The sequence below is a fragment of the Colias croceus genome, chromosome 25 (assembly GCF_905220415.1).
Source record: "Colias croceus chromosome 25, ilColCroc2.1".
In the NCBI taxonomy this organism is placed as follows: Eukaryota; Metazoa; Arthropoda; class Insecta; order Lepidoptera; family Pieridae; genus Colias; species Colias croceus.
Genome location: NC_059561.1, coordinates 6,595,585 through 6,667,673, shown reverse-complemented (window position 1 = coordinate 6,667,673; position 72,089 = coordinate 6,595,585). Strand labels below are relative to the sequence as shown.

Below are 72,089 nucleotides of genomic sequence, written 5' to 3'. Positions count from 1 at the left end.
AATGCTAAAAATCTATACATATAATAAATCTGTAGAAGGGTCAATTCTGTACATTGAAAATATTGAAAAAATAAACACCCCCTGTGTTACTGGATCGATACCAAACCCAAATATGTGATTAAAAAAATTTTTGTCTGTCTGTCTGTCTGTCTGTATGTGAAGGCATCACCTGAAAACTAACGGTTGGATTTCGATGAAACTTGGTATAATTATACCTTATTATCCTGGGCGTAAAATAGGATACTTTTTATCCTGGAAAAATACGTAGAAAAAAATTAAACTTAATTTTTCAGTTTTATTCATAGACGTTGTTCTGTAGAACCGCGAACACACGTTGCGTATTATTATAGGCCTAGCCGTATTTGGGTCCAATAGATATTTATAAGATGTCAGAATTACTCAAAATGGAGAAATAAACCATCCACGCGAAGACCGACATCCGCGCGGACGGAGTCGCGGGCGAAAGCTAGTTAATAAATATATATTAAGGACCCCCATAGTACGGAACCCTTCGTATCGTCCGACTCGCACTTGACCGGTTTTTTCCTGTCACGTAATGCGGGCTGGCTTAATGAATTCCTGACCAACAAAGAGGTCATCCCGGCTCTTTATAATGTGAATTTTTGAAGATATACACGCAAGGTCTCGTACGTGTAGGAACTTTTTGTGTTCCTTCGTTGATTCTTGTTATTTGTCTGTGAAGTATGTAAAAGTATTACTTACCTTGTAAAAAGTAAGAGTCTACAAAATTACGCTAATATCGTCCGAGTAATTCTTTTTAATAATTAAGAAATTATCGTTTTAAATAAAAAAAAGTCTTATGATTTGAACAATCACATTTATTCTTAGTAATGACCTTATGTTGAAAAAAATTGTACCCGGTGACCGTGCAAATGCCTACGGACCGTCGTAGCTCGTAGCTTCGTAGCATAAATCTACGCACACCTAATAATATTATTATAAGTGTCGAACAGTTAGTCATATTAATATGATTGATAACCTTCCCAAGATCAATGCATTCTTATGATATAGTGCAACATCGATAGAAATAGAGATATATAGATAATGAAATGTAAGCAAATTTTTTATGTAAAACTTCTTTAGGCGTGTTGAGTGTAAAATTTCAAGGTCTCGTCATGGCAATACCGTCATGTCATTGAGTTATGGCGACGAATTTGCCAACGAAGTTTCACTTCTGACACGTGTGCTCGGCACACACGCTCTTTTTTTTTAATTAAAATTACGACCAAACAATCGATCAGATTAATATATGAATTAAATCGCGTTTTAAATCCGTTAAGTTTTCCTAAGATCAATGCGTTCATAACGAGATTATAGAATCTTCAGTGCAATATCGCTAAATAGAATGCATTTTACAGAGAAGCGACTGATCAGTCCAAGTTTGGTTCAGACGCGTTCTGCATACTAGTGTGGAATATTGATGACTGGCGGTTATTCTGAAAACGATGTTATTATTATGCGATATAATGATTATATTGCTTTGTTTTTTGTTTTTGTTTGACTCAGTATAAGAAGAGGAGGTTATTATAATATACTTTTCGACTAGTTAAAAGTGCATACTTTACAAATACCACAAACTCTTCTTTACAATACTAACGAAATGACGACCATGATTGAAATGAACTACAAAAAAGGCCTATAAGTTTGCGATATTTTTAATAATAATAACAATATGTATTTGGAAAGCTCTAATAATTCTCGTACCTAAACCGTAAATGATTTTTCAGACAAAACTATTAAATAGTTTTGTGTGTCTTATTCACATACAATCAGACGAAATAACAACTGCAAATTTTTTATTATACAGTTATATTAAAAATAATATTATAATATCGTTCAGAATAAACCCCCGTCTATGTTTGCACAGATTTCACTATTCTCTATTGAATTTTAACTATAGAGGTGCGCGCTGGAGCCGGCCCAGGCACTGATTTACAGCCAGCAAAAATGTTGGACTACATGTGTTTTACATACTCGTTGTTTGAGCTGGGTTTACTTGGTTTTTAAATCATTCTTTAGTAAACTTAGATTCATTATTTAACCTGATGTTGCTTTAAATAATTTTGAATTAGAATTTTCTAATGTTTGATAATACGAACTTGATTTTTAAACATGTTTTATTAAATTCCAACTTGTTCATAAAATTGATCACACTAAAGGCTTATAAATATTAATAAAACGACAGAAATAAAAGACAAAAAAATGAATGACTTATTCATTATTACTTGTTCTTAACTAAAGGTTGTAATAAATAATAATAATAATACGACAGAAAGGAAAGAAAACTTAAAATAATTAAAAAATATACCGCGATTAATGTCATTAGTTATTAGTAGAATACGTAGTAACGTTTGCTAAGTAAGCAAATTAATACCTTAATGAGTTTTCAAGACTCCCATAATTCTAGGGGTTTGGCATTAGTCATAAGGTGATTCATTTCTTGAAATCGCTAATGGAAGGTACCACCAGAAAGGAAATATAGGCAATAATTATAATAATAATAATAATAAAGGCGTAGGGATGTGACGACCCCATCGCCCCCGGTTGGCATATCTACAATAGATATCCCAACCGTGCAGTCAGTCACCCCGCAGGGCACCTTGTGGCGAGGTGTTGGGGAGTAGCGACCCCGCGGGAACCGAGCGCTCCCGGGGGAGGTCCCTGTCCTCACCTCTGGGCTGTCCCGGTGGCAGTTCGGAGTGAACAATGACGAGGTTCAGGATCCCCCACCTCTGGCTTGCCTTTGTTGGCCGTCCAGAGTGGAGACGCTAGAGCTATATGCTCGGGGGTGGAAGTGTCTAATGGCGTAATAGCGGGGAAACCCGCTCCGGGCCCGCGGGCTCGCGATGGTGAAACCGGTGCCGCACCTCTCTACACCCCCAGCCGTTCAGCTGATGTTGCCCCCTTGTTGCCATTATCGGTAACCTTTTTGGGAGCCCATCGACCGAACTGGCGAGTCACCGTCTGCCATAATTTTCAATTTTTAATATTGAAAAGGCAGACGTCCATAGCCCCCATAGACCCAATATACCAGTCCATCTAACACCCCCTTCCATAACCCAGTTTTATTCATTTCCATTTTTCTGCAATAGTCCTACATTGGCCGCGGACTGCCCAGGGCTGTATCTCTATAGTGCAGCCATGGGCAGGCTGCGGCTGGTGTCCCACAACACATTAAATTCTCTAAAGGGCCTCTGCGTGTTGGACCTGTGTCCCCACGTAAGCCTTCCAAAGGACCGGGTATCATCCTTACGGCGATACCCGTGTATTATGGAGAGAGACATAATAATAAAATCGTCTTTATTTGGTTCTCACAACATTAAAAGGTTACAAAAACTTAGTAATAGTACACAATGTATAGTAGAAGATAACGTTGTGAGAAACTGGTGCCTGAAATAGACTACATAGAAGTCTGAGGTACAGGTCACCAGCCCCCCTCGCGGATATCATACGAGAACACACAAGTGTACGTACCTAAATAATGCATAAAATTATACAAATCTTATCAGAAGACAATTTTACTTAAAAAACACTAATACAAAAAAATAAAGAGAAAAGAAAAATATATTTTAATTTTAATTTAAATCTAAATCCTACCAAATCTTAAAGGTATGAATGTGAGTATGCTAGTGTGTGTGCGCGCATGAGTGGGTGTGTATGTGAGTGTGTGTGAGTGAGTGTGTGCGCAAGTGTATATGTTTGTGTGATTAATCATATGTGTAGGTGTGTATATCAGTTTACATAAAGTGTTCTTAAATTGCAGTAGAAAGATTCCAGAGTAATTTTAAATGAGGTCTTTAAGAAGGTCTTCGGTTTGTTGGTAATCCAGTGATTTTAAAAAAGTAGAAACTGTCTTTTTGCATTTGTAATTGTTCAAGGGATAAATGTTTAATTTCTTATTTATTTTATTATAAAGAAAGGGTCCCATAAAGCAAAAGAAATTATGTGAATGAGTTGATGAAAAGGCGGTAGATGAACAAATTGTGTTATTATGGCGCTTATTCTTGAGTAAAGTGGGGTCAAATACCAGCTTTGAATGTTGCTTCATAATGGTGTGAAGTATGAATGTTTGTCTAACCGAAAGCACACCCCACATCCTATAGAGCTCTAACGTGGGGTAACGATATGGAAGTCCAGCACTCACTTTAAGTATGGCACGTTGAGCTCTTTCAACTTCAATAAGGTGTGACTTTGCACAACCGCCCCAAGATGTAACACAATAATCTATCAGTGAATTACAAAGTGCAAAATATACAATTTTTATCACCTCTCTGTTAGCAACATTTATTTATTTATTTATTTCATTAAGGATCACCAACATGACATACACTGATACAGAGATAAAAGCATTAAAGTAATTACAATCGTAGACATAGTGCTGTCACAATTATAGGCAACCACCACTAACAAATACAACATTAAATCCAAATCTAAGACACACAGTCTGCAGCTAACCGCAGATTAGATAAAAAATACACATATACATAATACATAAAACATAAATCCAATTTTGACGGCAAAATAATCAAATTAATGTTAAAAGAAAACTACATTTGATCAACTGGGTTTTGGCAAAGGTTCAATCGAGAGCAATTCCTTTTTAAATTTATGTACAGTATTTGAGAAAATGTCAATAGTCTTATTATTGCCAGAAACTATATTATTATATTCTTTGGTAAGGCGAGAAATGCCTGAATAATGGCCTAGATTACTATTGTGGAATTTTGTATGGAACGGCATATTATTAGAATTTCTAGGCAATCTGACTGGAACTTTAAAGTTAAGCTGAGATACCAATGACGCACAATCGATTGACCCATTCACCAATTTATGTAAAAAGACCTGATCCAAAACCTTCCTCCTCTGATAAAGTGTTCGTATTTTAAAATAATCAAGACGTTCTGAGTAACTACGAATTTTTTTGGCTACGTTGCAACTATACGCTAGATGCCACAAAAATCTTTTTTGAATGCGTTCAATATTGTTAATATGAATCTTGTATTTTGGATTCCATATTACGCTGCAATATTCTAATTTGCTTCTGACTAGGGCATTAAAGAGGGTAATTTTTGTGAGAGGGTTCCTAAAATTTTTACAAGTTCTCAGTAAAAAGCCCAACATTTTGAAACCGTTATTAATTATATTGTTGAAGTGGGCGTGAAAATTAAGTTTTGCATCGAAATAAACAGCAATCTTTTATTTTATCTACTGTTGCTAAGATATGATTATTAATCTGGTAACTGGGTGCAATAATGCCTCTACTTCTATGTCTGCTAAATCGTATATGGTAGCATTTTTCTGAGTTAAGTTTCATTTTGTTGATGTTACACCATTCTGCCAAAGAGTTTATGTCCTTTTGGAGAAGAGTACTATCAGTGGTTGATTTAATTGTTCTCAGAATTTTAAGGTCATCTGCAAATAAAAATATTTTTGAGTACTTTAAGTTAAGTGGGAGGTCATTTATGAATATATTAAATAAAATGGGGCCTAAGTGGGACCCTTGTGGAACTCCGGATTTAGTTGAAAAGGGCTCAGAGGCAAAACCGTTTACCACTACTCTAGAATAGCGACCCAAAAGATAACTCGAAAACCATCCCAACAGACCACCGCCAATACCTATGTTGTGTAACTTTTGGATCAATATATTGTGATCAACTTTATCGAATGCCTTGCAGAAATCTGTGTATATGACGTCAACACAAGTATGCGCTTCAACAGCCTCTACAAGACATTCGAGATAAAGTAGAAGATTTGTGCTGGTGGATCTATTTTTTGTGAAACCATGCTGAAACCTGCTGACCGATTGTTTGATATGGGAAGTGATAATTGGGCAGATAAGACTTTCAAATACCTTACCAAAAACAGATAGGATTGATATGGGTCGGTAATTGTTGATCAGATTCGCGTCGCCCGTTTTAGGAATTGGAACTATGATCGACTCCTTCCAAGCTGATGGAAAAATACTTTGTTTAAGTGATAAATTATATATAACAGTTAATGGATAACATAATTCCTTAGCACATTTTTTGGCAAATACATGCGGTATTGCATCTGAACCGGCACCTTTTTTTTGGTCTAGTCTCTTTAATGCTTTGAATACCAAATCTTGATTGATAGTTAATGATTGCAGATAAGAAGTAGCGTTGTGAGTCATTGAGTTCATATCACCATTATGTTGTGAGCTAGTCTCATATACCGAAGAAAAATAGTCGGCGAACATATTGCAAATTTGTGTGCCATCCGTTGCCGAGCTATTACCTAACTTCATAGGAGTAGGATATGTTCCAGAGTTTGATCTTTTATTTTTCACATACGACCACAATAATTTTGGGTTTGATTTTATAGAAGATTCCAAGTTAGATAAATAAGTAGAATAACACGAGGATATGAGTTTAGTACAATCTTTTTTAAGAGTTTCATAAGTGATTAAATCTAGGGGGTTGTTAAATTTTTTTACTCTGATACGATATTTATATTTTTAACGAAGCAATCGAATTAAGGATTTTGTGTACCATACAGGATATTTATTATTATGACTTTTAACTTTAGGAACAAACTTAACAATAGTTTTGCGTAAAATACCATAAAAGGTAGTCACAACCTCGTTGACATCGAAACAAGTTTTAAATTCGTTATCCCATTCAATAGTGCTTAATTCTTCAGCAATAAGATCATACTGTGCCTTAAAAAAGTTAAATCGTTCATCTTTATTTCGCGAAATATATTTCAAATCTAATTGAGAAACCGAAAATATCAAAGGTGGATGCATTGGATCAAGTATCGAGAGTATTACATCACTTACTTCAACATTACTTATATTTAAGTTTGACAATATCAAATCTAGAATCCTTCCTCTATTATTAACAATATTATTATATTGGGAAAATCCATTTAAAGCTATGAAATCCATCAGAATATTAACATGAGAATTACCGTTTCTGTAAGATGCAGCGGCGGTGTTGTAGCTGTTTTGGTTTGGCCAAACTATATTGCTTAAATTAAAATCTCCAACAATGACGGTTTTTATGGGCGTTTCCATGAGTCTATTAACGTTATTAACAAAATTAGTAAGAATGTGACTTTGGATAGGAGGTGGTAAGTAAACACAGCAAATAAAAATTTCTTGATGTGTTCCATTTCGACTGTGCGTGTCTATGCTCACCCAGATATCTTCGCAATCGGATTCCATTTCTGGAATCCGACGAGAATGAAATCTTTTCGACACGGCAACTAAAACACCACCGCCACTTTTCGTATTGTGAAAGCCGCTCGACTCCCTATCTCGCCTATAAACATTATATCGACTATCGAAAATTTCTTCACTAAATACAGAACCAGACAACCAAGTTTCAGAAAAACAAATCACATCATGGTCGCAACTTACAATATTTAAGTATACATCATTTGTTTTTGTATTTAAACCCCTTACATTTTGATAGTATACATTTAAGTTCCGTTTAGAATCGAATTATATAATATTTAAACAATATCTAAACCACTACTAAAATTATTATTAATATTAGGATAGCGCTTTCAAAGTGTTGGTGTTTTTAACAAGAATACATTCAGAAAATGGTCCCTTTCGTAAAAAAATTTTGCCACCACGGACCCACGTATATCTATAATTTAACTGTTTAGCTCGTAATCTAGCCGCAGCATGGAGTAATTTGTTCTCTGGTGAGAGATGTTCTATAACAAATATAGGTGTGTCTTTGTCACCACCTATGCCGATATCCGAGCTTTGAAGTTTAGTTTTATTGTTCTTATTATACTTAATTACTGCTGCTAGTAAGGAGTCACGTGTGCGGGGACTATTTAACTTTACTAAAATAGACCGAGGTCTTGCGCTATCTTTGTTGATTTTGGAAATGCGTGCACAATAGTGTATGTCGTTTTCGACAATAGGACATTTAACCACCTTGGAAAGTTGGGTAACCATAGTTAAAATATTCTCATTTTTATGTTCTGGTACGCATTGAATTTCCAGGTTGCTGCTACGACTTAGTTGTTCGACTTGGTTGAGACGAGAGGTCATATTTTGAATTGTCTCACGCAATGTTTCGTTTTCAGTAGTCAGGTTGTGCAAAGTGTTCAATTTTGTTTGATAGTCGGACTTAATTTCTTCATATTGCAGATTTATAAATGAAAGAGACGATTTAAACTCCTCCAATTCACGCTTAATGATGTTAAGTTGTTTATTTATATTTTCATCAACAAAATGTTTTAGAACCGTGCTCAATTCCTCTCTTATCAAATTTCTAAGCATTTCTTCAGGGAACATGGAAGATGATTTTTTTTCCATGGATGGAGGTGTCTCTGTTGATGACGCCTCTGAAATTGTATCCAATAAACGATTTGAACACGTAGTAAGATTATCAGAGGTATGTGTTTTTAAAACCCCTTCGACTTTTTTCTTCTTTTTTTGATTACAGTTGTCGCAATTCCAAGATAATTTAGCGGCGGCGTTTAGTTTATTAAATTTGTCGGGAGGTGAAAAAGCACATCCAACGTGAAAATGTTTTGAACATTTGTAACATTGTGGTCCCTTAGCATCTTTAATTTGCAAGAGGCAAATACCACATTTATTAGACATCTTCAATAGGAAAAGAAAAAATAACAAATAAATAATAACTTTAAATTAGTTGGTGCTCGGCTGGATATGAACCACGTTTTTCAATGTGAAAAAAATAAAAATAATGGAGACAAAAAAATATTTCAAAGTCGTCGCTGCCAGGGATTGAACCTCGATCACCCAGTTATCAATGTCCAGTAAGTCCGAGCACTGTTGAAGTTCGCTATTGATGCATGAATACTGAAGTCGAATTTAGCGTATAATAGATTGTGCTATCAGGTGTTAGTGTACGGACAATATGGAAGGACGACAGTTTTTATTTTCACTTCACCCACAATTGAACAATCTCACATAAATTGCATTGATAGTTTATTACAAAAAAGCTGTGTAATTAAACAGTTTATTTAAAGTTCTATTATTTCACTTAGTTCAACGCACGTTCTCGAATCACTCGGTGTTTAGTTTTATTAAAATACGCACTGAAAACTATTTTTAATCGATTTTAATACACGAGCCGCAGACAGCGTGTCCGTAGGTATTTCGAAACTCAACTGTCTAAGACTTCTGAAAATATAAATCAATTTTCGTAGTCTGGACACTAGAGTGTCTACGTGGGGTTTAAAAGATAAAAATTGGTCGATAGTGGTACCGAGGTATTTTATAGTTTCAGTCCTCTCTAGTACAGGACAGTTACAGTTCACGTGATTTGGGGGACAAGTATGAGCTGATATTACGAGTGTAGGAGATGGTAGTAGATTGACCTTATGAGCGAAGACCATATATTTAGTTTTGGAAATGTTTAGGGTTAGGATATTTTGACGTAACCAATGCCCGACTTTATTAAATCCATCCTGAGCGTATTTAAACACATCGTCCCAAGTGTCACCAACAAAAAATAGCGCGGTATCGTCGGCAAATGATACGATCTTCCCATTAAAAAGAGATAGGTTACATAAATCATTTATGTAAGCCAAGAAAAGGGTGGGGCCGATGACACTGCCCTGAGGAACGCCATAATTAACCGACAATTATGTGCGACAATTAAAGTGTTTTTCCACTAATTTAACTGATGAATCAGCGAAACGTAAGATGAGTTCTCTAGCAGTAATTTCAGCTAAGCAAAATCGTAGAACCAGCCTATCGCGAATAATATATACTAATATTATAAAGCTGAAAAGTTTTTTGTTTGAACGCGCTAATCTTAAGAATTGCCCGATTTGAAAAATTCTTTCGGCGTTAGATAGCCCATTTATCGAGGAAGGCTATAAAGTATAGACTATATTATATTTCATCACGCTAAGACCAACAGAAGCAAAGCAATGCGGGCAAAACCGCGGGGCACAGTTACATAAACATGTTGAAAATACAAGCTAAACTCGAAACCAAATGTAATCAGCAATTAAGTATTTCGGTCGGGTTTAGTTGAAAATTTACGCGGTCTTGTCACTTGGCTATTCGGTCCGTAACTCGATTATTTACGTCCGAAACGAGGTGGATTTAATCGATATAAATATCGTTAACCAATTGTACGTTAACTAGCCTGAGGCCGTTTGTCCGTCATTCAAATGTAATGTAATTACAATCTGTGTAAACATGAGGGTATTTGTTAACAATTTTGATGTGTTTTCAAGCTTATATCTTGTTATCTATTTGTAATGTTTAATCTATACTTTACTAATATTATAAAGCTGAAGTGTTTGTTTGTTTGAACGCGCTAATCTCGGGAACTATACTGGTCCGTTTTGAAAAATTATTTCGGTGTTAGATAGCCCATTCATTGAGGAAGGCAGGCTATCATCTCGTTAAAACCGCACAGCACAGCTAGTTACTTAATATAATAATTGTGTCATTCATTCATTATTTACTTAATTTTGTCATTTTTTAAGAATCATTCTTGCAGATGTTTAACTTATATGTTAAATCTAATTGAAAACGTATTATTTAGTTACCGTTTAAGATAAAAACAAAACGTTTATTAGGTCTAACATTAACTAATCCTAAAATTGCTGCTAGCGTAGATAATGTGATATATTGAATCATCATCAAGACACATATATGTATGATTACCTGCACATTACCTACGATATCGATGTTTGGAAGAAATCGCTGCATAGCGATAAGACCGGCGATTGTTTAATTGTTTTCTTAAGTTAAGGTATTACTGTTATAATTCTAAGGGCTGATTTTTCAATCGTTGGTTAAAACTAATTCATCGAATAACGTATTAAACTTCCATTTCAAAAATTTATTCTTTTTGTCCGTATTTGATAGATGGATAATTTTTAACCAAGGATTGAAAAATCGGCCCTTAGAGCAATAAAGTATTAATAAATAAACAAATAATATGCATTCGATCCTTTTACACTGATCGTTGTTTTTTAAAGGAAAGTTTTAATCAGCTGTTCCCAGACTGAGGCATTTTTATTAGTTTCCACTGAGGAGCCAAACAACACAACATTCCTTTCTATCGTTAATTTATCAAACATTCGTTAAGTCAAGTGTGAAAAGACTTAAATTATTTTATAACTAGCGCCTTTACTGCCATGAACTTTACTTTATATTCAATTTAATCCCTTATTTTACTGTAAATTATTTTTAAAAACATAGCAAATTAACACAATTTTATAGTAAGTTTATTCATAGTAATTTTTTGCAACTATAACGCAAATGAAAATTGATATAACCTAGTGTTTGTAACAATATAACTACAAAAGCATTGTCCCAAAAACCCGCTACGAACTTCTATATTTCAATATACGTCGCAAAATTTCGGATTCAAAATTGAACAATATTCTCCGAACGATATTGACAATCAATTAGTGTCACTTGTTCCATCGAAGTTAATAAGGTAACATAATAACTCTTGCTAACTATTCGAAGGTAATCTGTAGTCTTGATGGTGTGTCAATATGTCATACAGGAGCAAATTGCTGCCTGTATCAGGTTCAATGTTATACTGTAAGTTGTTCGAAGCACGTCAACGAGTATCTATGAGATCATGTAACTAGCGGTCTACGCCGGCTTTGCCCGTGGTACATGTTTTTCTTTCTCTCCATAAGAATCATCCTCGTACTTCAAATAATATTATAAAAAAAATTAACGTAATCAGATCAGCTGTTTTCGAGATTTGCGCTTACACACATTTGGCGAATAATTGTTATTAGGTATATAATTAAGATTGTTAAAAATTAAAATTAAAATAAAATGGCATGATTATGAGCACTTATAAAAATCTATCTAAACCCTTTCACAGAAAATATCATTGATTGAGACCCAATAATAATTGTATCGAAGCATTGTCTGCATCTCTTTAAAGCTGCCTCTATATCCAAGTAAATCCATTGATAGTTTAGGAAATGTATTTTTAGATTAGCAACTAAAATTTCAGTTTTATATTTTTTTATGTCAGAGCAAGCAAAGGGGCTGTTGGGCCACCTGATGTTAAGTGGTCACCACCTCCCATAAACACTAGTAACACTAGAAGTGTTACATGTGCTTTGCCGGCCTTTTATGGACAAATAAGCCCTTTTCTTACAGGCCCCAATGTCGTAGTTGTTCGGGAACACCGCAGGTGGCAAATCGTTCCACAGTTTCACCACAGACTAATAATAATATACTACGTATACAAGTTTCACCGTACGCGAAAGAAAGTTGCGTAACAAAGTATATTGTAACATTCAATCATTGAGATATTCATATGGAGACGACATCGCCTACATCACTTATGTTCCGCTCAACATACGCCATATGTCGTAACTGCACGCTCATTTTTTATTTGTTTTAAAGTGAAACGCATCAAATATGCCTTCGTGTGTGTTACGATATTGCACAAATAATACAAATAATACGGAAAAGTGCAAAGAAATAACTTTCATCGGTAAGTACCTAACTAGATAATAATTTTTAAAACTTAGTTAGAGCAAAAAAATGGCGCACAGATTTTGTTCGTGGTGTCTCCTCCATACGTAGTACTATTATCTCAATGCATTCAATATACTTTGTACAATTACTAAGCTTTATAAGTAATTCGATCAGCAATATAAATATTTATTTAAGAGATATAGAGAGCCTACTCCCAGTAGAAGCTTATACCAATCGGGTCATGTTATGATATCATATTTATCTAATTGAGTGATCCAAATACAGAAATAGATTAGATGCTTTTGAAATCAAAACATAATCTATTTTTACTTAATCCATGAGAGTCTTATTTTGAAGGAAGGAGAAAATTTTATGTACAGAGAGCTAGAAATTTCAGTTCATTACAGTTATTTATGCTGTATATTATAACTACAGATAATTTATTCATTTTATATAATACTAGCTTTCCGCCCGCGGCTTCGCCTACATTTTCAAATAAAAACCCGCATAGTTCCCGTTCCCGTAGGATTTCCGGGATAAAACCTATCCTATGTGTTAATCCAAGTTACTTTCTATATGCGTGCTAAATTTCATTGTAATCGGTTCAGTAGTATTTGTATACGTAGTATATTATTATTAGTCTGTGGTAGTATTTACGTGAAAGAGTAACAAACACATGATTCGATTTCGATTAATTAGTGAAGGAATTGTAATAAAATTTAATTTTTTTAAGTTATAATACTCCTCACAAACTTTCGCATTTATAATATTAGTATGATGTTGTGTTTTCGGTTTAGGAAAGCTTTCCTAAACCGATAATTAATTTTAATTTATTTAATATGGCATAGTTCTAATGAGCTATGTCATATTAAAATATCACATAAGTATGTACTGGTATATTCTAGAAATCATAAATATGTATCAATAAACCTATAGAATATATAACTATAAATCAATTCCATTGCTACACACAATAATATTGATTTACAAGCCCAGAAAACAATTACGTTTGTTCAATAACTTCAATAGGAAAAACAATCTTAGAACCGTTTTAAAAATCTTCACACGAGCGCTTTCAAACATACAAAGAGTTATTTTCCCTTTGTTTTTCTCAATATACGGTAAAATAGAGCGACTGAACGCAATTTTCCCGCTAAATAGAGAGTAACGGTTCATAACACTCCAGGAACCTGTGGAAATATGAAGAAATAGGATTTCGCATACTAAATGTAGAACAAGTACAGTTTGTTATAAATATTGCAAACTAATGTTAAGAACAGATATTATAGTGACGATGCGAACCATGTTTTTTTGGATATCTTACCTTACATTCTAATTTCATGTTCATAGGTGGTATATATAGTATGATATGTCGTGTTGTTTTCAATCGACTCCAAAAAAGGAGCTTCTCAATTCGACTGTACTTTTTTTGGGTTTGTTATGTCAAAACGTTCGACTAGGTGAACCGATATTCATGATTCTTTTTAACCGACTTCAAAAAAAGGAGGAGGTTATCAATTCGGCCGGTATGTTTTTTTTTTTTTGTATGTACACCGATTACTCCGAGGTTTCTGAACCGATTAACGTGATTCTTTTTTTGTTCGATGCGGGATGGTGTCGAATTGGTCCCATAAAAATTTTATTCGGATAGGCCCAGTAGTTTTTATTTTATGAGCATTTTTGTCTGTATTTGTAAATGTTACAAGTGCAAGTTTGAAGTCGGTTGTTTTTAACGCAGTTATCACTTGTATAAAAAAAGCTACTGCGATTTACCGACTTCTATTTACTTTTCGTGATGTTATTGATTTTTTTCATTTTAATGACGATTATTATTAAAATGTCAGTGTGTAAGGAATACAACAATTTTTTTGTCTATAAGTAAGTAGTAGAATAATAAGTGTAGTAACTGTAACTTTTTCCATACAGAAGCAAAATCTACTAAAAGTTACTTAAAAGCAAAAACCTGTTAGTAAATAAAATAGCGACATACATGCTTGCTGTATTGTTCACAGTAAAATAATTACTCCGCAAAATGAAAACCAAGACTCAAACAACGTCTTAGCCCGCGAGCTAAGTCGTTACTTTGCTAAACTATTATTACAATTCCTTTCATATAGTAACTTGTTTCATATCGTACTTTATGTATTTATGTAGTCGAAATTATTAAATATATTATTACTTTATATCTACCTCTATATATACATTGACTTGAATGCTCTTGTAGGCCTTCTTCACAATGGGCAGCATTGGGCGAGCAGAGACAATCACGATAGTGTAGAGAGCCTGTATGTCTATGATCGGCCGTCATCGTAGATTCATAAGCGTCGTAATGGCGGCAACCATAAGGCAACCATAGATGAGCCAACTAATAAACAACAAATTGTTGGACCAACGCTACACAATGTGAACAGGGCCCATTAAAGTTTTTCTTACAGTAATTATGATTACAATATGTCTATGATTTACAGTGCAGATACACCTAAGACAATCGATTAAAAGCAAAGGAAACTTCATTCAAAGCAGTTAGGATTGAATCTTGAAAAATGTAATAATAGAGATAGAGAAAAATAAGGAACACTAACACGTAGCTGAAAGAATTAATGGTACAGACGAGAGCAAATAAAGCCTGTCATGTACATCTGTAATTGGCGTATATCTGGGCGAAATTATCTTCAAAGAAATACCTAGCCAATTCGTGCAAACGATAACACGTACATACGTGAGTAATGAGTGAGAAAATAATAAATCTTATTGCCACGTCACACCGAACGAATATTGATGAGTTGTACCGACAGCAAAAACGATAAATCAAGGTTTAGTAAGCGTTTATTTTTATTACCTTGCGTTTGGTTTTGGGCGGATTTTGTGCATGTAATCTATTATTAGTGGAACCCAACCCTGCTTTAGTTTAGTAATTACAGTAAGTTACAACATACCGTACTCGGATTATTAGCAAATATTAGAAAAATAAAACTGAAAATATTTATTATGCGTAGAGCTCACTCAACAAAATAAGTTATTTAACAAACTAAATATAATTTAAAATTCAGAATTTAATATTCTTTACGTACTGTATTAAATATATACCTATGCGTATGCACCCAGATGAAATTTATAGCTATGCACTCAACTTAGGCAAAACCAGGTTTGCTTAAGTTGCATAGAAATTACCTACAGATTTTGGAAAGACGTCTTCGAAACGTCTACTCAACTGGCAATTCCTAATAAAGTATACAAACAAATACAAATATCCTTTATTACAATTATATAATTCATTTAACTCTAAATAAATAAATAAAAAACAAGACTTAATCAACGAGCATAAAATTTAAACCACTTTTTATGTGCACCATACAGATATAACGTAGATTTTTGCGACCCTGATTAGTGTGTCACCGTGACGCACGGCTCACCTGATCCGTTCGAATTTGAGAGTTCCGTGTGTATCACCACAGATAATATAATCCTATACCAGGCAATAATAACACACTAATAACCTACCACTACGGAGCACTACGGGTAAAACCGCGGGGCACAGGGTTTTATAATATAATTGATACTAGGTACGCAAAATTAATACTTACTAATAAAATAATTACTGCTCTGTGTAATCCTAATCTGTATTTGAGGAAAGCGAAGTGTTGCTATATTTTGTAGAAACAAATGAAATTGAAGTTTTAAATATCAAAATATAGACTTTATTGAATTGCATCCCTATAAAGTATAAAGAAACATGTGTAAAGTTTTAACTTAGATAACAATATTTATTTTATATATTTACATGTGTATATTTGCTTTATTTTAATAAATATGCAAATTCATCGCTTATTTATTTATTTACTACGGTTAATCATTCAGGGTATCTATAACTACACAGTAATTATTAAGATTCATGTCTGTCTGTTCTAATCTACGAAATTGGTGCCCTGCGTTTGACATGCGTGAGGCAGGTGCATTTCATACCTGTTTCACAGATCGATTTTCCTTATGAGCAAGTAAGATATCTGTTCCCATTTGATTCCCTTATAGTTATTACATTATCTTACTCTAGTATTCTCACAGTATAACGACAGTGTAATTTATATTTATTACTAGCTTCCGCCCGCGACTCCGTCCGCGCGGATGTCGGTCTTTGCGTGGATGGTTTATTTCTCCATTTTGAGTAACTCGGACAATGACATCTTATAAATATCTATTGGACCCAAATACAGCTAGGTCTATAATAATACGCAACGTGTGTTCGCGGTACCTACTACAGAACAACGTCTATGGATAACTGAAAAATTGAGATTAATTTTTTTTCTACGTATTTTTCCAGGATAAAAAGTATCCTATTTTACGCCCAGGATAATAAGGTATAATTATACCAAGTTTCATCGAAATCGAACCGGTAGTTTTCACGTGATGTCTTCACATACAGACAGACAGACAGACAGACAGACAGACAGACAAAAATTTTTTTAATCACATATCACACTTTTAATCACATAGTTTGGTTTGGTATCGATCCAGTAACACCCCCTGCTAGTTATTTTTTCAATATTTTCAATGTACAGAATTGACCCTTCTACAGATTTATTATATGTATAGATTATAAATTAGAACTGATTATTACACGAAACACCTCAATATTATTATGTATGTTCTTTAAGATTCGAAGTAGGTACTAACTAATAAACTACTAGCTAGCCACCCGTAGAATCGTCCGTACTCAAAGAAAATACCCGTGGGAATGAGATATTTCAACGCGGTAAAAAGTAGCCTATGTCACTTTCTAGCTTACTCTATGACCAGACCACTAATATCGTATCATAAATTCGCTCTGTTATGACTTTAAAGAAAGACAAACAAACATAATTTCGCATTTACAATATTAAAAAGTAAGATTTCATACTTTTTAATATTGTAAATGCGCAATAAAGCGATAACAATTTGAAGTCATAAACTAACTATTTATTTTGCAAATTTTAATCCCCCGTTAAGCCGAAACGGTCAGCTATTAATAAATATTTCCTAAAATGAAATGAACTAGAAACGTATTTAATTAATAATAGCTGCAAAATGGAACCGTGTGAAATAAGCCGCTTAACAAACTTTGTAATTTTAATGTCATTATCGAATATTAACAGTTATGTGTTTATTTGTGGTGATAACTTCTATGTAGGTATATGTTATAGTCAAATCCCGAAACACAATCTCTTTGCGGAAGGACTGGTTTATCTTAAGTTTGGCAAAAGCCATCGGGCAATCCACGAAATACATTGGAATTTCGCCGTTTGACTGAAGTATTTTTACTTTTATTTTTTAGTAAAAGGCCGAAATATTACATTTATTTGGGCGTTGACAAAATGATTATGTTAGACCTGAGGATTGACAAGTCCAACCTACAAGTGCCCAAGCTTCGGGGCTTGACTATGACATAAGTAAAGCTTGATTTCAAACTAATATTTGATTTCGGGAACTGTGTATATTCCACGTTATAAGCGTGTTGTTATTTCTAGGTTAAGGATTAATTAACTTGATTGTGAATAGCAAATAGTAATGTATAGATAGTAAATAAAATAAATAAAATAAATAAATAAAGCTTTATTTTTCCATAAGAATATACAATTTTAGTTACAGTTACAGTTTGAGTACATTGTAGAATAATTTAGATACTAATCTAGTTTATATAATTTAGAAAAATTAAGTACTCGTTGTTAGGTTTCTATATGGACCCCGTACGGGTAAAAGCCTCCCCCAAAGAATGCCACTTATCCCTGTTTTGGGCCAAGTTCAGCCAATTTCCGCCAGCGACTGCTACTATTTCGTCAGCCCATCTTGCCTTTGGTCGACCCCTTGTCCTGGTGCCTCTTGGCCCCGACCATTTAACTGACCTGAGGGTCCATCTGTCGTCTTTGTAACGAGCCAAGTGACCCGCCCACTTCCATTTTCCCTTCAGTGAAAAACCAGTACATATAGATAGTATCCTATATGTAATTTCCTTCAGTAGATCTTCTACCTATGATATATTTGTCAGTTAATTCCTAGATTCTGTTCCTGATGAGATTTATTAAGAAATAAGCACCTTTATGTCTATAGAGGCCTGAGGGTGCAAAAATATAATATCTTTACTTTGTCGCTATGTTCATTGAAGTAGAAAAGACAATAAAACAATAAACACACGCCATATACAATAAAAATGGCCATTAACAAGTCTAGTAATAAAAGATATCCAAAAATGTTTATTAAAAGATAAAAAATATTCAGCTAAATTCTGGCCTGAAACAACTGATGCTACGAACCTTACAAAAAGCTGAAACTAAAACTGTAAAAAAATTCACAGTAAATTAAGAAATCTCTAATCTACAAACAAAAACAACTGAACCAACAGAGTGATTAAAAAAGGGTAACTTATTTAATCGTTAACGTAAACAAATTATGAATTAGCATAGACACAACTCGAGAGTGAAGCGAAGAAACAAAGCCCCAAAGAAATTAAATCTCGATTTGAATAAGAACAGCGGGGCTTACGGAGTTTGAGCAATAAATTAATTTAGCATTGAATGGAATACCATTGTGCTTTCACCGGTTTGCCTATCGATTTTCGAATTATTCGAAATTCGAATCGCACGAAATTTTGGCGGGAATTTTAATTAAACGTCAAAGTTTGTCTTTGAACAATATGTCATACGTTATTTGGTTATTTGGTCGTTCTTTTTTCATTTTTATAACTTTACAGGCAGACACGATTCGACAATATGTTTATTTTTTAAATAAATTGAGATGAAAATAAACATGCTACAGATTCGTACATTTTAGAAATGAAGTAGGGTTGATGTACCACTAGTTGACCATTTAAGCGGTTTTATCTTTAGCTATATATAAAAAACGGGTTATTTGTTTTACGTTCAATGTTATTTTTGGGACACAGATAATTGAATAGTCATTGCAATTATTATTGTTCTTAGTATCAATTTGATAGCCTTTAAAGGTTTTATGAAAACTACTCTGAAAATTACTTCTGCAAAAGTACCAATACCTGACCACTGATCACCAATATCTGACCATCATTGCTCTAAAAGTTGACCATTTTCAAAATGGACAAAATGTCCTTCTTCGAACATTAGTTTTGTTTAATAAATAAAAAAAGTCTGTATTTATATTGAAGTTTATTTTATTAAATGTTATAAATCATTCTTACAATACTGTTATTAATCCTTAATGACTATACCTACGTACCATACAATCTTTTCTTTTATTCTCTTTTTCCTTCGACACCTAGTAGTCTTGCCATTTCTTGGAAGTTGTTGCAAAGGGCAAGCTTTTAGTCTTCTTTTTTAACGGAGAATCAGAAGGCCATATTAAATGTTTGCCAAAAGCTGGGCTTATTTGCTGTTGCATTTTAGTTTTTAAATCTACTAATTTGGGCGAAGGAGGTTCAAGGAAATGACTGACTGAAGTTGATGTTGATTCGAGATGCATTGTTGGTGTTGGAATAGGACTTAGACGGCTTATATGGTTTGTTAAATTAGGTATAAGCACAAAAAAAGCAAGTCTTTCTTAGCAAAATATAAAGAACCAAGAGCTGACCATACTTGTCAACAATAGGCGAAAAATTGTTTTTGTTGCTCCAAAAGATAACCAGGCCGCTAAAAATCATGAAAAACTGTTCATGCCAAAAATGAAGCCGAAAGTCTATAACAGAATGGTTCAACATTATGCCTATAACAAGACATATAAAGAGTAATCGATTGCATTCAAGATAAATTAAGATTTCCCAATCAACTCCCGATAAAAAACTCTTAGTAAAAAATGTGATTACTTACGGGGCACCTACTTAATTACATCTTCGTGTTGAAAAAATGTCTATATTTCTGACCAATAGCAGCAAGGTTTGTTTTTATTTTATAGATGATGTTGCTTTATAGAAAAAACAATAAACTATCATCTGGGGCTGCCGTATTTTCTTAATTGGCGCTTATATTTGAATTTTGGTCATGTATTGGCGCTTGGTCAGCTAGTGGTACATTGACCCTACCTATAACTAAAAATATATAAAAAATTGAAAGAATTGCTAAATTTTTCCAAGGCAAAAGGCATTTGACAGAACTTTCACTCATATAAATGCATTTTTTTTTCAAATATTGCCGAATAGTGTTGATAAAATCTGAGTAGAGCTTAGACAAAAAATTCAAATAAATCGTGGACGAAGAAACAGTCCGCCAGTCATTAATTAAATTGTCTATTGTGCAGACTCGGTACTATTGTAACCAAAGACATTACAAGAAACCTTCGTCCTTGGCCTTTGTTTCGAAATCTTGCTTATTTTAAGATAATACTTGCAAATATTGACTTCGACTGAATAAAATCAAGACTCCACGTTGGAAATCAGACAATATAATATATTATCTTGTCCGAACAACCACGCCTCGGAAATAAAATGGTTACGTGAAACAGACACATAAAAATGTCTGCCCCAATTCGCGTAAAACCAGATATTTTATTAGAAATACTAAATAAAGCTATTTATCCATTGCTATTGTGGTGCTCTTAAATGGTTCCTTACGTAGAAAGACGGGATGACAGTTGTAGTCCATGTAAGGTTGTATTCAGACTTGTCGAAAGGTACAGATAGCAAAAAAAATAGCTTTCAGGTGCAATTAAAGTCTGTATGGATATTATAAGCTGTGCCCAACAAAATGGCAACTTTATTCGCATAATTTTAAGTCTTATAAACTTTTAATTAAAACACAATGTCTCCTCCTATCGCTAAATCTTAATGTTTATATGTAACCAGTTAAAAATTGCCTACGTTACATTATACGTAAGTTAGTACATCCTATTTCATTACAATACATAAATTAAGTCAAAAAAATAATTAATACAAAAAGACATCTTCTATCAAGCGAATTTACAAACAAGTCAGTTTGAATTTGCATAAATTTTCTCGATAATGTTAATTAACCAATTTTAATTAATTATTAACTGCCTTTTCACTGCAATAACAACTTAAAGAACAACTTTTCAAAGCCATTATGATAATTATTTATCCGTGTTATTACTCAATAAAGCTGATAACTAAAATATAAACGCGTCCATTATAAACGTACCACTATTAAAATTGATTGCAGCGAAATTCCCTATCATCCCAATAGAATCGGGGTCAATAGTCATTATTTTCACAATAAATCAATTCTGCAGACCGTATAGAACCGTATAGAAAAGTGCATTCAGCGGAGATATAGGACCGCTCAATAAGCGTATGCCAGCGAAATCATAATACTGGCGGAGGCGACTGCGGACTCCACAAGTTATAAGCTGAAGCGATTATTTAATTTTAGCAAAATATACAAAGTTATTGTACTGAAGGAAGCTTGGCTTCTAGCTTTTGGGTGTGTAGTATAGTAGTAGGTGTACAAAAATGTTACTTATAAAATTATAACGAGTATTTAAACGATTGTTTGCAGTCACTTTTATGGCACGATGCAGTTTTTCAATAAAAGTTGCAGTTGTTATTTATTTATGACTAGCTGCTCCCCCTGGTTTCAGCCCCGTGGCTCCACTCCTGATGGTCGTAGCGTGGGCTATCTAACACTGAAATAAATTCGTATAATCTCCTCACTTGACGTCCATAAGCTGAGCGATTCCCGAGCAATATAATGCGCAAGGATGCTAGTATTTGCATTGGAACGATCACCTCCACTCAATACATATATGTTTGGAAACTTAGCCCATTACGCTTATAGAACTGGTGAATGAAACCGCCTTTTATGTTGGTCTATCAGTTCAAAGATAACTCAAATGGCTTTAAAGGAAGATTTAGAAACCTGTACTTTCTTATAAGCTTTCTAGCATCGTTAAAAATATAGTTAAAAAAACTATAAAACATGATTTCAGGCGAGATTATGGCCAAGAGCTTCACTTGTCAATAATACTTAGATGATTATATAATTATTATTGTGTTGTCACCGATCATTGATAAGTGTAGTAAGTTTGAATTTCTGCACCTGTGTGGCAAAATCGAGTCAGTTGGCTACATACAAACAGACACGTGAAGCTAATGTTATATCGTATTAAAAACAGTGGCAGTAAAGGCTAACTCATATATTTTTTACTAGGAAATAGGATATCTACGAAATTACAGACAAATACGTGTTTGTAAGGAAACAAACATTACTTACTACTTCATATTACTTTGTAAATATAAAACTAAGTAGTAGGAATTAAATGCTTATCTGTTGACAGAAATTGCTGGTAAATTAGTTACTGGAAGCACTACGATTATTATAGGTTTAAAATACGACGGTAGACTGTACTTAGTATTTATTTTATTTTAAACTAGCTTACCACCCGCGGCTTCGCCCGCTTTGTCTAAAACCTAATAAATTATAAACTAAAACCTTCCTCTTGAATCACTCTATCTATTTAAAATGTTAAAAATACTTATGTAATGACGATTCGAAAGTGCTACTAAATAGTAGTCTAATTGAATAAATGAATGTTTGAGTTTGAGTTTGAGTTTGCGTTTAAAAAACCGCATCAAGATCCGTTGCGTAGTTTTAAAGATTTAAGCATACAAGGGGACATAGGGACAGAGAAAGCGACTTTGTTCTTCACTACATAGTATTAGTGAAGAACAGGTACTTAAATATTTTGGAAAATCCAAAAGTGCACGCCTCATAATCTCATCCTTTACAATAAAATTGATTATTTATAAAGGTGTATATAATATAAGTATGTAGATACACTTGTTCTCATGTGCCAATGCTCTTGTACTGTCACAAAATAGTTGGAAAAGTAAAGAAAGCGGTACCGTAATAATTGAGCTATTTTTCTTGTGGCCCCACCTAGATGTGAAACTGCGCCGGTTTAAGGGACTGACTACCAACTTATTTTTTTAAACCTTGGCTTATAGTATAAAGAATCGAGTTTATAATGGTGAATTTTGAGTACACTATAAATATATAAAAAGATATTTTTTTTGTTTATTTAATAACAATTAAACCACATCGAATCAGACCCTGAAAAATGAAAGGGTTCTATTCCTGAGCATACTCAAGCGTAAGAGAAAAAAAAAGACTCGATGAGTAAAGTATTTCGGTCGCTATCGTGTTAACAAGAAAATCCTCCGCACATACAGACACACGGACGTCCAAGACAGAACTTTTTTAAACTGTTTTTTAACTAGTTTAAATAACAAAAATGACATCAAAAATATCATGAATGTTAAAAATAGTGTTTTTTCTTAATATGTGTGTGTATGTATTATCTTACAAGTGCAATGTATGATACATAAAGACATTTTAAGTTTGAAAAATCAGATGTTTTGCGCGAAGTGACAGTAGTACCCACCTCAACGCTTCGCTTATGATGCGTGCAATAAATTAAATAAAGAAGTAGCTAGATTTTTGTTAATTTCAATTCTGTATAGAAATATGTTTAGAAATATATTTTATATTATGTCAGGTACTCTCAACCTTTCAATTTTCTACATTTTTGCTTAGTAATTGATTTTGTTTTAACCGAAACTGGATATCCTCTTAGCTATTTCGACGTGCCTTTTAGTGATGTGCAAATATTAACTCTTGTCGATACTCAAATATTTATATTAATAGTGTAGCGCGTATTGTAAATATAAAAAAGTTGTAAACTTTGATAAAAACACGTATATCGCTGGGTTATAAGGGTATAATTTTTCATAGACCACATAGGATGCAAATATATAAGGATCATGATCTTAATAAGATATCTCATCTTTTGATAATATAGGTAGCGGGTATAAATACAAATTATTTAACTAAAAATATGTTAATTAGAACTGATACTAATTGCTAATATCAAAATATAATATAGTATTCAAAAAATAATGTTTCCCATTAAAGGTGGTTCAATTTACATGACAAAATAAACTTTATTCACAATGTTGGATATTATAAATTTGAGATTTACTAGAAGTTTGTTTTTACTGCGTTTTTAGTTATCGTTAAATAACTAACACAAAACTTTAGAGAGTTAAAGTGCATATATTGTGTCTTTTTACACAAATAATATCTTTCCTTTCATTGTAAGGCATTTTCAAATACCTAAATATGTAAATTCACATTAAAATTTAAAACTTTTAAATATTTTATCGATATTGCGCAGCTGCACATCACTAGCCGAGAGTATTAACTCAACTTGAAGCCACAGCGATGAAGGATAGCGTTGACTACTCCATTTGCATAATTTCATCTTTTTTGTTTTTCCATTTTGTTGAAACTTTTAAAAATTCCCCGTTAAATTTATCATTCATTTTAAAACCATTGTCTTTTTACAATATATTGAGAGCGGAATATTATATGACTTGTATAGGAATTTAAATGCGTATATGGCTCCATATTTATTTTTACACGAATATATTTTTTTAAATTTCTATAAAAAAGACGTTTTTTTGCCGATGTTAAATAAACATAAAAACGTAAAATCCGATAAATTATGATACATGAAATAAAACGCAATAAAAAATGGTAGGTAATGTGTATAAAAATGCATGAACAATAATCTTTTATTTTTACCTCCGTTTCCGTTCAGCTCATATAATTTTATGTTTAACAACTGAGATTTGAGGCATTGTTATCATCGATACCTCGTACAGAATATATATTTTTTTAATCATAGTTTTATTTTCTAGAATTTAATGTGTGTGGTTTTTGTTAACATAATTATTATATTAATAAAGTAGAATCACTCAAATTTTCTTCCCTTTTCACATCAAAAATCATGTGATCGGAAAAATAAGTTTGATTTTTAATGAAAACTTCAAATATGGCATACAGCCTAAGAGTGAAAGTCTTAATAAATGTTGCATACAAGCTAATGAAAGCGTGTATAAAAATAAAAACTCACCTTTGTATTTGTTTTATATTTGTCTGCACTATAAAAAGAGTTCCCATACGAGCAATACAGGAACAATTGCATCTCTATTCCCTATATAACAGAGTCGCTTTTCAATTGCAAACATTCGAACGCAGGTACATTATAAATTCTAAGCTAGAACATACTTTCTTATAAATCTGAAACTTAGCGCACTGAATACAAAACCCGTGATGTGATTGAAGAATTGAGTTTAAATACATTTGTTATTCTCTTGCACGTGTGTTTTCCCAGTGAGAATTGCAGGTTTTGAATACTAGTTGGTGCCCGCGACTTCGTGTGTTTTTACGCCAAAGTTTAAGTAGATTCCTGACTTCATATTTGCATGCATGAATCTGTCTACATACAGCAAATATTAACTTGTATCTTTAAAATAAATTTGTTATTGTCTTATTTAAACAGACTGATCTTAAAATTTAATTATTAACTGATCTTCCTTGACATTATATATACAATCGTCTATGCATTTTGAAAATAAAAACATTGTTTTATTTACTTTCAACCTCTTTCATCGTTAAATTCTTATAAAATGTTGATAAATAAATATTTTGTAAACGGCAGCGCACCTATTCGCGTGAATTACAATCTAATTTTGAATTTTACAAGACACACATTAAATTTATTGATATGAGGCTTCAATATCAATATATTATGAAGTCTATCTTCAAAACCATATCAATACAAGCTTTTGTATTACACACAATAAACTGACAATATTGCTAGGCAAGTTCGTCCACGTATCAATTTTTACACAATTGTAAGCTCTAGAAAGTTCCACGAAGTTTTATTTCGAAAATTTTAAAATTAAGTTTCTATACTAGGAATAATGCAATGATAGCAACATGGATACAATAAATATCATGGATTTTTATAGAGATTATTTTTGCACGCTTTTGTTCGCGTATTGTTCGCTAATTCTGGTATTGTATCATTGTTTAATCTAAAAGCTGTATAACTATACATATATTTCTGTATAAACTAAAATATTTATTCATTTGCACGTTATCTAGACTATGTTTTAGGCCATTCTCCCATTGCGATACGCACAAGCGATTCAAGTATCCTACAAGTCTCGGAGACTAGTCGCCGCGGAATATCTTACATACATTGTACCGGTAGCGTAGTGTGCGAGCCTACATACAAATGTATGTGAGATACTCCGCGGCGACTAGTCTCCGAGACTTGCAGGATACTTGAATCGCCTGTGCGCATCGTAATGGGAGAATGGCCTTAGATGTACCTAGGCTTACCTAGTCTGTACATCTAATTGACTCATCCCTTCGTGACTTATCACGAAACGGTTTTCTGAAAAAATATATACAGACATCGGCAAGACTCTCTGTTAAGGAGATTATTAATAATATGTTTAAATAAAATACTAATATACTTACAGAACACGTAACTTATATTTTAACAATATGATATTTAATTTATGTTTACTGTTTTGTGAAAGTAATAGATAATTTCTTAGAAAAGCCAACGCGATTATTTATATTTTCTTAGAAGATGACGAGAAGCTTTTAAATATTGAAATCTGAAATGCGGTGGTAACAATTGAGCGTTTGTGAAATAATTCAAATGGCATGAAAGCACAAGTTTTGTAAAACAAGGTGGAGGAGTGCTTCCCGGCCAACTGTAGCGATCGGTAACGAAGCTAACTGGAATAGGGTTGCCATTTGCGAGTTTAAATTGTTTATTTCACTAGGGGGCTATTCCTTACTTTAAAAAATTGTCAAAATTCCCCTTCCAAAGATAGTTTTAGTTTAGAGAAGTTAGAGATATGCATATGATACTTAAATTGTTGATTAAGTACATTTAAATCTTTTAATATTAATTTAAAGTAAAATATATTAGTAATAAAATACCCAGAAAAAAGACGAAAATGTGTGTAATATTTTTAATTAAAAAAGAAGGAGGTTCTCAATCTGCTTTTTGGGTTTGCTAGAGTTGTACTGATTTTCATGATTTTAAACTAGGGAAACTAGCCTCCAAGCTGAAGCCTACACTAGCCAATTTGAAGGTGGTATGTGTTTTTTGTTGAAATAGATATCGTTAAAACTTTATATTCATGGCATACGTTGTATTTTTAAAATAAACCTCAGTATTGAAAGACTAACAATAGAAGATTAATACGTTCTTGCAAAGTAAAAATGTGCAACAATAAATCAGTGGCAGCCCTGAGTCATTAGCGGTTGAAAGCTTCCGATAGTTCAGGCTAATGACATTCTACAAGAAATACTTTTCACTGTTTCACCCTTTCCGTGCGTTACAGTTAAAAATGTGTATTTTTTTTAGAAAAAATAGTATATCTTCTGCTTGAAAATATATACGCAAATACGTGGCGTTCGAAAGAGGTTTATAGGTATATACTGTTGAATATTTGATGAACCTGATTTGATTAATGTCTAAAGATATAAAAAAAATATTCAATAACTTAATTTTTTGTTTGATTCAGGGCCGATTTTTCAATCCTTGGTTAAAATTTATCCGTCCAATAAAATATTACACGAACATTTTAAATTGTCACCTGTAAACTGTCATTTACAGACAATTATTAGAAAACATTTTTGAAATTGTAGTTTAAAACGTTATTCGATGAATAAGTTTTAACCAAGGATTGAAAAATCAGCCCTTTGAATATAAATTGAACTGTTAAATGTGTGAAAATATTGCATTTAGTTAGAAATATTGTATTAGTGTCTATTTGCTTATTTGATATCAATTAATTTGACGCCTATAAGTAATTATTATGAAAACCATAATCTCGTAAAATATAAAAAACTGGCTTTTAAACTTATCATCGTAATAACAAAAGTAAACCCAATATTATAAAACAAAAGTTATTTACAATTTCTGGAATGATAAATAAATAAACAATTTTTATTTACAAAATATCATTCAGTTCAATATGAACTGTGTAACACATTACACTTGTTTACAAAAACATGAATTGAAAATGTACTTTTAAAATGTCATTAAAATTTTACTAATATTATTATTGGTGAAAATGCAATTAACTGTGAATATGTAATAATGAAAACGCTAATAATAATTTGTGTGATATTGGAAAAGTTGTTTGGTGGTAAGTTTAAATGTATTTTTGACCTATTTGTCTGACGAACAAGTTACTCTATAACTTTTATTATAATACTAGCTTTTCGCCCACGTCTTCGCCTGCGTTTTCAAAGGAAAACCCGCATAGTTCCCGTTCTCGTGCGATTTCCGGGATAAAATCTATCCTATGTGTTAATCCAAGTTACCCTCTATATGTGTGCTAAATTTCATTATAATCGGTTCAATATTTTATGCATGAAAACCATACATACATATTACATGCATACATACAAACCTTTTCTCTTTATAATATTATAGTATAGAAGTATAGATAATTCGTTGTCAGGATAAGAATATAAAGGATCAATTGTTATTCTTTCATCATACCTACTGCATCATCATTATTCTTAAGAGATTTTAATATTTTTAAAATGTCAAGTTTCTTATGATTAAATTCAAATTACATTTATTTGCAAGAAGGAATGAATTTAAATGCAAAAAAATTGGTGAGTGTACACACGTTAGAAGTGAAACTTCTAGACCTTATTTTTTCAAAAAATAATTTACTATATGCAACTTTACAGAAATACGTCGAATCACGCGTGGTCGGGTTAAAAAAAGATGGCGCGTTACGAAAAAATGATACACTAAATTTTTTTCCAACCCCGATAAAGAAGTTTCACTTCAATTAAACTGATTTGATTAAATTAAATCATCTAAAGTACAACCATATTATTTTACAGACAAAATAACCACACAGAATCTAACTTCAAACCGTCAGCCAAAAGCGACTTGCGGTATCGATAATTCACCAATATCAATCGTGTATGAGGGATACGCTAAAATAGAGACATACCCGTGGCTCGGCACATTGTATTATCCGTTAAGTATGGTTTTCATTAATCTATATTAATATTATTAATATCTTGTTAATGTGATTGTCTGCTTAAAGTAATAAGCAATGTGTTTTCTTGAAATTCTTAATTAACACTGCATCTCTGAGAAAATCGGTCAAATTTTATACTAATTTGAGAAACATCGAGACATTGTAATATAATAATTATATTATAACCAAGTATTTACCTATACCTACTAGACTTATAAGCTCCGACTCCGCTTGCCTCGGTTCCCCTGGAAAACCTGGGATAGACTGAAAGTTTTGCTTATTTTTACAAACACAAATCTATTAAATCTAATATATATACTCTTTCACGTAAAAACTACTGAACCGATTACAATGAAATTTAGCACACATATAGAGGGTAACTTGGATTAACACATAGGATAGTTTTAATCCCGGAAATCCCACGGGAACGGGAACTATGCGGGTTTTCCTTTGCAAACGCGGGCGAAGCCGCGGGCGGAAATCTAGTAGACTATAAAGCTTATTAAAATTAAAACATATAATAACGATTAAGTTTTAACCAGTCTTTATTAAGATAAAGGTAGATTTATGCTATACGAACTAAACACGACATTTTATTTCTGATATACAAACACACATGACTATATAATTATAGAAGGGTGTTTTAAAATATCTAAAATCAGCAATCGATATTTCATTTCGATAACTATAATATAAAACTAATATTAACGCGTAACTAAATTCAAGTATTCAATTAATCTAAGTTATTAATTGTAAACACATTCTAAAGAGAACTAATATTACGCTCGTCTAATCTATCCTTACAATACTTGTACCTTGGGGAAAATTAATGAGTTAATTTCCCTTTAAACTAGGTTATAGTAAATATTTACTGATGAGTATTTAACATTTAATAATGTTTTATAAATATAGTTTTGTTTGTTTTATAAGTAGAGGGTCTACTCGTTTTCATTTATTTGGAGAATACAAATTACAATCATGATTTTGATTAAAATATTACCTACCACTAAACATTCGACAAAAGAGCATGCGACACTGAAAAATAACGGTTGCAATATGTAAAAAATCGTCTATACATTACAATTTTAAAATAACATAAATTTTATCACTAGTATCATAGTATAAAACAAGTCGCTTTCTCTGTTCCTTTGTCCCTTTGTATGCTTAAATCTTTAAAACTACGCAACGGATTATGATGTGGTTTTTTTAATAGATAGAGTGATTCAAGAAGAAGTTTTTAGTATATAATTTGTAAGGTTTTAAACAAAGCGGGCGAAGCCGCGGGCGGTAAGCTAGTCATAATAATAATATGGAAAATTTTCCCTATCTAAAATCGTTTGAAATCCCTGTTACAACTTTGAGTCATGGATGACAAATGAATGGTTGATAAACTGTGTTATAACGAATGCGATGATAAACGAATCTATATCTATACATATAACAAATCTGTAGAAGGGTCAATTCTGTACATTGAAAATATTGAAAAAATAAATAGCAGGGGGTGTTACTGGATCGATACCAAACCCAAATATGTGATTTAAAAAATTTTTGTCTGCCTGTCTGTCTGTCTGTCTGTATGTGAAGACATCACGTGAAAACTAACGGTTTGATTTCGATGAAACTTGGTATAATTATACCTTATTATCCTGGGCGTAAAATAGGATACTTTTTATCCTGAAAAAATACGTAGAAAAAAATTAATCTTAATTTTTCAGTTTTATCCATAGACGTTGTTCTGTAGAACCGCGAACACACGTTGCGTATTATTATAGGCCTAGCCGTATTTGGGTCCAATAGATATTTATAAGATGTCATTGTCAGAGTTACTCAAAATAGAGAAATAAACCATCCACGCGAAGACCAGCATCCGAGCGGACGGAGTCGCGGGCGGAAGCTAGTTGAAAATAAATAACTTCGTGGATCATAATTCAAATCAAGTTAAAATCGTCAATCAACACTTTTACTAGCCGTTAATTCACAAGTGACAAATTGATGACAATTGCTGTGTTAAATGTTATAAACTATGTTTTCATAATAATAAATTGGGCATCGTGATTCCAATCAAAAATTTTAAAATTAAACTTATACTACATGCCTACAAATGATACAGCCCTTAATTTTCACTACAGTGATTATTATAACACATTCAAGTCAAAATAAAGCAATGAGTAGTTCCTGCAAAAGATGAGTACCTAACTATACATAATCAAACTTCTACTTCCTAACCTAAAGCATGCCCTTACATCACCTTACACCATACCTATGTAGGTACAAAGCTGTAAAAAAACATAACAATCTCTTCAATAACAGAGGATATCAACTTTTTAAATCATAACCCATAAACCAAGGTTGCCTGGAAAAAATCGCTTTTAAGCGATAAGACCGCCAAATTGTACATTTATTATAAGTAATATCGTTTCTGTAAATGTTGTTTTTGTGTGCAATAAAGTGTTTTCTATGTTTCTATCTATCTAAATTTGTACGAAAAATAGCCCAATCAACACCTACACAAACACTTTTGAAGCGTCAATTCGCAGGTGACAAATGGCTGACGACGTCGGTGGTGCTTGTGTCAAAACAAATTGCGATCGGCGACGCGTTGGACGTCGACAAAGTGCCCAAGATCGATTTCAGGTGGTCTTCAGTAATTTGAACTTGTTTTGCATGTATTGCAAGTGCGTAACTATAGTGTTTAAATGCAAATGGAATTATACTATTGTTTATCTTAAGAACTGTAATTGTAGATGTCTTTGACTATCTTACGAAATGATTCAAAATTTTCAACTTACTAATTCTCTTCTTAATTAATATCTTATTAATATTAGCTATTATTTAAAAATTAAATTATTTAAAATTAAACTCGTAACGCAGGTACTCTACGTGTTAAATTTATATGAGAGTGAAAGAGGGATAGACTTTTTAATTATTACCAGTAGTATGTTAATGGATACAATATTATTTGTTTAATTATTTATGATAACTCACCATGTAATTAATTACATAAGGCCGGCCCGGCCACACACATCATGAAATCTGATCAGAAAAAAGAACGTTTGCAACCGATTTTAAAGTGAGCTTAATGAAACCCAGAGCATGTTGTTCTTTAAAAAGAGAAAAAAAGAAACCAAAAAAGTAAAATCTGGACAAATCAATAAACTCGCGTCAAAACTTAATTCATTCTATTTTGCCAGGTCAAAATCAAGAGTTGTGATCGGTACGAACTGTAGTGGTCCATCTGTCCGCGTAAAGGATTATTCCTTCCACCCAGACTACCCTAAAACCACCCTCAGTGCTATAGCCTTGATACAACTGGAAAATGATCCACTTATGATAGGTATATTCAATTATTTATTTTGAAGTTTGTTTTTCGATTATTGAAGTTAAACTTCTTTATCGGGGTTGGAAAAAAATTTAGTGTAACATTTTTTCGTTACACGTGACATTTTTCCGTTCAAAATAAGGTCATAAAGAAGTTTCACTTCTTACGTGTGTACTCTAGTTGTTGGAAAAAAATTTAGTGTAACATTTTTTTTCCTTAATTTTCTGTCATGAAATATGTTTTATAAGAACATTTTCTTTGTTCAGATGGGTAGGTATAATAAATAATCTTTTTCTCTGTTTAAATGTGTTTGCCTTTATTTTCTTGGTTTTCTTTCGTGAATATTATTTTATAAGAAAATGTATTTATTGTGTCGTATAAAAAATAATAGGGACCTTTATTTTCTTCTAACTTCTAGGAAGGCTTGACAAACATCACTATGTCTTATTACCGCTTATATACAATACATTATAATATAAAATGTATAGGTAGTCAGAAGACACGTGTAGAGTATATTTTTATTATGTTTTAGGTATATCACTTTAAAGTGAGTTGGAAGGTTGCGTCTATCAATTTACCTCTTTTTTGATCTAAGGCTGCTTATAAGTTTGTTGCGTTGCTGTTATTAAACTAATAAAACTTGTGAGTTAAGAGAACAATATTCTAAACATCTATCCTGAAAAGTCTATCACTTAACTACTGTAGCTAATAATCTCTTTATATTATGATCATAAATGGAATGAAAAATAGATGATGATCGATTCTTAGACCTTACAAACAAAATTTCATGAGAATTGATCAAACCGTTTCGTAGGATTTTAACTTCAAACACGACGAGAATTTTCTATATCAGATTCATTGAATTATGTAATTATGTAGTTGCAGCTCCTAAAGCTTACTAAAACACAACCGCGTTGCCGCGAAAACTTTCCAATTTATATTCCGCAAAACGAATAATTAACAACCGTGGTGCATATGAAAATCGCTGAAATAGAGTGTAAAGCCGACAATATTAATGTACATAATATGGTGTTTAATGCAAATTATGCGTTTAATTCGCAGGATTTCGGCCAATATGCGCACCGCCCTCTGCATTAAATAATGCACAGTTCTACAGCATGACACTTTCAAATGGTAATTTCGCACCTAATTTTGTATACGGCACTATCGTGTAATATATCATGGAAGGGGAGCTTTGTGAAGCCTGTGCTTGGTCATATTTACTATAGTTTGCTAAGTTTGCAGTTTGCACCCTATACTGGGTACCTTGCTGGGTACTAATAGATCTGAAATATATCTTTCTTACAGCCTAAGAAAATTTAAAATTGAACCTCTTTTTCACACAGAACGTTGATATAAAACTTGAGAGTATTACCTATTCCCATTAAATCTCTATTTCTACAATATACTTAATAAGTTGTTTGCCTTATAATTCAAAACGTGAAAACATAAAACACAGAATATTACAAAACCTTAGTATATGACTCAGTACATAATTTATTAATATATTTTTTCATTGTCTAGATTGTCTTAAATCCACTATACGGTTACAAAAAATGGCGTATGTCGACTATCAGACATGCAAGGAATTTTATCGACGAACTGAGGTAATATTTATGAAGGCATTATTAATACATAACATAGCATAACATTTGAGCCTATTTGTAAAAATATAAAATGTTAATATTGTAAACAGACAGTAAATTATCAGATAATTTTAAGGTTTTATGTTTAATGATGTGTAGATAGAGCATATTTCATCAATACATGAAATAAAATCACTTTATTGAAGTGAAACTTCTTTATCGGGGTTGGAAAAAAATTTTTTCGTTACGCGTGACATTTTTCCGTTACGCGCCATCTTTTTCTTATACCTACCACGCGTGATTCGACGTATTTCTGTAAAGTTGCTTAAAGTACATAAATTATTTTTTGGAAAATAAGGTCATATAAAAGTTTCACTTCTTGCGTGTGTACACTAGTACACGCACACATTTTTACTATCATTGTTACATTGACCATTATTAAAGCTCATGACGTCATTGTACACAAACAGCTATAATATTACCTACATACATTGTACATAACAAGTTAGTACAGATAGCGCAAAAATAGCAATATTTTAGCGTTATTATATAAAATAGCGACATACTTTATCTCCTGATGCATGGTACACAGGAGACATCATTTATTCCACTCTTTCTTTCATATTCATAAAATGTAGAATTTTACTCAAACATATTTCCATTTTAAACCAGATGGGTTTATGAATGGATTATGAATTTACACCAAATGCTTTTAAAAGAAATGACCCGGGTACGTGTGGATTTACCTTACTCACGATGTTATGTCAAAAAACCTCTCCATAGAGTTTTATTTGGATAAAAAACAAGACAATTCTTTATAAAGTGTAGCTGATTGTTTATTTACGACTTGTGGTTTTTTGTATTGAAAAGAGAAAAAATTACTTTTGCGTCTTACTCATTTTATTATCCGACTTCAAAAAAGGAGGAGGTACTCAGTTCAGCCGGTATATTTTCTTTATAAATGAAAGTATTATAGTATTTATTACAAAATTTTGTTAGTATTAGACAGCTTTCCAAAATGTTGCAACAAGACAGCTCTTTCTTGCATTTAACTTAATTTGTAAGAAAGTAAATTAGACTAAACAAGAACTAGGAAAACTATTTGGAAGGTAATTGACCAGATGCTTCACAGGAAAACAATTCGATATATGTTGCCAAAGATAAAATGGGGACGAACGTGTGAAGCGGAATTGAATCCAATGTTTTTTAACAAATATCTTTAAGTAAAGACAGTACAGCAGTGGCTCAGTAGCGAGGACCTCGGACTTCAAATCGATAAGTCGGGGGTTCGAGACCAGGCAAGCGCGCAGGAAATTGATTTTTCAATTTTCAATTTATTAAATAAATTGATTTAAATTTATCTACGCATGTTTATAACATCATCACTGCTTCAACGGTAAAGGAAAACATCGTGATGAAACCGACATATCGAAGAATCAAAACGTTCGACGACATGTCATATCTGCCAACCTGCATATGGCCAGCGTGGTGGATTACGGCCTGGTCGCTTCGGCAGGCCCGTGTCTCAGCAGTGAGAACATAATGGGCTGATGATGATGATATTTAAGTAACATCACACTCATCACAAATAATATATAACTATACTAGAAACATATACATTTCATCGTCTCCTTTTACGTCATTAAATTGTACACAATATTGTAGCAATGTATCAAATGATAAACAACAAGTTTGTTGTTGCTTCCTAATTGTTTGTCGTGGTCGGCATTTGTGATTTACTACTCCTATAGATCATCATACGAAAACGAACTTGAAACTTGTCTCGTAATTGAGCATATAATATCTATACATATTCTGTTATAAGACTCTCCTCATAGGCTCATTAATATAAGTTAAATACGCATTCCTGAATCAAAGTTACATGAAGTACTAAATACCCTATAGTTTAATAATTGTAAATCAATACGGTTAAAATTTTTAGTAATCACATCACACTATACAAAAAGGACATCTCAAATTATTGAGCAATCTTTTAGCGGCCTAAATATAGGTAGCTATTGAACGCGCTTTTATTGTTATTAGCTTCATCTGTATGTTTGTAAGTTGTAACCGACTCCTTTAGACTCGATTTTGCTCCTCTTCAAACTAATATAAAAGGATATGTTTAACCAAAACTATGTACACTTATCAAGGACCGGTGATAATACAATAATTTTATGAGTTTACCTTTTAAGCGTGTTTTACTGTAATTATATTATTTGCACTTTCACAGTTGGACATTGAGTCAATATGGCCTCCATACGTTATCTGTGCCAAAGCTTTGGCGGGAAAAAGTTGTGTGTGGCGTAGCGGCACTGTTTTGGCGTTACGACAGCTTAATAGGTGGAGTTTGGTATGTTTAAAAAATTCTGAATTACATATTTAAAACAATGACTATTTTTAAATAAGTTATATATTAAGAAAGTCTGTATTGCGATAAAAACATAGATTAAAAAGAACGTCATTCCTTTGTAAATTTATATTGCTTATATGTAGAGCTTTTTATTTATTACGTAAAATATTAATTATGTATCAAACTTATTCGATATTCATAACTTCTATTTAATAGCGAGTGATAATAAACAAAAACAACAACACAACGAACACAGTTTCAATGCAAGGGAAAACACATTTAGATATCTACAAATATGAAATAACACATGAAAAGTACAGGAATTCAAGTAGGTAGGTGCTAATTTTTCACAAGAGTAATTTTTAAATCAAAGTTCACACGAAAATGACTATATTTTAATACGAAATCTTTATAGGTAGGTGTTGGAGTAGCTGGTCCAGGCTGCAACGCACCAGCTCGCTTCATACAATACAACCAATACAGACCCTGGGCGAGGAACAGCGTCCTCAGGATCGGCAGACCGACCGTCACCAGGATTGATGATAACCAGATTATAATGCGACGTAGTAAGAAGTATATTTATTTAACTGTTCTGAAAAATTTAACATAGAGAAAGCTGCACTATACTTACTTAAACGACAGTTTTGGGCGGCCTTATTACATACCTACTTATTGATAGGGTTAGAACAGATTACTACATACCTAGTATAAAACAAAGTCGCTTTCCATTGTCTGTCTGTCTGTCCATATTAATGCTTAGATCTTTAAAACTACGCAACGATCTAAATGCGCTGTTTTCATGGAAATATATATTCAAGAGGAAGCTTTTAAAATATAATTTATTTAGTTTTATGAAAAGCGAGCAAAACCACGGGCTGAAAGCTAAGAAAATGACAAAAAGCAGGACTAAACATGAACATTGTATCATGTGTTTTTCGATAAAAAGTACATATTTGTATAGGTAATTATTAATAAATATAATAGCAGAATTTTCCCGCAGCCCTGATCCTTTATAATTAACAAATAATTGATAATATACAGAGTCTAGACGATGTTACTTAACTATTAGTTATCCTTTGATATTATTTGATTAAATTTGAGCAAACCCTTTTAACATTATCACAAAATATGTACAATGTAATAATCTAAAACGATACTCGAATTGATTTGTTAATTATTTTCTTTACTCTCAATCTATTAACTTCTACGTACGTTTTCATCATCTTTTATTATTAAATGTATAATATATATATTTTTCAGGTCTTGCAAGAATACAGAGATTTGGCCCGTGCGATCCGGAGGAAATTAAAGCCGAACTTTACACAGACCATACAAAAATTGAACACTTTCCTAATGCGAAAAAACATAGGGCGAGTTATAATGTAAGTAATGTGAACGTCTCGAAAAAATAATATTTTTGTAGCATCATATTGTCTTCTAATAAATATGTTTTGCATATTTTCTACTGCCTTCAAAGGAATGGAGGAGGTTCTTTATTTGGCTGTATTTTCTTTATGTTATTACCACGGACTTTAGACTGAATTAACCGATTTTGATGATTCTTTTTTTTATTTGAAAGCGGGTGTCATTTTGAGGGTTTTAGATAATAGTTTGAGATTTGTTAAAAAATAATTATTAACACATTTCTATGACGTTAACATTAATTATTTTTTCAGTTCACAATATTCGCCAACTTCGAGTACTCCTGCATCGTGTTCCAAGTATTCCACTACAAAAAATGGGCGGTAGAAAAACCAAAAATATACCTTCATAAATGGTGTCTTTCCCCAAAACCACTCTGCTATGGAATGCACTTCCTACAAATAGACTTTTATGTTGATATATTCTTTAAAGAGTCAATTACATACAGAGTCATGGTATATGGACAAGAAATAAAATTCCTAGATATAAAAAGAGCTACAGCATATTTTAATACAAAAAGAAAATATCCGGTAGTGCCATATGTTCAAATGGGTATAAATACTACAGGGCTTTGATCTTTTGAAAAATATGTTATTTTCACTTTGTTATAGAGCAGCGAATAAATAAATTGTAAATTATGACTATATTTGTTTTATTTATGAAGTAGATAGACGCTTATTATAATATCTAGGTACAGAGGTTTCTAAACTTAGTATTAAAAGCTTTATTTGACTTCAATAGGCAATTCATTTGAAAACTGTTTATATTTTTTCATTACTTCATTTAATTTTCTCTCACGCCTCGTTTTACGGTAAATCATAAAATCAACGTTCATTAGGACCGTTTGCTTTTTGATGTTTTCTGCCAAATGTAATGAAGTTTGTTGATCATCTGTATACGTATACTGATTGCATAATATATAATTTACATTTTAACAGTCTTTATCGCTAGAGCCATTAACAAAGACAAGTCAGTATCACTTTTTTCTATAAATGTCTAAGATAAATACTAAGATAAATACATCAAATATATTATCTCAATGTCAAATATAAAAAAAATACTACAAAAATACTACCCTACCTACGTGTAAATTTAAACTCCATTGTTTTTATCTTTCGAATTTCATCCAATGTAATAACATCCAATTCTAAGTTCAAAAATTACTTTTTAAAACATTTTATTCGTTTTACTGGCAACTTCTTTTTTAAACTCAAGGGTTGGCCAAAGTTTGAGGCGAGAACGGTATTTGCATAATTTCTCGACCGCTGTCGTGAGCGGTCAACTGTGTTACATAATTTAATGAGTAAAACTTGTACATTGAAAGTTTTGTAAATAATTAGCTGAAATTATTAGTGCTTTGCATTCATTTATTTACTATCGTTCGATTTGCTTATTTCAGAAGTAAAATAAACTAGACTATACTTACCTGGTGCCAGAATGGGGCATGTTGTTGCAGATGTCTTTTAAAAAAAAAACTTTAAATAAAATGCAATCAGTTCCATATAATGAAAAATATGAAAACATATCTCATTTTTTTACCCGACTGCCAAAGAAGGAGGGTAATGTTTTTCGAGTGTATGTAAGTATGTATGTATGTCTTTTCCTTTGTGACCACCTGTAGCCTAAACGGCTTGATGGATTTTGATGTATGAGGTATCGTTAGATTTGTCTTGATTACGGGAGTGTCATAGGATACATTTTATCCTAAAAGTCCCACGGGATAAAGACATAATAATATTTTTTCTAAATTTCCCTTTAAAAAAATATGTATGCGGTATCATTAGATTCATTTCAATCACGGGAGTAATTAATATAGGATACGTTTTTTCTCAAAATTCCCACGGGAACATGTTAATTCTGCGTCAACGCAAAGCAACTCATGCGTTAGCAAGCAAAAAGATAGGGCGTGGCCTGGCATGCGGCGCGCGGCGCGGTGCGGTTATGTTGCGGAGCATCACTCGTAATCTAAAGCCAAATGTCGTCGAAATAATTTAAAATGGTACTTACATATACATAGTCTTCTACATCTACAACATTTTCGTTAAATAAAAACAGCTAAAAAGTTATAAATAAAAAAATTATTATTAAAAAAACAAAATACCCGACTGCACACTAAAAAAAGAGTAAAACAAGCCCCACAATAATATTGATCAATCAAATGCTAAAAACTAATTATGTAATACCGTTTAAACAATACCTATATTAAAATACACTACAATATGTGTTCGTAATCGATAGTTAAATAAACAGAAACTTATTTTGAATACAAATTTACTGAATATAATTTATAAATGTTGATGGAAAGCATCGCAGGCGGGGACCACCTTGACCGCCACCAACGAAAATTCTGCTAAATGGTGCACAACCGAAATGACTATAAATAAGCCTCTGTTGGTCCCCGCCTGCGATGCTTTCCATCAACATTTATAAATTATATTCAGTAAATTTGTATTCAAAATAAGTTTCTGTTTATTTAACTATCGATTACGAACACATATTGTAGTGTATTTTAATATAGGTATTGTTTAAACGGTATTCCATAATTAGTTTTTAGCATTTGATTTATCAATATTATTGTGGGGCTTGTTTTACTCTTTTTTTAGTGTGCAGTCGGGTATTTTGTTTTTTTAATAATAATTTTTTTATTATAATATTGGCGTTCAAAATTAATTTTCCAATTATGAATGAAATTTTCAATTGACTACCCCAGAAAAATATCCATCGTGCGATTGTCCATAATTTTATTACAAGATATGATTTGGGAAGAAATGTATTAAAAATTACCGCCAATATTCTAAACAGCGGGAAATATAAGAGCATTTTTCCATTGAAAATTTTACCTAGATTGCTGGAAAAAGTACATTTTAACTAAACTGATAAAATACTCTAATGGACTGGCTTTGTCACTTAAGCTATTCTACTTAATTTAGTGAGGTGAAGGTGAGAATGATTTTTATATCGATAATTCTTATTACGAGTATAAATAGCACATAAAATACTACGTATTATTTTTATAACAAAATAAGGAAAAATCTGCTTGATAAAAATCCCGAGATCCAAAATTTACAGGTTCAAAATATTTTAAGATAAAAATCTACCTATAGCATAATAATAACACATTTTCCTTATAGTTAGGTACTTTATGTTTCCGTAGACAATAGGCATGGATGCTAAAATTAACGTACCTCGTAAGCCTAATCAGGAAAATATAACCTTAATAATTTGCAAACATTGTTATTAAAAATAAAAGTTCAACTCTCAAACAATTCCCGTCAAAGATAATCTTCTCGTTTGACCTAAAAAGGACACTTAACACTTGTAATGGAAACAAGACAACTTCAACAACTATCAACCATTTAATACAGAAACTTCCAACTTGCGACTTTGCTCAAGTAACGTCAGTTACAAGCTTTAATCACAGTACGCGACGCGACTTTAACAATCTCTTAGTGATAATATTATTATAACTATTGATATCAAAAGCGTGGAAGTAATAGGTTTTCTTGATTGAAAATATGATAAGACTAAAATTATCAAGTCGTCAACTACCTATGTTATTAAAAAAGTCGTACTAGTTACACCACTTACAAGTCATGGACGACTGAACGAATTTAGATGATTTTTGCTGTTGGATTTGTATACGCCTGGATAAAGATAATATTTTTAGAAAATGAGAAAAAATTGAAAATGAGTCGGGACGAGAAGGTATAATTTGTACCTTTGGTAAATGTGTCATTATGTTTTTATCAATACGTCGGTCGATAATAATACATATATCGATAAATATGCACATCACTATCCAGTGAATTCGCCGTAGGACGAGGACGTTTCCAATAGATTAGTTCGATCACACCAGATAATTCCATGAACCTCTTTAGAGCTTTCAACAAATAATTAACATCTATTTCTTTAAATGCCTTATGTATATTGTTCATTGAATAGAGAAATGTTTGCTCTATCCTTTACATGAATTTATTCACGTTCCCGTTTTAGCGAGACTTCCATTCTACGTACTCGTTACGTTAATTAATTATAGGGTAAACGCAGGTATTAACGACCCCTCTAAGGCAATTTCAAAATCAACCATATTTTTTAAGTATACTGGTTCTTCTAAAGATTTATAGTTTCATTTTATATGCTAGTGCTATGTCTAAAAAATGTTTTTATTGAAGAAAATACATTCTAATAAAGGATTATCTTGTAAAAAATAATTTACAATGTGACTTAGTCGATTGTTGCTATTACCAACCCATAAAAACGGCTGTGAAGCTATTAACGATTTTCATGCAGCTATTCCCGATCGTATGTGAGAGGAGGCCTTTTCCAGCAATGGAATGTATAGAAGCTAGTGATGATGATGATTACCGATCTTAATAAAATGAAATAAAAATGCAAATATATTCGTATTTTTTTTAGTATAGTTATTTTTAATAAAACAAATGAGTACTTCTTAGTAATGAACTAAAATAATTATAAACTTTTAAATTAATCAACATAATACTATTAATATAATATATCTTAATATATATAAATCTCGTGTCACAATGTTTGTCCTCAATGGACTCCTAAACCAGTTAACCGATCATAATAAAATTCGCACACCATGTACAATTCGATCCAACTTGAGAGATAGGATAGTTTTTATGAAAAAAAAAACGTAAACATGTAGGTACCACGGGCGAAGCCGGGGCGAACCGCTAGTGTACATATATTAAATTAAGGATTTCAAACTCTAGGATATTTCCTTATGCTATTTGATTGATTGCTTCAGCGAGTGTTGTTTTACTGTATACTTTTCGCCGCTTTCGTGGCTCCATATTTCTGGAAAAAAATATAATTATATGTTTTATGTTAATTTAACCTAAAAAAATATAATTTTTAATAGGCACCTATTATTTCATAAAAGTAATAAAAATATATTTGCACGCTCAACTACGAGCAGAATGTTTAAGGATCAATATTATCTGTATCTACAAACATCTTTATTCTACATTCTGCAAATAAAGCAATTTGAATTTGAATTTGTAGATGAGAAACTAAACAATCTATATTCGATCGGTAATAGCTTCCTATAGTTGCTATTGCCGACCCACATGGGTCGGTAATAAAGTATGTAAGTATAAACCTAAATTGTATTACCGACCCATAAAAAAATGGTTATTTTAATTCATTTGACCATCAGACTATAAAATAGATTATAATTGATTAATGTCACACAAAATATGAACAAATGCATATTGTTTGAACAAAAAAACAATGATTTACTACTGTAACTATTCGGTATCGATCCTCGAAAAATATCATAACTTTGTATAAATTGACAACGCTAAAAGGTAAAAACTAGACAAAAAAGTTTAGGTCGCTAAAAGATTTTTATGAAGACTCATAGCTTAGATTTAAACTGGTCTATAAAACCACTTGTGTTAGTGTGATACAATAACATAAAAGAAAATTAAAACAAAAAGTTACGTTGCTGCCATTGCCGACTTATGGGTCGTTGATACCTGCCACGACTTAAACTGGTGAAGCTAACACCGTCCCATTTTAATTTAAAGTTTTATCGTTTCAAATTACTTTCTATTAATAAAATGTTGTGAGAAATGAAAAGTTGACACTTAAATGCATTGACATTTAGTAATATAAAATAAAGTATAGATGTCATTTGTTTGTAAATGTCTTAAAAAGATAAATCACAGTACTTACCCGAAGGAACAACGGAAAAGTACGAAACGTCCTGCGTCCACGCTACCCCGCAGCAACTTACGTATTTTAACTCTTTTTTGCACAGTTACTCACACTAACGTAAAAGTATACGATGCTCAAGTAATACATTCGTGTATAACTTAGCCTACCTATAGCAAGAATAGTTCTGGAAACGTTTAAATTTCGAATTACTTTTATAGGTCGGTAATACCTTCAGATTTTCGATGGGTCGTTGATAGCTGCGTTTACCTTACACGTTATTTTCATGTGTTAATATTGTTTGTGTAAGGAGTTGTTAATTACTTCTATGACTTGTAACAGAGACGTTAAAAACAAACTAGAAATACAATAACATCTGTGTTGGAAAATCACACGAAATTTAAATTTGAAATTGCGTTGAGTAGTAATTATTGTAAGTTGTTGTTTAGAACATCATGATTTTTTTTTTTTTTTTTGATAATGAATAAAAATTCAGTAAGAGTTCTTTTACGAATCATAACACATTTTATAAGGTAATAACCATGACTAAAACTTTTAGCTTGCCTTTGTGCTGCTCTGTATTTAGCCTTTAAAAAGTTATCCGAATTTAAGCAATTTGATAACATAATGCAAATGAAATAGTAGGTAGGTACCTACTAAATCTATAAGCGAATTCATTGAAACAAACTTTGTCAACAGAATAACCAACAGCTCGAGAAGTAACGATGTGGTTTAGATTTATTGAAATTCTAAAATCTAAATAATTCTAAAATCTGAATAAGGTTTCGTAAATTGTCGTATTATTAAAAAGGAACAATATAACATACAAATTATGAAATGAATATAGTTTATGGAAATTATAGGATAAATAATTATTGAACTACCTCTACCTATCTATGGTTTCAATATTACTTATTTTTAACTTTTTAAATATGTATTAATCTACTGATAAACTATTTTTACACAGATAAAGATCCTCAAAGCATACAGCCAAATAGAACTAGAATTATTAAAACTCCATAACTATTTATCATTCACATTGCGTAGTGTATTGGCGCCAAATTGGACTAGGAATAATGGTGAGATATGAGCGCACAGATAAGCTAGACTTAACCGATTTAACCAGCCTGCATTCAACGAACGGTATTAACGCTTTGTGATTAAATTGACGGATTTATGGCAACATTATTTGTTAAGAGCTTTATATAAATAAACATTATAATTATCTTTGAATATTTTGCATTAAAACTGCGAATAAGTATTAAATCAACTTTTCGGGAATTGTTTTTCGTCTTTAGTATTAGTGTTATGTTATGTAACATATAGGATTAACATCGTCTCACAAATAAAACAAAAAATTAAGGCCTAAATAACCCATTTAAGAAAGAGATAATATTGTAGAGTTTCATTAGGGTTTCACCAAACAAATTACATAAAATTATGCTTATTTTGTATCTGTCAAAACCTCAATAAATACAGATTCAATAACACTACAGACCAATTACGGCAATAGTGTCTCAGAACTTGTATTACCCGTGTTAATTATATAAATTAGCGTATAGTGTATAAACCAGGCTCTTGATAGCAACAAGCGAATTAATTCCGTACAAAGCAATAGGCCGGTGCGGGTATTGTTCGAGCGTGCTATTGTCGCGTGAACCAGTCTTGTTGATACGGATTGTCTATTGCAATAAGAGGTGCCGTTTGGGGCCCCTTTGCTAAACATTTCTTGACAATAAAGGACAACGAAATAGGTACATAAATAATTGTTTAGAATAAATTAGTTTGATGAAAGGATATGGCATCGATTTCAATAATTTCGCAGTGTTCTTTGATTGGAAAGTACCTACCATATGCAAGCAACTGCAACTCGCACATTAGGTTAGAGTAATAAATAATAATGAGATATTTTTATAAGTTCGTTAGGAACTTTATCGCAATGTAATTGCTAGAAAGCAAGAAATTCATGTAAGTATACCAAACACGTCAAACCTATACTTGTAGATACCTAAATATTTTTTTTTTAATTTACAACTTAACATGAATGAAAGAGAAAGACTCTTTCGTATCAGTTAGCGAGTAGTTTCAAAGGTACAAATAAACAAGAAATAAAAAAAATCTCTTTGTAATATTTAATCGAAGTCCTAGAGGCATACCTATCTATTAACCACAAATCCTCTCCCGAACTTAATCCAGCCCTGTCCAACACAGGCCATTGTACGCAATTACTAGACCTAAACACGTTCAATGTTTTGGGCTAGATTTAATTGAGATAGGTGCATAATGTAGTTATTATACTATAGATTCATTCTGCTTCACCTGCTTCGAATGATAATGTAAATACGATGGTCAATTAGAATTGTGAAGTGATTACAGTAAAATGGCGCAACTAATTTTGAGGAATTTAAATTTGTAGAGATAATATTAATTTATTGCACAAAATATATTATATTTAAAATCATCCATTTCCTATATCACCCACATTCGGTTCTAACTTCTAATAATAAGCTATCAGCGTTTAGTATTGAGACGAGATCAAATTAATGAAAATATTCTCAATGATGAAAATCTAAAAAATAAGACCGACTTGATAAATAAAAGAAATACCTAATACCTAATATAATATAATAACTATAAGAGCATAACTGAATAACCTACAATCATAAATACATAGCTCTATAACAATTCCTGTCCCTCACGTTGTACGTACGATTAACATCTCAGCTGCTAAAGTTACACCATTATTTCTTCAGTTTCACCAAGTTGTAATACTCAGTGAAATCACGATGCGATCAAATTAAATCTTCCTATCGCCTCGGTGCCTCTGAGTTAAAATATTCATTCGACAGGCCGCACACTGTACGTGGCACGCAGCCAATTTAAGATGAATAATTTAAAGCTCCGAATTTCGAAGTTCACTCAAAGTCGAAACGGTCATTTACAATTTAGTACCTAGCATTATAGACATATCCGAATCCTCGGGGTATCAAGCTCCTGAATGTGTAAATGAATTTTTAAGTGTGACAAGAAATGACCGTTATGGTATTCAATCATTATTTACACTTAGGTACTTACGACACTTGGTTGGAACTAGTTAACAATTCTTACCAAAATAATTACTGCCTAGCTAGAACCCGCGGCTTCACGCGCATGGTGAGCGGGTAAAAAGTAAAAAAAGTTACTAAGGTATATGCTAGGTAATATAACAGAGTGAACCTTCAGACACCTTCAGATCAGGATCAACTAGTTGGATATATTTATATAAATGATATAAAGGCGACAATATTATCTAATCACTGTACACGGGTAGGCATACAGTTCAATTTTTATGGAAATTAATATCTCAGGAAATCATATTGCATACAGTACTTAACTAATACTGTTTTGAAGCAACCAAACTAATAAAAATACACGAAGCGCGCTCAAGAGCGTGCCAAATGGCCGCGTCGTTTGAATTGTACATTTGAGTTGGGTTTTTAGAAAAATTTTTTTTATATACTTACTTCTAATTAATTTTTGGCTGCAAAATTTTTCTCCATTAAATAAAATGTTGTAAACTATCGGATAAAAAAATTAAAAAAAAAAACAAGCATATTTCCTATTCATTTCATACATGAAATAATTATTGCCCAGTATTCTGTCGGAAAACATTTAGACATCACGAAATTTATTTAGCGATAGCCCGAATCTGCACAGAAGTCAAGAGCAACAATACCAGGACAGTAATTCCCGCCACATTTATCTGCCGCCTATAATTACAGATAACATATTCATAAGTTAGTATTTATTGAAGTTTTTACTGTTCTGTGATTGAAAAGTTATATTAAGAAGTGTGAACATGGTGCGAACATAAATTGTATAAACTTTTTTTATGTGTCAACGTTTCACTATACCCGGAAGTGATGCTGTCAAAGTTGACGTGAAAAAGGTTTAGTTTTGGTATCTGTCATTCGTCAATTCAATAGTAATAAGTAGGTAAACATAAACAAGAAGAACAGGGATTTATCACAGGCCTCTTTACTGTATAAACAGTATAAAGTGTAATAATGAATGAAAGTTAACATGATATACGATAAAAGCTTAATTTTATAAGGCTCATAAACATTTAAAACAGGTAATGTTAGTTTGTTTCACATCAGGATAAAATAGTTTCTATTAGGGTACATTCAATTTTATTTATTTACTAGCTTCCCGCCAACAGCTTTTTCCGCCTAGTCAAAGAAAAACCCGGATAGTTCCCTGTTCCCGTTCCCGTGGGATTACCTAAATAATATACTTACAGTTATTTGTTTTGAAATTGTTAGTGAGAACTTACAACTTATAACATGTTGCAGATAAATAATTTATTTCCTAAGAAATTTTCCTGATTTTTTCATGGTAATTTATTCTACTAAAGGTAGAGCCAATAAAAATTCTTAAATTTTTCCATTTCAGGCTTGATTCTTATAACTACAATTTAAATAAACTATATAATTCATAATTTTTGCTTTTCAGCACTACAATCTAAGAAAAAATACTAATTTCATAAATATACATCTCATCAATATTAAAGTACCTAATATTAATACTCTACTACCAAGTTTACTAATAATATTAAGGACAAATTAAATCATGGCAGAAGAGAAAAGATCTCTATTACAAATTTCAGCCTTATTAACCAGTGAAGAACTTGATAAAGCTCTCTCTAAATGGTTTCAAAAACCAGCCACCTTCAGTCATTGGGAGGTAAGATTATTAGGTATTACATTTTTAAAAGAAATTTATTAAAAAACATCATACATACATTACTATAATTTTCTGGTAAATTGTATTATTCTGTCAGTCAACAAACATTTGCGTGCTTGTTTGCTATGCTATTTGTAATAATATAAATGAAATTCAAATTCTATCTGGAAAGGCCTAGAAGTTATGTGTCTGATCATGATTTGGAATTCATTTTTAAACTCAGTTTTAAAATATTTATTGACTATGAAATATTTCATTTACAGTATGTCAGTGAAACAGGCAAAGGCGATTCATATCTAAGCGAAGTAATGAGAATTAAAATATATGGAATTATTAATGGAGAGTCCGTGCACGTGCAAGTAGTCCTTAAAACAATTCCCAAGAACGTTTGTCGTCGCCTCACATTCCGGAGCCACGACTTTTTCAAAAACGAAATAAACGTCTATCAAAACGTCTTGCCTGTACTACTTGAATTTCAAGCAGAAAAACGAGTCACCCATCCGTTCACACATTACGTAAATTTATTCCTAGCTCTCTCTGATGGAGTTAATGATGTAATATGTTTAGAAGATGCATCTCTTGATAAATATGGCAGCCCGGTACGTCAAGAGGGCATTGACTATGAACATTTTAAACTAACGTCAGAAGTTTTAGCCAAATTTCATGCATTGTCATTTGCAATGCGCGATCAAAGACCAGAGGAGTTTGCTGAAATCAGCAGTACAGTATTCGAAACCTATTACGATCCAAATTATACAGATTGGTATGCCAGGTTTTGGAAAAGAATATCAGGCATTGCTATAGACGCAGTTGAAAAAGAATATCCCAATACCATTTATGTGGAAAAAGTCAAAGCATTTGCTGTTCCTGAACGCTACCAAGATATGATTAAAGCAGTTCAAGATAAAACTAACGGTGTTATTTCACACGGTGATTGTTGGACAACCAATTTTCTATACAGATATCAAAACAGTAAAGTAGTTGATGCTAAAATGATAGATTTTCAACTATCAAGATATGCTAGTCCAGTTTTGGACTTGATATTTTGTATCTATGCATGTACAGACCAAGAGTTACTATTAAAGCACTATGACGATATATTGAAGAATTATTACAGTGTGTTATCGAATCAAATAAAGGAATTAGGTAGTAATCCAGACAATGTGTATTCTTGGGATACTTTTATGGGTGAAGTTAAGAAATATTCGTACTTCGGTCTCGCATTTAGTTTTGAATCTACGCCATTCATCATATTAAGTCCTGAAGATGCAATTGTTATGGATATGGAGGTAAATGAAATGAAATAGAAATTAGTTGTATGTGAAATGGTATTTTATCTTTCTATTGTTCATTAATACTATGAAGTATGAGATTCAATATTATGTTATTTTTTTTTTGAAGGTAGATAGATAATATTATAAATCTCGTTTTTGCCTAACATTTCCTAATAAAGTGTTTCATATCAGGCTATCGTCGAATGTGAATTTATGTTTATATAAAAAAAAATCATTTTCAGGGCAACGAAAAGAAGAACATCGACGACTTTTGGAAACTACAGCCAATTGCAACTAAAGAGGGTAGATTAAGAGAAGCCAACAATGTAGTGCATTGCGTTGATAATGGATATATTTAAGTATAATTATAGAATACATATTATAAACTGGCGTAGAAGCGGTCCATGCGAACAAACAAGCAGTTATTTTTTTATATTTGAGAGAGAATTATAACAGAGTAGTTGTTATGTGGCTATACATTCCTATTACAATGTACTCTTTGGTGTACAACATTATGTCGATATTGAATTGATATGAAATGCATGGGGTTACGGGCCATGCTATGGTTTATATTCTAGGAGGTAGCAACGTTGACAAGTGAGCATTTTAGTATAGTTGGTTCTTTGATATGCTGTTCCTCTTGCTATTTCGGTTACAGTCCGGGCTGTCTGGCTGGCCGCAGTGGTTGCGTTTATTAGTGCGCATCTTATCTGCACAGGAAAATATCCTTAATTTAAAGTCATTTTTTAACGCGTAATTTTTAATCGTTTGCCTTTAGATTGATTCATTAGACATACATTTTTTATTGCAAGACGTTTTTTTCGTTGTTAAATAGGTGCCAGACGCAATTTTTATTTCAAAATAATTAAAATATCATCGAAATAAGTGAAATTCCATCAACATGAGTCCCAGTGAAGGATAAGTAATCACTGTGTTACTTATACTATATATAATATTCATTTTACTATTTACAGTTTTTTTGCAACAATCTACCATATCGCCTCCTTTTTCCCAACGAACCTCCAATAGGACGTTAATGTAAACTTGATAAAAACCAAATATCATCAAGAAATTAAAGACTTTTTAACGGATTTTAAACGCGATTTATTCATTGTATTATTTTCCCAAGTCTTTAATTTCAAAATGTATAATACTCGCGTAAAATCAAACACTAGAAAATACAAATATCATCAAATTCATATTTATACCCAAAAGTGTAATAAATATGAAACCATCTATTAAAAATATTAGTTTACTAATTATTCAATATAAGTATTAAAAAAGGATAATATAATATAAATAATAAAGTTATTACTTACCTTTTAAGCGGACTCATGTTGATGTAATTTCACTTATTTCGATGACATTTTAGTTATTTTGAAATAAAAATTGCGTATGGCACCTATTTTACAACGAAAAAAACGTCTTGCAATAAAAAAATTATGTCTGATGGATCTATCTAAAGGCAAAAGATTAAAAATTACGCGTTAAAAAATGACTTTAAATTAAGGATATTTTCCTGTGCAGATAAGATGCGCACTAATAAACGCAACCACTGCGGCCAGCCAGACAGCCCGGACTCTAACCGAAATAGCAAGAGAAACAGTATATCAAAAACCCAACTATACTAAAATGACTTTTTTTTAAACGTTGCTAGCTCCCGTACTATTATATTCCTTGAGTCAGTAGCTCGATGATATAGTCTCGGTACTAACATCGACCGCGCAAGGTGTGCGCACTGAGTCATTGTTTAATATTATTTCACATATCTACCTAATTATAATTAATTATGGAGAGTTATTGAAATTCTCCGACATATTATATTTTTTTAACGTTTACGCTTTAGATGTTATGATTTATAATATTTAACTTGTACTTGAACGGACATATTGATACAATCAAGTATTAATATAGTTTTTAATATTTATTATTGTTATAGTACAGAAAAATATACATTCATTTATCGGTCTTACAAATAAAATGTTACCCATTCGCTATGCAATGGATTAGTTATTGCAATAACCTCTTGTTTTTATGATTGACGTTTCACGTGAGCAAGAGCAGGACGCAGCTATGGTAGAAAATGGTAGAAATTTATCCATTGTTAAACTTTTTATTAGTAAGACATAATATAAAGGTATATTTACATGCCAGTAGTGGTGAGAATGTACAGTATTCAATTTATGTTAAAAAAGCTATGAATAAATGATTGAAACATATTTCGTTTTCTTTTTTATTTAAAAGCACAAGATACTGCAGGAGGTGATAGCTTCTTAAAGATTAACAGTTTTAAAATATTTTCTAATCTATACTAATATTATAAAGCTGAAGAGTTTGTTTGTTTGAACGCGCTAATCTCGGGAACTATCTGGTCCGATTTGAAAAATTCTTTCGGTGTTAGATAGCTATTTATCGAGGAAGGCTATAGGCTATATATCATCACGCTACGACCAATAGGAGTGTAGCCACGGGGGTGAAACCGCGCGGAGCAGCTAGTATAATATAAAAAATCTCTAGCTTGCAACAGATTTTTCTAGTAATGAAAAATTCCTTTTTCTTCTTTATTTCTTAAATCACATTATTCATATAAATCAACATGAAAGGCCATCATCACAATAATTGTACGTTCATGTAATGTTAAAAAAAATATTTGTTTTGTGTTGATGTCATTGATAAATAACAATAGAATAAAAATGATTACAATATTTTTTTAATATCATCATACAAAAGTCTATCGTTTTTAGTTTAAATTAATTATTTTTTTAATTATACACATATCAAAATCCACATGCAAAATCAATATTATAGTATAACAAAGGGAATTTATTAATTCTTAGCATAATTAGGTTTCTGTGTGTATGCTATATCAAAATTCGGTTTTCCCGTCATAAATAATATAAATGACATATTTGGGGATATAGTAGTAGGCGTGGTTTTGACTCCCGCCTCCGTGGTGGTAGTTTCTCTTGGCCGTTTCTTTTCAGCTTTCTGAGGAGGTGGTGTTGCGTCATCTAAAAATGTTTAAAATAAATATAGTGAAAAAAAATCAATACATATAATAAATTCGTAGGAAAGTCAAAACTGTACATTGAATACTTTTTAAAAGTATACTTGGGGCGTGATCTACAATCGATATCGAAGCTAAAAGTATAGTTTTTAGAATTTTTGTCTGTATGTATTTCCGGGCTAATATCAAAAAGTACTGTATGGAATTTGTTAAAATTTGGTACAGAGGTATCGTGGAACCTGTGGAAGGACATAGGATAAGTTTTATCCCGGAAATCCCACGGGAACGGGAACTGCGGATTTTTATTAGACTACGCGGGCGAAGCCGCTGGCGGAAAGCTAGTTATTTAAAATGAAGATAATATAGCTATGGCAATATCCAGATGGCATAAGCAATATTACAAAATAAAACAAAAAACATACCAGCTATCATCTTAGGCTTCTTCGTCGTACTAGACCAGGTGCTATTATCAAATTCGGTCGTCGTCCACAATTCATATTCCGGTACCCACATTCCCATATCGAGCGGTTCAAAACCAAACTCTGTTAAATGCGTGGGTCCTCGATATTCGACTGGTAGCATAGTAAAATCTTCATAATAGGTCCCCTCTTCCCATTTCCAAGCCTGAATGTCTATTAACGTCATATTCTTCTTGAAACCCCATGCGAACATTTCGAAACGGCATGTGTCAGAAAACATTAGGTAGACTGATATTTCGAAAACAGAGCCTAGAATTATAAGCAAGTATTTAAGCATTGACGTATGGCATTTAAATTTTTTCAAGTGGCATTATGTAGATATTGCATTCATTCCAATTTACATTATACATATATTTTATTTGTGGAATTAAAATAAGTCTATTGTATTCGCTTATTATAAAACTATGCCTAGACGCTTAGGCAGAGTTTTGATTCGGACAATATTTGAGCTTGTCTATTGTTCGTCAGTGGACGGAAGAATAGAAAAGTACATAGAGGGTATAATACTTTTAATGACTACTAAGTCACATTTTTGAGACAAGTAGTATTTTTTTTTTCATATTTAATGTAAAGAAACCCTCATAAAGACTATAAAACACGTATCTATTTGTATAGTGCAGAAATCCCAAAATAACTAAAATTCAGTTCTTAAAGTTATCAAATTACCTTTATATGCATAACACGGTGGTCCCTTAGAGTACCTAGTGCATAGATGTTTCACTCTCATTTCCGATACAGCAGATGCGTTGATTAGTTCTAGTGTGAGGCAAGTGAACTCAACATCGTCGTATAAAGACAGCTGTTGAAGGAAAATCTAGTATTATTAATAGGAATATCAATAAAAAGGAAAAAAATGTAGGTCATTTTAATGCTCAAATCATAGTATGGACCGTTCATTAGGTTTTATTTAACTTTAAGTTCAATGTTCCTTTTATATGCTTAAATCTTTAATCTCCGCAACGGATTTTGATGCGGTTTTTTAATAGATAGAGTGATTCAAGATGAAGATTTTATTATATACTAGCTTCCGCCCGCGACTCCGTCCGCGCGGATGTCGGTCTTCGCGTGGATGGTTATTTCTCCATTTTGAGTACCTCTGTCAATAACATCTTATAAATATCTATTGGACCCAATTCCTAAATACGGCTAGGCCTATAATAATACGCAACGTGTGTTCGCGGTTCTACGGAACAACGTCTATGGATAAAACTGAAAAATTAAGATTAATTTTTTTCTACATATTTTTTCAGGATAAAAAGTATCCTATTTTACGCCCAGGATAATAAGGTATAATTATACCAAGTTTCATCGAAATCGAACCGCTAGTTTTCACGTGATGCCTTCACATACAGACAGACAGACAGACAAAAATTTTTTTAATCACATATTTGGGTTTGGTATCGATCCAGTAACACCCCCTGCTATTTATTTTTTCAATATTTTCAATGTACAGAATTGACCCTACTACAGATTTATTATATGTATAGATTTTATTAGGTTTTAGACAAAGCGTGCGAAGCCGCGGGCGGTGTAACATATACAACATTTTTTTATATTATATCAAAAAATGTACATTATACGTAAGAAACTGGAATTGATCGTTATCAGTACGCAACGATATCATCTCTCGGTACACAAGATTTACTTTCTCTTCTTCATCACAGTTTCCGAACCGTTGGTAAGCTGTACTGCCTCCTGAAATATAAGAAAAAATGTGTGCGTATACTGGTGTACACACGTAAGAAGTGAAACTTCTTTATGACCTTATGTAAAAAAAAATGTATATATGCAACTTTACAGAAATACGTCGAATCACGCGTGGATAAGAAAAAGATGGCGCGTAACGGAAAATGTCACGCGTAACGAAAAAATGAACACTAAATTTTTTTCCAACCCCGATAAAGAAGTTTCACTTCAAAAATCATTAACACATATATACCAAAAATTCTGTGTTGTAGCTAATTATTTGAACTACACTGTGTGTAGGATGGATCATGGAACATATCAATAATAATTAATTACTTTTAACAAACTTAAGTTGACATTTTTAGATTCAAACCAAATTAAATGAGAGCTGAAAGGCACCTGCTTTTTTAAAATAAAAAAAAATAATCATAAAAATCGCTTCACCTACGCAGCTATGTAGTCGAAACTTCTAAAATAACAAACACAAAAAGAATACAATTGAATTAAGAACCCTTTTTTGTAGTTTGTTGGAATTTGGAAAAAGTATTGAGTACATATTTAAAAATACCCTCTTTTATAATCCATACTCATATTATAAATGCGAAAGTAACTCTGTCTGTCTGTTACTCAATCACGCCTTAACTACTGAACCAATTTGCATGAAATTTGATATAGAGATATTTTGATACCCAAGAAAGGACATAGTATAGGTTTTATCCCGGAAATCCCACGGGAACGGGAACTATGCGGGTTTTTCTTTGACTGCGCGGGCGATGCCGCGGGTGGAAAGCTAGTAAGTAATAAGTATTGATGTATAGACATTAGACAACAACTAACCTCTCAATATATACTTGTGTTTGGACATCTTAGATATGGTGATACGTCTGAATTTATTCAATGTGCTTTCTATCCAGGGGAAATAGCTCATAATATCCAAATACCGGGACGGCGCTCCACAGCCTGGCCCGCGGACGCCTATACCTAACTAAAATTATAAATTAGGATCAATAAATTGCAATTAAATTTTTATCCACTACATTTTTAACACTCAAAAAATAAAGAAATACCTAGTAATGTTTTTAGTAGCGTTGAAGTCAGATAATTAGTAAAACAAATTAATCCTTTCACCGCCTTTAAACATTCATACAAATAACGAGGCGAATAACGAACAAGCATAATATAGCGCGTTCGTATAAATGCTACTCGCACGAATGTGTAAATGCGGTGTTAGAGAAGTGAGGTTCGCATATTAATTCTGTAATAATAATCCAAGAGTAATTGTTTTTTTTACATATTTGGTATCTATTAAAAATCTTTTTTATGTAAATTAATTAGTCTATTTATACTATAAAAAAGTTTTATTTGGTTTGTGATTACTGATTATAATTGAAAATTCATCTGCAATCAAATGGCCTTTGTCCATGTCTCAATTAAGCACTCATCAACAATTTCCATTTACAGACAAAGAAAATATTAATTACTCACCAACTGCCATCTCCCCCATACATCCCTGGCCACTAGAGACGAACCTGCGTCCCAAACACAAACATTATCTTCTTCTAAGGATACCGCACAAGATACATGCGGTGGACGCAATTTCTTTGCGTATAACTGTCAACAATAAATAATAATTAATAGCGAAATACGTAAAGTTTATTTTTTTTTTCAACACTAATAGAATCTTATATGTATAAAGGAACCTATTTGTGACACAAAAAATCAAGTAAAGTAGTGATCACTCTCAGGAAACCAGGGCAAAAGGTAAACAGGTAAAAAAAATATTAGGTAGAAAAGCAATGTACGCAAGATATGAAAAATTTAAAATACCCTCATTAATCTTAATATATCCTAAACCACTTAACCGATTATAATAAAATTCGCACACCATGTGCAGTTCTATCCAACTTGAGAGATAGGATAGGTTTTATCCCGGAAATCCCTCGGGAACGGGAACTATACGGGTTTTTCTTTAAAAACGCGGGCGAAGCCGCGGGCGGAAAGCTAGTTAGTAGTATAAATAAATGTTATCGCATACCTATAGTAATATCAGATTAGCATAAAAATGACGGGATAATTATAATAAGGTTAAATTAGTAACAATTGATTGATGAAACAATTATGAATAATATTGTTATCAAACCCGTTTAGTTTCATGCGATGCCTTCACGATAGTCACAATAAAACGATAATAATAATAGACGGGCATTTCTCCGCAACTCGACGTCAAGCGCCTATTTTGCGTGAGAGAGGGAGGTGGGGGAAACCAGCTAAAACTGAAACCACCCGAGCTCCTCCATGAAGCCAAGCAGCTTGTGAGGGCTGCCAAAGGCTTCGGGGAGGGACCCAGGAGACCCCAGGTGTCTTGCCCTGTACTCCGCAACCCCCTTACATTCCATGATGACGTGGGCTGCCGTTTCCTCGGTCGCCATGCAAGCTCTGCATAGCGGACTGTCTGTGATCCCTAGATTGAAGAGATGTTTGTTAAAGGGGCCGTGCCCTGTGAGGGTCCCTGTTATTACGCGTAGTTGCACTCTACGTAGGTTGAGAAGCCGACGTGCAAGTCTCGAGTCAATGTCCGGTAGGGCTTCTCTGGCTTGCTTGCAGTCAGATCTGCTCGACCATTCTGCTCTCTGAGCAGTGCTAGTGAGCTGGGTAATCATCATCCGGGTCCAGCTAGCAGGTATCGGTATAATGGGAAAAGGTCCCATGACCGGTGTTTCAGATGCCCTTCTGGCTAGTATATCAGCAGCATCGTTTCCACGTGAGTTACTGTGTCCTTTTATCCATTGTAGTACTAGGGAATTTCCCAGGTCACATACCTTAGTTAGGGCTAAGTGACACTCAAGGGTCAACCCTGAAGTGATTTCATGGCTTTTGATTGCCATGAGTGCTGCTTTGCTATCCGATAAGATCCGAATCGAATAGTTTGTTACATTTCTTTTAACTATGGCCGAAGCTGCAAGTAGAAGTCCTAGGCATTCAGCCTGAAAGACTGTATTATGGGGTCCCAAGGGGTGCGAGATGTTAATGTTTAGGTCCTCAGAGAAGACCCCAGCACCCGTCCCATTTCCAGTCTTGGACCCGTCAATAAAACGATGCTCTGAAGTGGTATTCACAATTTTCCGAATTACCCGGAATTCCTCGAATGCACCATACTCACATTAGCTCTCAAGTAAAACTCGCGACATAAATTAGCTGGCACGTGAGACACTGGAATAACTCTCTTTTGTAAATTTTGATAATCTGAAAAAATACAATCAAATTACTAGCCATCAAATCAAAATTGGTTAGTTTTTTTAGATAAGTCGTTGTTTCTTACGGTCTTATTAATAAATCGTTACCCATTCGCTATACACACATACATCAGTCAGTATCGACATTCATTTTCTATTTTCCATTCATTCTAATCAAAAATTTAACAATAATTCCAAAAGTTTTCAAACTTCGGTCAAGTGAATGGTACATTAGGACGACAATAAATCTCAATCAATCTTTTGGTACCATGTCCGCAGTCCGGAACATTGTTAAAATTGCAATTAAATTATTTTTTTGCTGTATGGTCGTGAAAAAAATTCCAAAAGTTCTGCAAACTTGGGAAAGTTTTCGATATAATATTTCATATCACGTATTAAATTTGCAACCAATCTAAGTGTACCTACGGAACATTTTTTGAATATTAGTCTATATCTTAGTCTATCTATATAATACCTTAAAATTTATGAATTACACTAACCTTCTTTAAACTTGACGATATAAAAGTCCGGATTCCTTATTATGTGAGGCGGAGGACAGAGCGGTTTTATATTAACTGTAAGGAACAAAGAAATTGAAGGGCATTCTTAATATTAGTGAACACATGTGCCTTAATAAAATTAGGGGTGCTTCACTTTCTAAATTAATTAGTCTATAACTCTACAGAATTTAGATCATTAGTAATAAAAACTTACTTTTGGTACGTTTTGTGAATATACCTTACAATAATGATATAAGCTTAATTTTGCTTTAACGTATGTTTCTCTCGACTAGAATTTTGGCCATGATTTTGACATCCATCCTGTCTGTCTGTCTGTTACTCAATCACGCCTAAACTACTGAACCAATTTGCATGAAATTTGGTATGGAGATATTTTGATAAGTACCCGAGAAACGACATAGGCTACCTTTTATTGCGAAATATGTACCACGGGCGAAGCCGGGGCGGACCACTAGTATAAAATACAGTTCACTTTTTATAGCAAAGATATAAAGGTAATATACTGTTTCTGACTGGAGTCCTTAGCTGCACCAAAGCGATGGTATTATACGTGTTTTCATACTCTTCATGTATCACATAGTTTCTCACTTTGCGACCGATTCGATTCCAATTTTCACCCAAAAGTACGCGAGCGTTTGATCTGGAAAAACGTCCAAATATTAAAGTACTAAAACTCAAACTAAATTACGATTTTTTGTTCTTTCATGACAAGAAGATTATTTTTTATTGTTATCTACAAAATCCAATTATATTTTTTTAATTGCAGCTTTCAACATTTTATAGGAGGCGTCTAAAATGAGACAAGAATATCCCCATATTCGATAAATTTAACAATTTTTACGAGGTATATGATTAAAAAAAAAACAATTTAAAACAAAACATATTAATTTTTTTTAATTTGTCAACAACTTTTGCCTCAAATCATGCCTCTTTATAACATTAGTTAAGATTTAAATTAACTACACAGTAATTACCTGAAATCATGTTTAGGCATTGGCCCAATATCCGCCGCAGGAGCTATCACAAATTCAGCTTGAATCAAAGCCACTGTCGTCACCGCTCGTGCATCGTCAGTTTCACCATCTACAATATTAACAATTACCTATTAATTAATCCATACTAATATTATAAATGCGAAAGTAACTCTGTCAGTCTGTCTGTTACTCAATCACGCCGAAACTACTGAACCAATTTTGATGAAATTTGGTATGGAGATATTTTGATACCCGAGAAAAGACATATTTTTTGTTTTTCTTTGCTTAATAACTCAGCCCCCGGAATCACAGACACAATAGAAAATCTATTGTGTCGTGGACCGATCGGGCCGCTGCAGCTGGGGCCTGGGGGCTCAATGGGTTAATGTTACTAGGGCAGTGGAATAGATATGTATTATTTTTATAACTGTAAAATAAGACTTAAATAGAAAAAATATATAATAATAGTACTCACAATAGCTGTAATATAAAATTCCCAACCAAGGATATCTAGTAATATCAACATCTCCAGTGGCTACTTCTATGTCATGATCGATTCCACAATCTATTACATCTATTTCTACAGATATAACTGGCTTTACTAAAATAATTAAACAAAAATAATTATATATAAATTATTATCTAGAATAAATATATAAATAAAGACCGGCAACGCACTAACAATGTCCCTGGCATTGCTGGTGCGTATGGGCGACGCAGTAAAAAAAAATGTGTGTTTTCCTTTATTACATAAATCTATAGAATACAGTTGTATTCAGATGAATTGAAACTATTTGTGTAAATAATACCTATAATAACACAATACACGATAGAATAGAATAGAATAGAAAACACTTTATTGTACAATGCACACAAAAACAAAATTTACAGAAACGATATGTAACTTAAAATAAATGTACAATTTGGCGATTTGGCACGATATATTAATAGAAACATTATTTAAAAAAAAGTAAAGTGTACTTACATGTTCCAAAAACTATGCACACAATAATTAACCCACATTTCATTTTCTATATTATTTAAAATTGTACAAAATACCTGTACTCATTGTATGTAAGTTTCAAATAAACAAATATTGTTTACATCATTAATAATGTTGTTTATTTTCCTTTAATGTTTTATTTTGGTCATTTGAGAAGAAAAAATGTAAATGTAAACAATTTCATTTAAAATATTTTCATATTTCATATTTGTTTATAAAAGTGGATTTGATACTTTTTATAACAGTTATATTTCATACATACACAATTAAATAGAGAATACCTGTTCTCTAATGAAATACTTTTGCGCTGAAATCAAAGGTAATGAATTTTGTTTACCATTATTATAAAAAAGAAAATAGGTACTTCACTCTTTAAAACCAATATGTACATAATTATGAGTTTAGGCAGAGCTTGTTTAAATTTTTTGTTGAAAAAAAGTTTTATTTACTAACAAAATATTTTAAATTTGATAATGATGATGTTATTCAACAAACAATTATTTATATTAAGGAATATTATTGATAAAACACCCATTCTTACATACAAATTTATTCTTACAACTTAATCTAAGCACTTCTCATCCCCGTTACTTTTCTATACGCACTAAAATGTTCCAAATACTGGTATATAGTATCTATTGGTGTGTATATCTCGTTCATTCGACTTAACAAGTGCTGTGGAGGTTGCACTGGTATCGTGGGGCCCAGGAGACCTTGTAAGAACTCTCGTAGGAGACCCCACACTGCGTTCGCCATTACACATGGTCTGTATTCCACCTAAAAGTTTGAAATTAATTAAGTTCCAAACAATTGTTGATTTGAAATGAATAACATGATACTTTAAGGGCTGATTTTTCAATTGTTGGTTAAAACTTATTCATCGAATAACGTATTAAACTACCATTTCAAAAATGTATTCTAACTGTCCGTAGATGATAGTTTACAAGCAAGTTTACAGGTGACATTTTAAAATGTTCGTTTAATACTTTATTGGACGGATTAATTTTAACCAAGGATTGAAAAATCGGCCATAATTTAAATGTACTTATATTCTAAAGGCAAAGTAAAACAAACAAGTATCCTTTGTCCTATTGTAGCTTTATAAGACATACTGTGAGCTCAATAATCATACTGATATATTTATGGAAATCTTTCCGAATTTTAAATCAAAATTTGAATACTTCAATTGCATTTTTTCAGATTATAACTACAAAGAACATCAAACATACCTCTATAAGAATCCCTTTAAAATTCTGATTCATTGTCACAGATCCAAGTTTCACACAAAAGTCGCTTAACTCAAAGCGAGGACCCTTGCTCTCGATTTTAGTCTGTTTCTTAGATGTATAGTGAACAGAGAGCTTCATCATCAGCAAATCAAATAAACCATCAGCTATGACATGTATATTCTTTGTACCACTTTCCAGAATGGAAAAAACTGACGCTGGTTGTTCAGAATTGTGTAAAATGTGCACTGTTTTTGTTGATCCTGAAAAACAAAGGTATAAGGGGTTAAATTTAAGTTTTTGTGATGATTACATGCATGTAAGAGTGTGCACAAGCGTGCTTGATATTTTGTTTACATAGATCACATTTACAACAGGCAAACTCGAGCTTTTCTGGCCATTCAGGATTAAAATTAATTAAGTTTACACTGTTTCACTTTTACTTCTGTAATTAAAATATTACACTTACCCATAGTAGGATGAGATAGATAGCTCTCGCAGTCTACAAGAAATTGTCCCTGTTGAGTTGCTCCTAATGCTAATAGTCGTTTAGTTATCAATTCGATAACGTAAGTACCGGTTTTATTTTCCGGCACTGGGTACTGTTGTAATCTATAAAAGGATACCTATGTTATTTGTAATAATTTATAATATGTATCGCTTAATCGAGATATAAGATTGATTATTATATTAACTTACACAGTTACACCCATTATTAATGTTTAAACGGAGGATTGCACTCAAAGTTTGCAAAATATTAGTTGCAACCAATATTTTTTTAGTTTACTTTCGTAGTTACCTATATTCTTCTGTAGTTTGTACACATAATTTTGCCTTAAAAAACAACGCAAATATGAGCTAACAACACAAAAATAACAAAAATTCTCACTAAAAATACAAATTACAATTATTGAGAGGTTATGTTGTTTGTTGACAATTGGAACTTGTTTGACTTCGACTTTGACTTTGACATTTTTGAAGAAAGTTTGCCCGTTAATTAACGTGAACTCAACCACCCACTTTGTGGGAATTTCTATTTATAATAATTTGTCATAACCTAGGAAGTATGTTTTTGTTAAATTATTTTTTTAAGAATTCTTGAATTGATTTTTGTTTAAATAATCATTAAAATAAATGCTGTTAACATTTTTCAATATTAAAGAAACATAAAACCGAATGTACTGGTTAGCGGAAAATAGGCTAACTTTGAAGTTCATGCAACACCAAAAAATGCTAAACCATAGAGAATCCTTTTATTTAACCACCATTTTTGAGACACAGATACACCTGTTTAATTTGCTACAATTAATCAAAACTAACGTCTATTAAATTTTAGGTGGTTTAATAATAATTTTATTTGTATTTTGTTTATTGTGTACAATAAATGAAATAAGGATAAATCTGTGAAAAATAAAATTTATATACATTGAAATTGCTAGAGGTAAATTATTGTTCCCATGATTTTAAAAACAACCAATAGAAAACTGGAACATTGCCTTTTCTTATCTTTCTGTTGTTTGTGTCTACAAAGCTGGACCAATCACAATAAGACAGATAATTGTAGAGCAAATTGACAAGTACAGGGGGCCTCTACAGTGATTATTATCGGCAATATTTATTTACTTCTAATCGAATTAGGTACTGTTTGATCGTGGATTGAGAAATACCATTTTTGAGACACAGATACACCTGTTTAAATTAGTCAAGTGCTTATTATAAATATTGCGTCATACGTATCCTTCATATTTTTTGTGTGGAAAAAAAATAAGTGTGATTACATAGTATTGAATTATCTAACGATCTCAACAATTGCGTGCTGCGAAAATGATACCAGATAACGTGACACTGATTGTGAAGGCTCCTAACCAGCAAATTGAGGATCAAAACATCGAATGTGAGACATCCTGGACTGTGAGGCAGCTAAAAGGTCATTTATCGGAAGTTTATCCAAGTAAACCGGTGAGCAATTACTTAATATCTCTTTAATTTTCCTTAAAATCGTTTATTTATACTTCCTCAAATTATGTCTTTTTTTTAAGATGAATCTCAATATCGAATTTTAATTTTATTTAAAAATAATCAGTACATCTGTGAAAAAGGCTTAATTCTTTCACTTCACTGTTGTACTCCGACTCCGCTTTAAAGTAAACTTATAGTTTAATTTTTAAACACATATTAAATGAAATTCATGATATCATTGCTTATTTAACAATAATTGTTATTATTTATTATTATACCTACCACCTACCTAACAAAAGGACAAAGTCCAATACAATTTAAAATGTTATTGTCATAGTAACACAATGATTGCTCGCTTACATTTTCAACTTTTGAAATTTACATTTTTATCAGACATTCTTTATTAGGAAATTAATTAGAAATTTAAATCCAATTTTTAATTCATTTGGGTTCAGATAGCATTTATGATCACTTTACTTATTTTTTTCAGAAAGTTAATCTTGTACTTAACAATACTCTAAAATAATAAATTCAAGCTCGATAAAATATTCTTTCTATTTTATCTCAATATGTAATTAAATGGTGTTTTATGGAATTTTCACTTATCACTATATTTGTTTTAAAAATATAGATAATATTTTTAAAACATATTTTTAAACATGATATTTTTAAAACAAACCAGAATGTAAACTTATATTCAAAAATAATATCACTATCTAACCACAGGAACTTGTGGGCAACTACATTGATAATATTTAATATTTATAAAATTCAAAAAAACTACTTTTTGTTAAAAATTTTTTATCAGATAAATAATATCATCAGATAAATGTTTATCTGATAATTAACAAGAAATATGCAAGGTATAATATCTTAACTTATCCACAGAAACATGTTAATTTAGATTTTTTTATAATTTTCATCAATAAAATAAAAAACAAATTTTTCAATCAACGAAAAAACGAGATTAGCGCGTTGAAAAAAAAAAACATCATCTCTTCACATCAATCAGTTACAAATGTATATGTCCTAAACTGTTTCAAAATTTATTTTACACTCGCATTAGTTATAATGCATTTAAAGATTAAATACCAACAGAAATTACTGTTTTTTAACGACTGCCATTATCATAAAAAATTTATTCATTTGCATATACATTAACTGATAAGTAGTTAAAATTATGTAAACATTATTATAATTTCAGTATTAATTCAAAATTTAATTGCCTTTTATAAAACACTAATGACTTTCCAATAAAATACTTTAATATTATGTTTCTGAAATATTTATTATCATTGCTACATAATAGCCGTAATCAAAAAGAAAGTCTTGATTTTTTTAGTTGTAAAATATATAGAAGAAAATATGCAAAATGTATATTTTTTGTAGTCTAAATTATAAAATTTTGTCATGATGGAATATCAAATACCTACTCAATTTGTTATTTTTTAATTGGCACTTTATAGTTTTGAACCCTTATCAAACTTTACATAACGTCAATTAATGAAATGCAAAAAAATAAATATCTTATCGTATTTCACAGTTTGAATAAAAAATAATGGTCTTGTTGCAATTTGCAATAAAATATATATGCAGTGTGACAATTCCTAAATTACGATTGAAATAATCAAGAAATAATTCAAGGTTAGAAGTGATATTTTTATGTAATACAGTATTCTATTGTGTACTACAGTACCTAACATCATTTTTAGGTGGATTGATAAAAAATATAAAAAATATTCGACATCTTCCGAGATTTCGTGAATTCTGTCATATCAACATTTCTATTTTAAAATAATATTTTCCGTTTCATGTCTTTGCAGAATACACATTCCATGCTTGTATTGTATGAATGTATTATATTATGAATACAAGGAAATATATATTTTGAAAAGTGATCCACTTCATAGCAGTCATGCTCATGATTCAGACATCTTGCATCTTGTAGAATGAAATAAATGGTGTTTCATGTTTGTGTTGTATCTTTCATTGTGTTATCTATACACACAGGTGTATATACACCACTATTTTTTAATCAGTACAAAAACTTTAAGGACATGTTAGCGAATACTTTATTATCATTTATATGATGTAAGAATTACATTATATCGATAAATAGCAAAGATATAATCATTTGTTTATTTAAGAAAGTCTCACTAAAATCATAGACACATTGCAGAGTTCATTCACTTATTCACTGATAGTATTACCTAACCTTGGGCAATAAAATGAAACAAGAGATGTAGTTACTAACTTTATTTATTTTAATTTCCTAAATTCAAATCTCCCCTTCATACTTCATCCGGGCTTAAATAACTTTAAATAAGAGGTATGTAATTACAAAACAAACATCAAAATCGAATTTTGGCGTATTTAAGAAGTTAGAATCAGCTGTTTTTACAATACCTAATCTGTATTGAAAGAAAAACGATTTTGGCGTGTTTAAGAAGTTAGAATCAGCTGTTTTTACAATACCTAATCTGTATTGAAAGAAAAAACGATTTTGGCGTGTTTAAGAAGTTAGAATCAGCTGTTTTTACAATACCTAACCTGTATTGAAAGAAAAAACGATTTTGGCGTGTTTAAGAAGTTAGAATCAGCTGGTAGGTATTTACAATTATCTTAACTAACCTTACAAGTATTTCAATAATAATTGTCCTTCAAAATGTCCACCACCATTATCAATACACAGACGTGCACGTTTTATTACTTAAATTGTTTTTAACGAGAGAAGTAGGTACGTTTTTTTGTCTTTTCACTTCATCCAATATGCGCTGTTTTAATTGTTCGACACTAACCGGCTCACTTTTGTTCACTTAATTTCACTCCACAAAAATAAGGCCAAGGGTGTGAGATCAGGTGAGCGAGGAGGCTAAGCAGCAGGCCCGCCTCGACCGATCCACTGACTTCCAAACTCCGCTGTGAGAAATTCATGAACCGTAGCGTTATTCGACATTCGTACTACGTCGAGGATCCTCTTCAAAATATGCTAGTACATTACACGTTAACATTTTGTGACAACGCCTGCTGGTAAGCATTTACCACGGTTCGTACATTTGACGATCGATCGATCGATCGATCTGTACATAGGTACGTACTGCTGCACTCGCATTTTCTCCACTCAAAAAGAACGCACGAAGCATAAGTACATAATCCCGTGATATGAATTGATATGATATTGTACGAAAAAAAAGCAAGTTTTCACTTCCGCTAACAATTATTAGGCACTGTTTGTCGCAACGCGTTCGGCCTTCGGCGTTGGGGTGCGAAGTGCGAACTGCGACGCGGGCGCAGGCCACAGAGGGAAAGGGGTTGGCGGGGTGAAGGATGGCGAGCATCGACGCGAGTTTGCCGGAATTTATCAATGGAGCTGTGCAGCGGACCTATTCGAAATCGTACGCTAGAAAATTACAACATAATACCTAGTGTGGGTCATTGACTAAGAATAGGTTTAACAATTTTTACATATTTATGTGGACAATTTTGGGACATTTCTGTTTGTTAGTGTTTTTAATTATTTCTTACACAAATATGATTGGTTAAAGGTACTTAACACCCTGTAAATTTTTTTGTACTGATTAAAAAATAGTGGTGTATACATCATACATGTTTTAATGAATAATGTTATAATAATAATTAAAATGTTTTGTTTTAAGTAAAACCGATATAAATTGAAACATTTTCTGCACAATATTTTAAGCACATTTATGTTCGGATAGATTAATAACATCAACGAAAATGAATGGTCTATTCAATGTATAAAACATTAATAGAAGAGATTACAAGTACTATATTATTATTCCGCATGATAATACACGCACTTCCGTTTATAAGTTTTAAGTGTATATAAATCAAATATTAGGAACTAATGTATTAATTCCGAGTTAATCATGCACTATACTTCTTAAATCTAAGATATTTTTAAGGAAAAGAACTATTATACACATTCCGATTGGTAATATTATGAATAATGAAAGTCAGGGAATCCCCGACTTACGTATGCAAGCAAGCTAGATCTGTTTTATTCGTGAGAGTGAAAAAGTGCGGCTTATAAACTGCCTCTTCCGTTATACAATACATCCAATAATATCTTTTCCATTTGTTTCAGAAAACAGATGAACAGAAAATAATCTACTCTGGCCAGTTGTTAGACGACAATTCAGTGCTGAAAGACGTGCTCAGGAGCTATGACTGTCCGATCCCACACACTATGCATCTAGTCTGTACGCCCAAGAACAAAATGGACATACCAGAACCTAAAACAGACGGTCTGCGGAATAGAAACGTGCCAGAACAAACTAGACCAGCGGAAGCTGCTCGACCGGAGATGCGACAAAATGACCAGAACCACACGGTCGAAATGCAAAATTATTTGAGTTCGTTCGTTAATAATTACGGCAGGGTCCCCCCGTACCCGAATTATAATTTCAATGAACGATACTTGCCAATGCAGCAGGCGTACTTGCAGTATATGCAGCAGTATGCTAATTTGTAAGTTGGTTTTCTGTATTTTTTTTTTAATTTTATGTTTAGTGGACGTGGCACATTTTTGTGAAAACCTAAATAAGTAACATGCGGGTGACCTTTGTTTACTATAGAATATTTGCTTTATAACAACAACAAACAATTTATTATCGAGTATTAAGAATGTAATATATTATGTAGGTATTTATTTTTATGTAGGTAATTTCAATCCACTTAGTTATTCTGGAAAAACGTAATAATACCTCAATGGGAAAAACACATAGTTTTAATTCAAATTGACAGACAATTTTTTTCGGGTTCAGTATTTTACAGAACTATATTTGTATCTTATTAAACAGAACTGTTAAAATTTTTACTATAATAAGACATTTTTTCTTTAATTAGAGAAGATTTCGTAACATTCCAATAGTCAAACTAACCACAAAACTACATAAACTCAGCAAACATTCCGCGCCACTCCAGACGTCGAAACTTGAACATTCTAGAACATTCTCGAACATTCCAGATGGCAAGCGCACGCGCCCCCCCCACAACCAGCCGCACCTCCACAACCGCCACAACCGGTCGCACGTGTGGAGGAGGAGGGCCGTGATTGGCTGGACCATTTGTATGCGGCATCACGAATGGCTGTGCTCGTGTCGTTGTTGTATTTGTATGGGAGCCCGGCGAGGCTGTTGTTAGTGGTTATCGTGGTGGCAGCGGGCTATTTGTGAGTATTTTTTTGTTTATTTATTTCAGGTATGTCACCAATGTGAATAAATATATAGAAATGATCATATTGTATTCATTTTCTTTTTATGAATATGTATAAAATTTTGATGATGTTATAAATATAATCGACAGCCAGAATTTGAACCATAGGACGTATTATGTCTCATCATAGTTATGTCAAGGACCACTATGGTATGCATGATCCACTACAGAAATTGAGAAAATTTCAAAAACTTTTTGTTTCAATCAATTTTCCGATTTTATATTCTGAAATAGGCAATAATAGTACTTGGATTTTTACAGGCACCAAATCGGTTTCTTCCGTGAGCTCCTGGTGAATCCGAACGCACCACAAAACGATAGAAACCGTGCGCAGAACAGAGCACAACCGAACCAACCCCAACCCCAAGAAACCCCGCAAACAACACCGCCAACCCCGCAAGAGAACCCTCAACAACCCCCAGAAGACGAACAGTCACTACTAGCTGTCACTTGGACGATATTCACGACGTTCTTCGCGTCTCTCATACCAGAGGCTAATTGAGAAATAAAGAAAATTATGTGTCATTTATGGTTATTGTGACGTCATAGTACTACTTTTTTTTTATAAATCGAAATCGTATCGTTCCATATTCTAACTTTACAAGGTGCCTTGTATAGTCGGTTTATAGAAGGTAAAAAGACCAATTATAAGCGTTGTGATTCTGTCATACAAATTTGAATCTTATTGAGAAAGATTCATGTATTAATCTCGTATGGCAACGAAAATAATGTTCCATTTTTAAAATACACCATAGATAATGGAAATAAATTGTATTTCCCAAAACTGAAAAGTTTGCTATGATGTTACAGTAGCATAGAAATGTTTTAAATTATTTGCCTAGCACCAGTGATATTATAGAAGCTATATATGGTTATATCTCCATTGTTAATTTGGTTTGGGATTTTTCAATGTTGGTTTTTGTTACACTAAATTAATATACGGAAATTATTAACTTTGTGAATGTTAATATCGTTTTAATGTGTCGCTTTTAACGATTTTTGGATAAATTTTAATGTAAATCTTAAACCAAATATTAATTGTAAATAATATTTTAGTTTTAGTATATAGAGTTAAACGATGTGTTTCCAAAAACGTCGGAAATGTATATTTTAGTATAATTATGGAATACTAGGAAACCGGGCGAATCCGTTTCGCCACCAGAGACACCGTTTCTTTGCTATAAACCTCACGGAGCCCGAGACCTTTCCAACGAATGCAAAACCGTGGAAATCGGTTCGTGCGTTCTGGAGTTATAGCGTCAGGAAGGAAAACCCGACTTATTTTTTTAAAGTAGATATTTAATTAAGGGGCTTATTCGTATCACTGTCACCTACATAGGTGAAAAATAAAACATGGAATTTAAAAAAAACGTTTACACATTGTTGATTGGAAATCGAAAACTTATTTTAAATTATAGTTAACATAAACGTTATTTTAAACATATAAATAGATATTTATGTGATTACTGTAATGTATACAGGGTGTTATCGTTAAGTGTGCACAGGTGATAATTCCGTAACTATTGCAGATAAAAAATTCACAAACACTCCCATACATTTAGTATGAGATATGACTATCCTAAACATGTAATATGAAAAATTTTGGTTCTTTTTTTAATTTGTGCTTAAATTACTTCGTAAATTTTAATAAAAAATCATTTAGAAACTGTAAACAGAGCTCGATGTGGAATACAATGGTATTCCAAAACGAGGACGTCACTTCGAACATTTGCTTTGAATACAATATGTATGGAAAATTCAATGTATGGGAGTGTTTAATGTAACTTGTTTGGATATTTCCCGTTATATTTTTTAAAAGTTATTATTGTCATTTTACTCATTAGGTAAAGGGCTTTCGATATCAGTTAAGTTTTTTTGATATCTGCAATAGTTACGGAATAATCGCCTGTGCACACTTAACGAATACACCCTGTATAGTAATGACTTGGGTTTAACGGGTACCAGCTTAAGTGCAGACGTCTAAACATTTACTAGATCTAAAGAATACTTTTATTAAACAATACCTATAATTAGGTAATGTCAGTGCTATTATTTTGTACAACTAAGATGACCTGCACTTTAGTTTTTATCCATAAAAAATATTAATGTATAATCTGTATCATAATTATTAACTCAGTTAATTATTACTCATTTATTTATTTTGAACACGTCATGTGATTGTGATAATGATAAATGGATAGATTTTGAAACGATTATTTTACGAACTAAGTGCTGGCCTCACAACGGTTTTTTTCCCGTGAGCGGTTAACCGCTATAACTGCAAAACCGCCCGAAATGTTATACACTATGTTATACGACAAACGAATTTTGTCGCGGTTTCGTGGTTTTAAAAGTTATCACGGAAAAAAGCTGCAAATGAGGCTGCTTGTTTCGTTTACGTGAATCGCAAAATCACGGGATTTAATGTTCAAAATTGAAAGTATTTAAAAATAAATACCGCGAAGAAAATAACCATATCTATGTCCAAAAATATTTTGTGTAGGTATGCGCTTATGGCTATACCATCAAAATTCAAAAGTCAATTACATACTCGCTTTTGTGTCATATAAACAAAGAAATGTGATCGTTTTGATTTTTGCTTTAATTAACAAAAAAGAGCGTGTGTGCTTAACACACGTGTCAGAAGTGAAACTTTTTTGGCAAGATTAAAAGATATCAAAATTGTCGCCCTATTCTATGACGTGACGGTGTTGCCATGAAGCGACCTTTAAATTATTTTACTCTCAACGTGCCTAAAGAAGTTTCACTTCAAAAATTAAAATATGATAAGCAAAATTTGCCAATTTATATTAGATATATTTTATGTTATTAGCACTACGAATAATTTGTAGATACGGCATCCAATCTAAATTGGTCTCGTAATAAATTAGTTAAAATTTTGTGTGATTATTGCTATCTATACATATAATAAAATCGTAGGAAAGTCAAAACTGTACATTGAATATTTTTTTAAAAGAATACCTGGGCCATGATCTATAATCGATATAGAAGCCAAAAACATAGTTTTTAGAATTTTTGTCTGTTTGTCTGTTTGTCTGTTTGTCTGTTTGTCTGTTTGTCTGTATGTTTGTCTGAGCTAATCTCGAAAAGTAC

At 32.3% G+C, this 72,089-nt stretch overlaps 5 protein-coding genes and 1 long non-coding RNA gene across 7 annotated transcripts; 4 read left to right on the top strand and 2 right to left on the bottom strand.

Annotated features, from left to right (window-relative positions):
- Positions 1-29,144: 29,144 nt before the first annotated feature.
- LOC123703195 lies at positions 29,145-33,804 on the top strand. Its single transcript, XR_006752959.1, has 4 exons — positions 29,145-29,289; positions 31,826-31,922; positions 32,480-32,622; positions 33,670-33,804. It is a non-coding gene; the product is annotated as an uncharacterized LOC123703195 (long non-coding RNA).
- Positions 33,805-34,163: 359 nt separating this feature from the next.
- LOC123703059 lies at positions 34,164-38,610 on the top strand. The gene is made up of 5 exons (XM_045650934.1): positions 34,164-34,214; positions 36,427-36,546; positions 36,962-37,112; positions 37,807-37,928; positions 38,223-38,610. The coding sequence occupies exons 1-5, from the start codon at positions 34,164-34,166 to the stop codon at positions 38,541-38,543; spliced, it is 765 nt and encodes a 254-aa protein (XP_045506890.1). The 3' UTR covers positions 38,544-38,610.
- Positions 38,611-47,630: 9,020 nt separating this feature from the next.
- LOC123703296 lies at positions 47,631-50,125 on the top strand. The gene is made up of 4 exons (XM_045651249.1): positions 47,631-47,764; positions 48,145-48,375; positions 48,639-49,664; positions 49,892-50,125. Exons 2-4 carry the CDS (start codon positions 48,262-48,264, stop codon positions 50,006-50,008), a joined length of 1,257 nt encoding a protein of 418 aa, XP_045507205.1. The 5' UTR covers positions 47,631-47,764; positions 48,145-48,261; the 3' UTR covers positions 50,009-50,125.
- A 1,956-nt stretch (positions 50,126-52,081) lies between these two features.
- LOC123703058 lies at positions 52,082-60,618 on the bottom strand. Its single transcript, XM_045650933.1, has 12 exons — positions 60,609-60,618; positions 60,025-60,150; positions 59,550-59,658; positions 59,079-59,215; positions 58,555-58,629; positions 57,982-58,064; positions 56,307-56,432; positions 55,659-55,806; positions 54,709-54,830; positions 53,802-53,934; positions 53,079-53,384; positions 52,082-52,660 (listed from the first exon to the last, which is right to left on the bottom strand). Exons 1-12 carry the CDS (start codon positions 60,616-60,618, stop codon positions 52,476-52,478), a joined length of 1,560 nt encoding a protein of 519 aa, XP_045506889.1. The 3' UTR covers positions 52,082-52,475.
- A 468-nt stretch (positions 60,619-61,086) lies between these two features.
- LOC123703182 (mediator of RNA polymerase II transcription subunit 20) lies at positions 61,087-62,727 on the bottom strand. 2 transcript variants are annotated; one of them, XM_045651096.1, is made up of 5 exons: positions 62,684-62,727; positions 62,478-62,612; positions 62,248-62,390; positions 61,782-62,041; positions 61,087-61,329 (listed from the first exon to the last, which is right to left on the bottom strand). In XM_045651096.1, exons 2-5 carry the CDS (start codon positions 62,489-62,491, stop codon positions 61,120-61,122), a joined length of 627 nt encoding a protein of 208 aa, XP_045507052.1. In that variant the 5' UTR covers positions 62,492-62,612; positions 62,684-62,727; the 3' UTR covers positions 61,087-61,119. The 2 variants fall into 2 exon arrangements, with proteins under 2 accessions (XP_045507052.1, XP_045507051.1); XM_045651095.1 differs by having other exon boundaries at positions 62,478-62,725.
- Positions 62,728-63,322: 595 nt separating this feature from the next.
- On the top strand, positions 63,323-70,482 carry LOC123703170 (homocysteine-responsive endoplasmic reticulum-resident ubiquitin-like domain member 2 protein). The gene is made up of 4 exons (XM_045651081.1): positions 63,323-63,737; positions 67,846-68,228; positions 68,728-68,931; positions 69,237-70,482. The coding sequence occupies exons 1-4, from the start codon at positions 63,603-63,605 to the stop codon at positions 69,475-69,477; spliced, it is 963 nt and encodes a 320-aa protein (XP_045507037.1). The 5' UTR covers positions 63,323-63,602; the 3' UTR covers positions 69,478-70,482.
- The last annotated feature ends 1,607 nt before the right edge of the window (positions 70,483-72,089 follow it).

Coding starts and splice junctions, on each gene's coding strand:
- LOC123703059 (XM_045650934.1), top strand. CDS start 34,164: ATGGCGTATGTCGACTATCAGACATGCAAGGAATTTTATCGACGAACT. Junction 34,215..36,426: donor AATTTTATCGACGAACTGAG/GTAATATTTATG, acceptor GCACTTTCACAG/TTGGACATTGAGTCAATATG. Junction 36,547..36,961: donor AGCTTAATAGGTGGAGTTTG/GTATGTTTAAAA, acceptor AAATCTTTATAG/GTAGGTGTTGGAGTAGCTGG.
- LOC123703296 (XM_045651249.1), top strand. CDS start 48,262: ATGGCAGAAGAGAAAAGATCTCTATTACAAATTTCAGCCTTATTAACC. Junction 48,376..48,638: donor CCACCTTCAGTCATTGGGAG/GTAAGATTATTA, acceptor TTTCATTTACAG/TATGTCAGTGAAACAGGCAA. Junction 49,665..49,891: donor CAATTGTTATGGATATGGAG/GTAAATGAAATG, acceptor AATCATTTTCAG/GGCAACGAAAAGAAGAACAT.
- LOC123703058 (XM_045650933.1), bottom strand. Junction 56,433..57,981: donor AGTTTTACTTGAGAGCTAAT/GTGAGTATGGTG, acceptor TATTGTTGACAG/TTATACGCAAAGAAATTGCG. Junction 52,661..53,078: donor GAAGCCTAAGATGATAGCTG/GTATGTTTTTTG, acceptor AAACATTTTTAG/ATGACGCAACACCACCTCCT.
- LOC123703182 (XM_045651096.1), bottom strand. Junction 62,042..62,247: donor TCTATCTCATCCTACTATGG/GTAAGTGTAATA, acceptor TTTGTTTTTCAG/GATCAACAAAAACAGTGCAC. Junction 61,330..61,781: donor TTAAAGGGATTCTTATAGAG/GTATGTTTGATG, acceptor TCAAACTTTTAG/GTGGAATACAGACCATGTGT.
- LOC123703170 (XM_045651081.1), top strand. CDS start 63,603: ATGATACCAGATAACGTGACACTGATTGTGAAGGCTCCTAACCAGCAA. Junction 63,738..67,845: donor AAGTTTATCCAAGTAAACCG/GTGAGCAATTAC, acceptor CATTTGTTTCAG/AAAACAGATGAACAGAAAAT. Junction 68,932..69,236: donor GTGGTGGCAGCGGGCTATTT/GTGAGTATTTTT, acceptor GGATTTTTACAG/GCACCAAATCGGTTTCTTCC.